Below are 64,926 nucleotides of genomic sequence, written 5' to 3' on the forward strand. Positions count from 1 at the left end.
GTCCTCTCTGTATGGACTCCAGGCATATATAAATTACCCTTCTTCCGAATGGCTGTTCCAGAGTCAGATAATCTGGAAATGCAACCTATAATTCCATCCAGATTTGGAGTCTCCTATTTGGAGAGATACGGAATAGTCTATTGCCCAGCCCTTGAGTCTTGTGCACAGTCCTGATCAGATGCTAGTGTGTTAATTAACAAGGTCGTTTACAATCACAATAGAGTTGCTTTTACACAGCAGCCAAATTCATCCAGATTCAGTGATAAAGGTTTAAAACCACAGGCCCAGGAACTCGCTATGCTTTGTCACACTCCTCTCACTGGGACAGGCCAGCTGAAACTCACTCCCTGGTACCACTGATCCCCTTCTCCTCTGGCATTGGGGTGCTGTCAGAGTCACACTTCCCCCAGAAAATTTCCAGAGCAGGTCTTCTAGAAAAACAGCCAATCTTGATTTTAACATTGCCAGAGAAGGAGAATCCACAGCACCCCCTGGTAAATTGTTTCAAAGATAAATGATCTTCCCTGTTACGGAAGGAGAGATGCAAGGAACCCCCGGTGTGTGCAATGCACCCAGCCTGCCCAAAGAACAAAATGTGCCAGCTGTGATGCTGTCTGGATTGGGGGTGACCGTTGATAACGTTATTGAACAGCAATATTTCAAATCACAATAATTTGTAGGAGCTAGGCCATGTCAGGTACCATTAGGAAGGTTATAATGTGCTGAATACGATAACATTGTTTATGTGCATCTGGCAGGCTCAGGGATGCTGCAGGGGGAGACATGGACTGAGTCAGTCTGTGGAGAGCCAGCCTAGGCTAAGGGGTGGAGGGAGTTGGGCCTCAGGGAGCAGCCTGCTTCGTCTCTCTCTGGTTTGGGACGGTTCTTGAGTGCGAGAGCTCTGTGTCTACACCTGAAATGCAGCCGCCGCGCCATTGTAGTGCGTCAGTGTAGACATGACCTACGCCAAGGGGCAGGGTGCTCCCATCGCTGGAGTTAATCCCCCAAAGGTGTGGATGTTCCACGCCCCTGAGCCGTCCTTGGCAATAACGTCATGTGACGTGAGAGTCCCCGCTAGTCTCTGGGTGGTGGAGGACGGGATTAAGCTTGGGGGCCCAGGACTCCTGGGTTCAGCATGCACTGGGGCAGCAGTACAAACACATGCGCTCTGCAGGGCATTTTGATTTATTCAGTGCATTGGCATTTGAAAATGCACAAGGTTAGAATGGGGGGTGGAGGGGCAGGACACCTGGGTTCTATTCCCGGCTCTGGGAGGGGAGCGGGGTCTAATGGTTAGAGCTGGGGGGGAGATGGGGCTGAGAGCCTGGATTCCTAGGTTCTATCCTTGGCTCTGGGAGGGGAGCGGGGTCTAGTGGTTAGAGTGGGGGGGGGCTGGGAGCCAGGACTCCTGGGTTCTCTCCCTGGCTCTGGGAGGGGAGCGGGGTCTAGTGGTTAGAGCTGGTGGGGGAGGGGAGATGGGGCTGAGAGCCTGGATTCCTAGGTTCTCTCCCTGGCTCTGGGAGGGGAGCGGGGTCTAGTGGTTAGAGCGGGGGGGGCGGGAGATGGGGCTGAGAGCCTGGATTCCTAGGTTCTATCCCTGGCTCTGGGAGGGGAGTGGCGGCTAAGGGGTTGGAGCAGTGGGGACTGGGAGCCAGGACTCCTGGGGACAGTCTCTGGGGGAGAAGCTGCTAACAAGTATTTATAATATTCAAGTCTGTTCTTAAGCTCATCATGCTCGTGCAAAACCCATAAGGGGTCGTTGGATTGGGCCCTGCACCACTGCATCTCAAAGCGCTTTGCAAAGGTGGCTAGCTTCGATTCTGCCCCCGCTTACAGAAGGGGGAAACTGAGGCATGGATGGGAGGCCAGCCCACGGACAGGCGTGGCAGGGAAGGAATAGCTCAAAGCGGGAGCGTGCCAGCTGACCAGAGGTTAGCAGGGCATCAGAAGCCATCCACGGTCTCCATTCTGGTGGCGGGGCTTAACTGGATGGTCGTGATTCGATAGGTGAATACGCCTGACTGCAGAACGTCCCCGGCTTTGACTCCGGCCACGCCCTTGGTGGCGCATCCTCCGGCTGCGAAAGGGATTTCGATGTTTTCTGCCCAGAGAAATTGTCATTGTTATTATCCGGCATGGGGGGCGGGGGGCACAGACGCTCAGTCCCCAGTGCGCCAGGTGCTGGACAAACAGAGCAGAGAGATGGCCGCTACCCCAAAGAGTGTGACGAAGCAGAGATATTCTTGGGGTTTTCTCTGAGGGCTGTGTGCACGCCTCAGTTTCCCCACATGTTACTCATGGATTTCGGTGATGGGACCCGGGTGTGTGATCTTTGCAGAGATCACTAGAGGGCGGATGGGCCTTCTCCAGCCACATGTCCGCAGACCATGGGCAGAGCCCTCTGCCCTCCTGGGTCAACCAGCCAAGACAGCTTGTAACAGGTTGTGGCAGGCGGAGGCAAGGCGGGGTAGACGCCTTGCCCGGGCAGGAGATGAAGGACTGGGGAGGGGCCAGGGGACGGCTCTGGGGGGCGGCTGGAAGGGCCAGTCCCCTGTAACGGGGCTCGGGAGCAGGGCCCCAGCATGGGGCTCTAGGGCTCCCCAGGTGATTGTTGCTGTAACTTCTAATGGATCTGCCACCAACGTCTCTCTACGCAGGGCTCGACAAACCCCCGGCGCCAGGTCGCCATGGCCTAGAAATTTAAGTCTGGCGCCTAGTATTTCTCCGGGGGGAGCAGCCGCCGTGCTCTGGCCAGGGCGCCCCGCTGATGGGCCCACGTTGTGGGAAAGGGGCGGGGGGATGGGGCAGGGCCAGGAGGGGAGAGCAGTTGCTGCGCTCCGGCCAGGGCGCCCCACCGCTGAGCCTGCATTGTCTGGCTCCTTAATTTTTGGGCTGGCTCCTAGCTCCGAAGCAAATTTGTCGAGCCCTGTCTCTGCGCTGGGATCCTGAGAACTAATAAAGCCGTCTGACTCCCGCGCCGGCTGAGAATCGCTTCTGCCTGCAAGGCGGGTGCACGGCCCCTTTGGGGCATGTAGGGCTCCCCAGGGTCCCATCCAGGGGGACTGACGGGGGGAGCTCAGGCAGAGCAGGGGGCGGAACGCGGCGAGGCCAGATTCAGGAGGTGGCTGCGCTGGTGTGAGGGGACTGTGGGGGGGAGCAGACTCCAAGCACTAGAGTCCGGACTGGCTGCGTCCCGAGTGGTTCCCGAGCCCGGTTCCTGTGGGACTCCTGTCACAAAGAGACACCAGCTGCAGACAGACAGACGGCCGGCCGGGGGGAGGACGAGGAAACAAGGAGACAGTACGGGTTGGCATGAGGCCATTTTGCAAAGTGCCCGGAAAAGGGAAGGGGAGTTTTCCAAAGGGGAAAGTCAAAAGCGGGGGGGAAAAGGGGAAAATGAACAGGAAGAAAAGAGGACAAGAGGAAAGAGCCGGACAGAAGGAAGAAGGAGAGAGAAGGAAAGAAGGGGAAAATGAAAAAGAAGGAGACAAAAAACAGAGCAGACAGAGATGGGGCAAATGCCCCCGAAGGACGGAGCGAAGGATCTGATGGGGAAGACGGGAAAAACGAAGAAGATGAAACCGTTTTGAACCATCCGCGCACTCGGCTCCGTCTCGCTTTCCAGATTTTGAACACAGGCCGTTTCTCTCCCCAGCCCCGCCCCACTTGCCGTGCAGCCAGCCCTGCTCAGGGGGGCACTTGGTCCAGTGCCCACTGAGAGGCCCGGGGGGGTTTGGCCCGGGGGGGCCCATGGGGTACTCACCTTCCGATAGCGTCCCGACGATGTAGACGCACTGGCTGGCGCCCCCGTGGCAGGGCCGGGTGTTGTTGCGGAGGCAGTGTTGGGATCCCGGGGCGTAGCACGATGGGCACTGCCAGCCGTTGGGCACGGTGCTGATTTTGGGCCCTGTGGACAAAGAGGGGGAGATCAGAATCGGGGCCAACGTGGGAAGCGGCTCCTTGGGTCTCGACATTTCCAGGGCGGGTGGGCCGCAGTGAGGCACAGGGCTGGGCGTCAGGACACCTGGGTTCTCTTCCTCCCAACTCTGCCGCTGACTCCCTGGGTGAGCTTTGGCCTTCCTTGGCCTCAGTTTCCCCAACTATAACATGGTGAGAACAATCCTGCCTTGGTCCGTTCAGACTGGAAGCTCTTTGGGACAGGGACTGTGTCTCTGGGCAGCACCCGGTACAACAGGGGCCCCCTGTCTCGGGGGCCCTGATCGCCGAAGGTGCAGGGCAGTGAGGAGGCGCCAGGTGGGGGCGGGCGAGGGACTGGGCGCAGGGCTGGGTACGTACGGTCCTTGAACACTGCCACGTTGCAGTTGGTCTCTCCGCAGATCTGGGAGAGGATCCTCACGTAGACGCCTCCCCCCAATTCGAAGTCCAGTCTCCCCGTCAGGCTGCGCATGTTGCTGCCACAGGCTTGGAGGATGCCTGTGTTCACCACCCCACCTGGTGGGGAGAGGAGGGAATGGCTGTCAAGGGATGAAAGCTGACAGCTCCCCGAATGCCCAGCCCCCTGCCAGCTCCCTACAGCCCAGCCAGGCAACACAGCCCGCCCCACTCGGCTCCACCTCTGCGTTTGACCCAGCCCCCATAGCTCAGACTGGTGTCAGCGGTGGGATCCCGCAGGCCTTCGCCTGGCAGTTGGCACTCTCTACTTTGGGGAAGGGAAGGCAGGCTTCCTGTGCTCTGCCCCTCATGCAGAGCCCCCTGACAGAGGGGTGGGGTTTGACAGGGTCCACCCAGAGCCAAGGTGCTGGGAGTTAAAAGCCCATTGAGATGCTTGGGGCAGTTTTCACTCCTCCTAGCAATCGGCTCAGGCTGTCGGCAGACCCAGGCAGCGTTGCCGTGTTGCTCACACCGACCGTGAAGGCTTGAGAGCGGCTCTTTTTTTAAATGAAAGCTGCGGTTTCGCTCTAATCTGCTGAGTTCAGGATGTGCAGTCTAGAGAGCCCATGCGCTGATCTCTGCCTCGGACCCATGCCACTTACCGAGGCTGTTTGTTTCCTGAACAGTGAGGCAAACATTTTCATCACGCTGACAGCTCCCCGTTACGCTGCTTTTCCCAGGGACACTCTGGTAACAGCTGGAGGGAGGCGCTGTGGACGTGGGAAATAAATTCATCCTGATTTCTGGCACCCGATTGTAAGCAGGGTCTGAATGAGCTCTCCCCTGACACCGAGCGATGAGCGGGAGGAGCAGGAGCCGACCCCGTCTGCAGGGGCACACTCACTCCACCGAGGTGCACGGCCCCAGGAGGCCGCTTTGATCAAGGGATGAACTTTGGCTGGTGCTGGGTTACAAACCCCCGTTGGTGTTGGATGCAGGGGCAATGAAATGTCCTTCTCCTTGCTTGAGTGACGGGCAGCAGAAGGGTGCTGAGCCTGGCCTGACTGAGGGGGGGTCACCCTCACCTGAGCTGCACTCGCTAAGCAGGGGGCTCGGATGCCAGACCCTTGTGACAGGAAGAGGGTGACGGGGTGGGCACAGGTGTCTCTGCCAGCAGGTGTGGCTCTGCACAAGAGCCCCAGGCCTGGTTTACCCTGCCCCCTTCCCACCATTGAAAGAGATCGCTAATTAAGGCTCCATTCGGGGTTTTAGGTGATCAAAGGAGCTGAAGTCACCTGTGGGGAGACAGTTCCTGCCCCGCCTGCTTCAGCAGTGACGTCCCCCCAGGACTTCAAGAGAGCGGCCCGCAGAGAAGCAGGGGGCAGCCGAAGGAGGCGCTGTGCACGTCGGGCGGAGCGGCTGGCAGGGCGGCTAGCGGGACGCAGCAGCTAATAAGGGAGGCAATAGGGCGGCCAGCGGAGCCTTCTCTTCCCCCCCTCCAGCAACCAGGGTGGGAGGGGAACTCTGCGGCTGCACCTCTGAACTCTGGGTCCACCCTGGCTGAGGACACCACCTGGGAGTGGGGGGCTATGGGGGGGAGACACATTAAAGGAACTTCTGGTTGCTGGACTTAAGAAGCGGAGGCAAATGGAAACTGCCCCACGTGCTCTGGGGTGGGTGTCTTGCTCGTGGTTTTATGCGTGTGGATCCTGCTTCCAAGTCAAGGCCGGGTCACTTTCCCCCTTTAATGCAAAGTCTCTTCCCTACACTCAGCGTCGGTGCGGGTGAGAGGGGCCGTGGTGCCTACAGAGGCGCCAAAGGGGTGGCGCGTGATTGTCCCGGGTGGCTGGGTGGGGTTCGAGACGACTTTGTGTTGGATTGTTGAAGGAAACCCTAGGTATCGAACCCAGCCCAGTGGCTGCCAACCCAGACTGGCAGAAGGACGACACAATGATTCCTCGTCCTCCCCTTCACCATTGATGGGCTTGCATGGTCGGGTTTTTGACCTCCGGGGTGGCTCAGATCCCCTGAGCCCGGTTCTCAGCCCCACACCCCGCCCCCTGCCTTCCCTCCAGGAACCCTTCCAGCTCTGCTGGCTGCCCTGCGAGTTATTTCAGGCAGAGGCAGAATCATTTCTGCTGACTCCCTCCAGCGGCCAGACCAGGAAGGTCCCTGGCTGGAAAAGGGACCCTGCCCAAGATTGCCACCCCACCCTCCCCATGCCGGGCTCTGCACAGACCCTGCCCGAGATCGGGTTCTCCCCCACACTGTGTTGGGCGCGGCACAGACCCGCAATGATAGACACTCTCTTCCCAAAGAGTTTATGATCAGACAGAGTAGCAAGGGAAACTGAGGCACAGAGCGGGGACTTGCTCACTGACAAAGCTGGGGATAGAACCCACCAGACCTCCCCACCTCTCCCCTCCCAGAACTGGGATGGACAGAACTCAGGAGTCCTGGCTCTCATCCCTCCCCCTCCCCCGCTTTAACCCATTCGACCCCAAGAAACTCACGCCACACAGCGCTGGCTGTAGCTAGGAGAGCCGAGAGGAGGCAGGAGACAAGACGAACTTCCATGGCTCTGGAGAGCGCAGGGGGCAGGGCTGGGAGCCGCTACTGAGCCGCTGTGTCTGGAGCACAGGAAACACCGCAGGGAGAGTCTGCTTTTCTGGCCTCAGCTCTGGGAGGGGAGTGGAGGCTAGTGGTTAGAGCTGGGGGGGGGCTGAGCACCAGGACTCCTGGGTTCTATCCCCAGCTCCGGGAAGCGAGTGGGGGCTAGTGGTTAGATTGGGAGGGGGAGATGCAGGCCAGGATTCCTGGGATCTCTCCTCAGCTCTAGGAGGGGAGTTGGGGCTAGTGGGTTGTGGGGGGTTGGGAGCCAGGCTCTGGGAGTATCCCCCCCCCACTAGGAACCCCCAATATTCTGTAGGGAGAGCCTCTGCCACCTCTGAGGAATGCCCCACCCTAGCGGCAGGCTGCCAGCCTTGCCCGCTGAGCCCTACCATGGATTGAGGAAATTCCCAGAGCCAAGAACTTCTGGGCAATTTGCTCCGCGTGTGAAAAGCAAAAGTGGGAGAGGGGATTAACCCTTCCTTGGCTGCAGCCCGTTCCCCTCCCACTCTGCCCAGCGGCCCCCCACCAGACAGACGCCCTGGCACCCACCATGTGGCTTGCTCGTGCCCTGAGTGCTGGGTTTAATCTAGCTCTAGCAGCTGGTACAGGGGCCACGGCCGGAGAGGGAATTCTCACCTGGGGCTGCGGCGGTGGGTGTGCGGATCTGCCCTGGGCAGCTGAGGTTAGCTGGTGGCTGGGCATGCGGGTGGGCAGCTTAAATAGACGGCGCAGCAGGCACCATGCCAGACCGGGGCATTTCTCCAAAGCCCTCCCCTGTTCTCCCCCTTCCCTGCTGAAGGGCGGCCCCCAGAGTTGGCCGCCCGGGGCCAGATTCACATCTGGTGTAAACTGGAGCAGTCTCGCTGACTGGAGTGAAGTTACTCCTGATTTACCCCGGGGGAAGGAACGAGAGGGGAATGGGCCCGGTGACTCCAGTGGAGTGACTCCTGATTTACATGGGGGGAATTGGCCCCAGTGGAGGGACTCCTGATTACCCCAGTTCTGCACTGGTCACTGGCTGATCTGGAGGCTTTGCCGCGGGCGCAGGCGAGGCGTCACTGGCGGGTGGGATACCAGGGTCACCGCCACCCTCCCAGGTTGTTTGTCTCAGCTCCTGCAGTGCAGCCGGGACGTTAGGGGCGTGGGCCAGGCCTGGCCCTGGACGATAGTGGCTGTGGATGCGGGCCAGGGGAATGCCCGGGGCCCCATCTCCCAGCTGTCTTGGCACAAGAGCAGGCTGTTGCAGTTAAAGGAGGGGGCTGGCACAGGCCCCGGGGGAGAGTTCCCCATGGGACAAGACTCAGCACATTTCCCCACTGTTTGGGCCAGTACTCGCTAGCCCCGTCCCCGCTGTTTCACCCTCGCACACTCCCGGGAGGCCAGGCAGGACTCTTAGCTCCACTGTAAAGATGGGGAAACTGAGGCATCGGGCAGCTGAGTGATATACTCAAGGGGTCTGCAGCAGAGCAAGGAGTTGATCCTGGGTCTCAGGTCTGAGGCGAGTGCGCTAACCACTGGACCGCACTTCCTCTCCTGGTAGGGAAGTACTCGGGATGGGAAAGAGTCTGGGTTTTGCCTCTGTTCCTAAGATTGAGATATGAGATGGGGGCGCTGCCCAGACCCTGAAAAAGATCAGGGCCCCCGTTGTGCCAGGCTCTGCCCAGACCCTGACCGAGATCCGGGCCCCCATTGTCCCAATTTTGCAAAAGCATTAAAAAAAAAAATCACGTGTCTTTTTCCCCCTCACCTTCCAGTTATTTATTCAGTGAAGTTGTCACAGGACATAATTTTCAGTCCCCCCAACCCAGCCCCCAAAGCCCAGGAGTTTGCAGGAAGTGCCCGATGCTGGAACGTGATCCTGGATCATCCCGAGAGCCAAGGGAGATCAGGATAGACAGCCAGGCTGGGCTACCTGTGCCCCAATCTGGCTGGGCTGGGCCATGGTGGCATTGCCCGGGCAGGGGGAGGCTAATCATCCTGCTTGGTGCCGGGTTTGGGGGCTGGGCTGCACTCAGATGTTATCACGATCTCGGTGAAGACCCCTGGCAGCTTGTACACCCCGACCTTGCTGGCACAGGCGCTCTTGGTGGCGCAGCCGCGGACGGCGTAGGTGTAATTCCGGGTGCCTGAAAGGAGAGAGGAGAAGGGCTTTGTCCGGAGGGATTGTGCCCCGGAACCGGGGCTAGCGGGAGAGTCCCCTGGAAACGGCCCCCAAGATGGTTTGACTGCAACGAAACTCCGCGGGGAACCTGCCTGCTGAGGGGATGGGGACGCCCTGACTCCAGGCCCCCCTATGGCTCCGGAAGCTTTGGGAGGGCCAGCTACTGCACTACCAGCTGCACGCCGTCCCGGAGGCAGATCCCAGGACCTCAGCCCTTTGTCGGTGCGCCTGGCCGGCTTTACACAGAGTTCCTATGGGCAGGGAATTTCCTTCGGGGTTTCCTTTTGATGAAGCAGGTTTTTGTTGGTCTGCTCGTTTTGCTCGAATATTACCTGCATTTTAATTCCACAATGTTTTTGACCCAGAAATTTCCTCCGTTGTTTTTTTTTTAAACAATTTTAAGAAACACCCCCAAAACACTTTCAATTTCTCTGGGAATTTTCCTCCCTCCAAATTCAGTTCAACCCTCCAGGCTCAAAAGCTGAACACGGTCATGACATTTTCATCGAGTTTCAAGTCGGAAGGGCCCATCCAGCCAGCTAATTTCATCTCCCACCTGCTCCTGCATTGTTTCTTGCATTTTTATCCCAGCCGCAAAATCCTTAGATCCTGAAAATCTTGCAAGAGAGAGAGAGACTCCCTAATGCTACTAAACAAAAAAACCCCACCCAAAACAGACGGTTAATATGTTATACATATAAAAGGAATTCAGACACAATTTTTGCTACTAAAAGAATAAAACAATTCTTACTTATATCATGTAAAAATACTTAACTCCTGTTCCAATAGACTTAACATTTCTTTCTATCCCTTGCTTAAATGTAAGTATTAAAACCTTTATTTTAAAGAAAAGATTTTGTGTTTTCCTGCAAATACCCACTGCTTGGTTTTCTTTGTCCATAAAGAGAACATTTTATCTGCTCCGGCAGCGGAACCCGTGGGAACCCAGACCCACAGCAGGACTCTGCGTCTTCGACCATCCCGTTACTGAATCTCTCCCGGCCCTGAGCTCACTGACGTGTGTGGCACTAAAGCGCTGGCCGAGATGCGACGACACCGGGGGGTGAATCCACCTCGGCTGGCAGGAGTTTGTTCCAATCGTTTGTCACCCCCCCGGTAAGCGATGGGGCCGTCTTTCTGACTGGCCTGCGGCTGGCGTTACCGCTAGATGCAAGAGCCCGTTAACACCCTCAAATGCCCTCCCCCCGGGGCAGTGCCGCCACAGCGTGGCGGGGGCTGCAGCCCTGACGCAGGGCACCTGGTGCCGGGGGGAAGACGGGGGGGCCCCCTGAGCGGTTACCGGTTGCGATGGATCCAGCAATATAGACGCAGTGGTTCTCGGGGCCCACGCAGCTGATGGTGTCGTTGGCCTGGCACTCCACGCCCTCTGACAGGCATCCCGGACACTGCAGCCTGTTGGGCTTGGGCTGGGCCCGTGGCACTAGGGACAGACAGACAGACAGACAGGCAGTCAGCTTTGGTGCATGGTGCGGCGCAGGGCAAGGCGTCGGGATGGGTCTGTGTGTCCCAATGGTCAGAGCATCTTAGATGGGAATGGGGCGTAGGGGGTTAAAACAGGAGGCGGGGGGTTGGAGCCAGGACTCCTGAGTTCTGTACCTGGCTCTGGGAGGGGAGTGGTGTCTAATGGTTAGAGCGAGCAGGGTGGGCTGGGAGCTAGGACTCCTGGGTTCTCTCCCTGGCTCTGGAAAGGAAGCGGGATCTAGTGGTGAGAGCCGGGAGGGGCAAAGTCTGGGAGCCAGAACTCCTGGATTCTCTGCCCGGCTCAGGGAGGGGAGTGGGGTCCAGTGGTTAGAGTTGGAGAGGGTGGAGGAGCCAGGACTCCTGGGTTCTCTGTCTGGCTCAGGGAGGGAAGTGGGGTCTAGCAGGGGGCTGGGCAGGCGACTGGTTCCTTACACTTCACGGCCCCCTTGTTGCACAGGTCCCGCTGGCAGCACTTGGCGCTGCTCCGCACGCGCATGTCAAAGGAAGAGCTGAGGCTGGAGGTCCGCGGGGGGCAGAATCTGGTCTCGGTGCAGCCCTTGTAGGTGCCCAGCTTCTGCTCCGTCCCTGGGGGTGAGACGGGGGAAAGGCATCACCAGGCTGGACTGTCTGTGCCCAGGTCCAAGCACCCCAGGCCCGGCGGTGGAGTGTCTGGGGAGCACCTGGGTGACAGGGCCCTGATCTCGGTCGGGGTGTGTGAGGAAGTGGGACTGTCCTTAATGTTTCCTCTGAATAGTGGGTGTGTGCCTCAGTTTCCCCTATGCGTTACTCAAGCATCCACGGTGGAGGGATGAGGGCGTTCAATCGTTGCAGAGACCGCTAGACGGCAGGTGCGGCTGACACAGATAGTGGCTGGATCCCTTCCCCTGCAAGAGGCCAGCTGGGGGTGTTGGAAAAGAAAAGACCAGGTGACCTGCTGTGCCCGGGGAAGGAACAATGGGGCGTATCTGGTGCTGGCTGGCTGGAGGGTCAGTCTCAGTCCCTGGTGGGGGAACCCAGGGAGAGGGACCAGGGAGGGGGGACTCTGGAACTCCCCCAGAATGGCTCTTGCTGCAACTTCTTGATTCCTGCGCTGACAAGCTCTGGTCTACGCTGCACGACGGAGAAACCCTTCTGATCTGCAGGCTGGCCGAGAGTCGCTGCTGACAGCAAGGCCGGGCGTGTGAGGCTTCCGCAGGTGTCCCCCCCCCGGGGGGATGCACTGCGGGAAGCCCCCGGTGGAGCAGGGGTGCTGAACGCTCCGAGGTCCTGATCCGGGAATTGGCTGTCCTGGTGAGGGAATGCGCTGAGGGGAGACGCGCCCCACTACTGTCCTGACTGACTTCACCCAGAGTGGTTCTGGAGTGCCGAGCCTGTGTATTTTGTGCAGCGCCTGGCGCGACGGGCCCTGATCTCGGTCGGGGTCTGTGCAGCGCCTGGCGTGATGCCCAGCCAGCAGCAGAGCCCACCCTCTCCCCGTCGGGGCGGGGGTGATGCCCGGGTGTGGCGCAGTCACCCACCGACTCTGGTCTCCGAGGTGAGGATGAGGCAAGACTTCTGGGATGGCGCGCAGGTCTGTGGGTCTCCGGTGCACGCCTTCTCGGCGCTGCTGCACTGTTCGCATTGCAAGCAGAGACCTGGGAAGAGAGGGGGAGGATTGTTGGGAGGGGGGGATATTCCCCGGGGCCCCCAGCTCCCCTTTTAACCGGATCGGCCCAAACGGGAAACCTCGCTGCCTGGTCGCCTGCAGCAGGTGCCCTTCTCGCACTAGCAGAGTTAAGCCTTGATGCTGCCATTCTGGGAACCAGGACGCCTGGCTTCTCTGAGGGGGGAAGAGGATCTAGTGGTTAGAGCAGGGGGAGGGGCCGGGAGCCAGGACTCCTGGGTTCTCTCCCCGGCTCTGGGAGGGAAGTGGAGGTTAGTGGTTAGAGTGGGGACCCTGGGAGCCAGGACTCCTGGGTTCTCTCCCCGGCTCTGGGAGGGGAGTGGGGTCTGGTGGTTAGTGCAGGCTGGACAGACATTACCACTCACCCGTGGCCAGCAGCACAGAGAGCAGGCAGAGGGCCAGGGGGGCCGCCATGGTGCAGGGCAGAGCGCGGGGCGGCAAGTGGAGCTGGTCGTCAGCTGCGGCCAGCACTGTGGCCGGTGGGGATTTATAGCTGGGCTGGGCTGGGCAGGGAACGGGGCCTGGGAACAGCCAGTTCCTGGAAGGATCCGGCTCCGGGGCCATCAATTACCCTGGCCTGGACCTCTCACCACTGGCCACGTCTCCCTTCCCAAGCCCTGCCACGCACCCTCCCCGCTTGGGGACGTGGAACCTACAGCTCCGGGGTCCCGTGCGCCCGCCAGCGGGGCTGCTGCTGTCAGACTCTGGGGTATCTGGGGAGGAGGCAGGATTGGGGGGGGGGTGTTTGAGGGAGTCTAGGGGGTGGAATATGGGCGACCCGACCGGTGTGGCCTGACCCCCATTGCCCCAGTCTGTAATCCGGCCAAGGGTCCTCCCTGCCCCAGCCCTGGTTTCCCAGCCTTGGAGCCCAGGGCCAGCTGATGCCAGGGCCCAGAGGGATGAACTGTAAATGAGAGCAGCCCCGAGGCTGCTTTACGTCACACTGGGGTGCTGGCCAGGCTAGGGACAGCGATGGGGACTGGAGAATCCCCCCACCCGACAACACCTCGCCCCTGCCCCAACCACAGCGAATCCAGCGCTTGGCCTGGCACCAGCTTGGCATTTTCCACCCCAGGGCAGTGGGTCTCGGCACAGGGCAGCTCAAGCTGGGGTCCCCCTGGCAGGCATCAGCATCCAGGGCACAGCAGGCTGGGCAGTTCAGCCCGTCAGATCCACTTGGGGCACTGGGAGCCAAGCAGGAGGCGGAGGCAGTTACAGAGAGTGTGGTGGGCTCAGACCAGGGCAGAGAACCCCCTCCAGAGCCCGGGGGTGGGGGGAGCTGGGGGTCAGAGTAGGGGGGTTGGGAACCAGGACTCCTGGGTTCTATCCCCAGCTCTGGGAGGAGGGTGGGGTCTAGTGGGTTAGAGCTGGGGTGGGGGTGGGGGACTGCTGGATTCTCTCCCCCACCCAGCTCTGATTCCTGGCAGAGGGCTGAGAGGGCCCAAGGCAGCCGAGCGAAGGACCCAGGTTGTTAATGGAGGCGCGGCTGGCCTGGCTGGGGGCCAGCATGGGCAGGATGGTGAGCTGTTGGGCAGGGCAGATTGTCCCAGCAGGGTGCTGGAGAAAGGCCTTCTCAGGGCAGTTATACAGCAGCAAAAGTTGAGGACTTGCCAGCCAGCTGGAGTGATGGCCCCAGGGCCCCTGACCTACTGGGCTCCAGGGGGCAGGGGTTGATGCCCTGGTGGTCAGCGAGATGGGCAGGTCAGCCGCACAGACGGGAGTATATGGGTATGGCTAGGTAGACTGAGGGCCGTGTATGCAGAAGGAGGACAAGGCAGATGGAGGCAGTATTGCCAACCCCAAATGTTCAAAAATCACGAGTCAGGCTGACCAAAAATCATGAGGTTGGCTTTAAAATCATGAGGTTATGTAAAAATACTAGATTCGGGGTTCTTGTTATTTGCCTTCTTCTTTTTGAGCCTTTACTACGGTGCCCCGGGGTCACATTTTGAAGCTTTCTCCACAGCCACGAGGGCTAGAAACTGACTTTTTCTGTAAGAATGAAGGCTCAGATCATCCCCTATCCACTTGACTCCAGGAGCTGGGGCTTTAAGGAAAACAATAATTATCATGAGATTCATGACAAAATCATGAGAGTCAGCAATCCTGGGATGAGTAGGGAAGTGTGTATGGAGATGGCCAGACAGAGGGGGCAGTACGGGGATCATCCAGATTCCTCGTGATGATGTCACGATTGTGTCACCATGTAAAACCACCATCATCTTGTGACAAACCTGGCGACCTCAAGCCAAACCCGGCCACTCATGACAAGGTCACGCTAATTCCCCTCCAGGCACGCTGGTGCCGTGGCGAGCTGCCGTGGGCGTCACGTGGAGTCACCGTCGTTCTGTGATAACGTCCCAGGCTCATGCCATGGCAATGTCACGTCATGACAATGTCCCTGAGTGATTATGTCATTGCGCTGCCAGGCTGCCACGGTAACATCACTGCTCCACAGTGACGCTCTGCTGCCATGAAAGCTGTCGGCATGGCAACAGCGTGCTGGGATGAGGCCACGTCTCAATTATGTGTGCTCATATGGATGATGTCACTATCTGGTGATGTCATATCACGTCAGGATGATGTCACTGCATGCCGGGCCCTAGGATGATGTCACACCATGATGGCTGTGCGTTTTGATGATGTCACGTTCTCAGGACATCGCATCCAGGTGTCCGCACATATTGATGACATAACATCATGGGTTGATGACATCACCAACACGAGATGTCCCATGGGGTTGGTGACTCCACCACCCGATGATGTCACATCACTGGATTGATGTCACCACCTAATGATGTCATGTCCTGATCATGTCAGGAGTCACAGACTCGTGATGACGTCACAACGGAAGGTGAGGCCACGTGTTCCTTGGGATGACGTCATGTTGCGCCCTGAGGCACGCCCGCCAGGCAACGGGTGGAACAGGGGAGCACGAGTACGCTGCACAATGGGCGCATGCGCACTAGCAGGCGCCGCCGGCTGCAGCCAGAGCGCATGCGCCTCGATCGAGCGGGAAACGGGCGAAAGACGCGCGAAGCAACCCCGCACGCGCACCGCCTCTCGGTGGGCATGTCGGGAGTTGCGCACGCGCACAACCCTCACTGGGAAACGGCGCCTGCGCAGAACGGCTCGGAGGACTGAGCGAACATAGAGCGGGTCTTGCGCAAAGCGCCGGTTCCACTTCCGGGGGCAGCAGAGTTTTGTTTCCGGGTGGGGGGCGGCGGTGGCGCTGGCGCCCAGAGGCAGGGGCAGGCGATGCCGGAGATCGCGATCCGCCATGTGGTGTCCGCGAGCAGCGCCGACCCGGTGCGGGGGAGACCATTCCCAGGGGGGGGGCGGACCGGCGGAACCGTTCCGGGGTGGGGTCGGTGGGTCTGGGAGAGACCATTCCCCGTGAGAGTAAAAGAACTCGCCTGCCTGCGGGGAAGGGGAGGGGACCATTCTCTGTCTGCGGGGGGAACCATTCCCCGGGTGGGGCAGGCCAGAAGAGACCATTCCCTGCGGGAGGTGGGGCAGGGTGGGGGAGACCATTCCCTGCGGGGGGGGTAACTATTCCCAGGGCAGAAGAGACCATTCGGGGGTGGGAGAGACCATCCCCAGGGATGCCCCAACCCACCCTGACAGCCCCGCTCCCGCAGACTCACTGCGCCGAGAACCTGCTCAAGGGCGACACCTACCGCAAGTGGAAGGCGGCGCAGGCAGGCGAGAAGCAGCTCTCCGTCATCCTGCAGGTGAGACCCCCCCGGCCCCGCCCCCTCGGGGGGGGAGGGGCTGGGAGCCAGGACGCCTGGGTTCTCTCCCCGGCTCTGGGAGGGAGTGGGGTCTAGTGGTTAGAGCAGGAGGGAGCGGGGAGAAGCCCGGACTCCTGGGTTCCGCGAGCGGGTTGGACACGGGCATCGCTGTCCCGGCCCCTGACTCTCCCCTTCCGCCCGCGCCAGTTCGAGAAGGAGGAGCGGATCCACAGCATCGACGTGGGCAATGAGGGCTCGGCCTTCGTGGAGGTGCTGGCCGGCAGCTCCGCCTCGCCCAGCGAGCAGGACTATGAGGTGAGGGGGCAGAAGCAGTGCATGCTGGGAATTGGGGTGCTCCCAGGTGTAAGGTGGGGGGCAGAGACTTGGTTCAGTCACCCTGTGGGGGCGGCCCTGCTGAGCCATCCCAGGAGGCTTAACTCCTTCGGACTGTGACAGCAGCAGGATTTGAGGATGGGGGTTGTCAGGGGGTCATGGAGGCTTCTCTAACCCTGTGGTCACATCCCCCCACCCTTCACAGGTGCTGTTGGTCACCTCGTCCTTCATGTCACCCTCGGAGAGCAAGGCCAGCACCAACCTTAACCGGGTCCGGATGTTCGGACCGGACAAGCTGGTGAAGGCGGCGGCTGAGAAGAAATGGGACCGGGTGAAAATTGTCTGCACCCAGCCCTACACCAAGGTGGGACCCCTCCTGACCCTGGAAGCCCCCTTCCCAGTACAGCCTGGTCAGGGGGAGGTCAGGGGGAGGAACGAAAGGGAGCAGCGCAGAATAGCAGTGAGTGCATGATACATTGTCAGTACCCCCCACTAATGCGAGGGGGGTGTGACGTTCCCCAGGGTACAGTCTGGTCTGGGGAACAGCTGTGTCTAGCCTGGGGTGCTTTTTACTCTGCTGTGCTGTGAGAACAGCCTCTCCTGGCCTGTTCTCAGCCTTCAGCATGCAGAGTCACTCCCGGCTGAGTAACATGAACGCTTTCCCAGTCATTCATGAATTGCAAGCAGGGCAACACCTGCAAAACCTTAGTCCTTGTCTTGTCCCCCAGAAATGTGCATCTCGGACTGCCCAGTAACATCCTGGCCAGCACAAGCTGGGAAACCGGCCCCTGGGGCACTCCGTTTGTGACATGGACATGGAGCCATTGATCACTACCCGTTGAGCCCGACGATCTAGCCAGCTCTCCATCCATTTTATAGTCCTATGGTCTTACAGTCCTATAGTCTTATACCGCTCATTCTTATACCCCCACTTTGAGGATTATCCCCAGCTTGGGCGCAGACAAGCAGTCTTTTGTGGACGTCTCTGGGGTGAAATGTACATTACTTGTATTCACATCTTCCCCCTGCTGGAGAATGGCTGCTTAAACAGCTGATACTTTTGTAACACCTGGTTGGGTGTTGGTCTGTCCTTTGTTGTCTCTGAGGAGCTGTTCTGTACGTGTTCCCTGGAATCATGACATATTTTAGGAAGATCACACAGTAGAACCTCATAGCTTTACGCACAGTGTTGTTACACACATTTTAATTGGACAATGATGTTCAGCGGATTGAGTTTTCAAACGACACCTCACAAGCCAGACTTCGATAAGGTTATGATGCATTTTGTACAAAGTGGTGGACGTGGGGTACAGGGTATCAGTGGGGGAGTGAGGTCTAGCGGTTGGACCAGGGGGCTGTGAGCCAGGACTTCCTGGGTTCTATCCCCAGCTCTGTCAATGAGTAACTTCTTTCTGGTTGATCTCCCCCTAGACGCTGGCGTACGGGCTGTCCTTTGTGAAGTTCCACTCGCCACCTGAAAACAATAAGACCCAATCAAAATCTGCCTCCCCGGTGAGTAACAACTCTGCTGGTGCCCCTCGGTCCCAACCTGCAGCCGCCTGCTAGTCCAGCCCTGGACTCCCCCCGCAACTCCCCAGCTCTGCTGGTGCCCCTCTGTCCCAACCCGCAGCCCCTGCTAGCCCAACCCTGTCTCTCTCTCTCTGTACAGAAGGTGACAAAGCTGGGTCAGTTTAAGGTGAAGGACGAGGACAGCAATTCTGCCTCAATGAGGCCTGGGGCCCTGTTCTTCAGCCGAGCTAGCAAACCGCTGCTCACGCCGCCGAAAGGTACCATGAGCCCGGGAAGGGGACGGGCGGGTCTAGTGGTTAGAGTGGGGTGGAGTTGGGAGCCAGGACTCCTGGGTTCTATCCCTGGCTTAGGGAGGAGAGTGGGGGTAGAGCCGGGGGGGGGAGGTGCTTCCAGGACTCTTGGGTCCTCTCCCCAGTGCAGTGTGTTGGCCGGACATCTAGATAACCCAGAGGTGCCTTTTTCCGGGGCCCGCCAACCCTGCCCCCGCCCTGTGTTGTGCGTCTGGTTAAATCTCTCCGGCTCCACACGTCACTGCTGTGATTTGTGCCTGCAACATTTCTTGTCTGCTCTCCCGTGCAGCCCCGCGGACGGAGGAACCGTCCCCCAGCTATGCTGTGGCCACCCTCCAGGCCAACACTCCCAGCGCCTCCGCCCCCTCCCCGCCCTCCGCGGAGAAACCCACTGCCAAGACCTCCCCCAGCCGCACTGCAGCCTCCCCCAAGGTATGAGCCCCTCGGCTGGAAGTGGCTGTTTCCTTGTGATCGTGGGGCCGGTTCTGGTGCCCTCCCCTCGCGAAGCGGGGTTGTCAGTCAGGGAGGGGCGGCGAAGAGATTGAGGACGGATAGAAAACCCTGCCGCAGAGTGAGAGATGCCAGGAACTCGACTCGTTGGGTTTAACCCAGGGAAGGCTCCGGGTGACTCGACCCCCATCTGCCAGCACCTACGCGGGGGACAAAGAATTGATGGGGGCTGTTCAGTCGAGCACAGGAAGGAGGGACTCGAGCCAGCGGCTGGGGTTTGAAGCTGGACAAATTCAGCCTGGAAATACGGGGTCGGTTTTTACCAGGGAGGGGAACGAACCGTTGGGGCCATTCACCGAGAGGTGCGGGGGATTCTCCATCCCAGGCAGTTTTTCAGTCAAATCAGGATGTTCCTCGAACAGATCGGCTCTAGGAATGATTTGGGGGTGTCTCTCTGGCCTGTATTATCCAGGGGGTCAGGCTAGATGGGCGCAGGTGTCCCCTTCTGGCCTGGGAATCGTAGAATCTATATGGACCATGGTGTGCAGGCCAGATCCGAACACTGGTACCCACAATCCCCTGCATTGCAGATTTGGCTGGGTACCAGGTTCTCCTTCACTTCCTGTCTTAAAGCAGCTGTATCTCAGCGCCGGGCAAGGGGTCCCTGTATAACCAGCCCCCTCACCTCACCCCAGAGATGGCTGCATCTCAGCGCTGGGTGAGGGGTCCCTGTATAACCAGCCCCTGTACCCTCACCCCAGAGGTGGCTGCGTTCAGGAATCCAGTGCAGATCGTACCGGTCGTTTACCTTTCACTCCTGACCGACTTTCCTTCCTCCTCAGGATTCAGCTCCCACCAAGAGGAAGTTTGAGTTCAGCAAGGAGAATTCGGCCCCGCCCTCTGCTCGGAAACCTGACCCTGGGGCTCCCCACCCCACACAGCCAGCTCCCAAGAAACCCAAAGGTGAGAGGGAGCTAGGACGCCTGGGTTCTCTTCCTGGCTCTGGGAGGGGAGTGGAGGCTAATGGTTAGAGCGCGGAGGCCAGGACTCCTGGGGTCTTTCCCTGTTTCTCTCCTTACTATGCAGTTTCACGAATCGAGGTCTGCATTCCAGTTGGCTCAGGTGTGCCCGTGGGCGTGGATTATCGCTAACACCCCCCCCCGTTGTCCTCCCTCCAGCCCCTGTGCCGGCCCCCCCCTCCGCACCACTCCCTCACAAGCCGCCGGCCCTCAAGAAGCCGGCGAAGGAGCCATCGCTGGAAGGGTCTGGGGAGGATTTCCATCATCTCCTGCAGGGCACGGTCTTCGTGCTGAGCGGCTTTCAGAATCCCTTCCGCTCCGAGCTGCGAGACAAGGCGCTGGAGATGGGTGCCAAGTACCGGCCCGACTGGACTCCTGACAGCACCCACCTCATGTAGGTACTGCCGGCCGGGCCACCCGCCCCGCCCCGCCCCTGCCCAGCCTGTACCCCTTAACCCCACCACGTCCTGCCCCGTGGCATCCTGGGAAATCCAGGCCACCCACAGACACCGGGTGCTGTGTGAGGAACCCAGGAGCCCTGACTCCCAACCCCCCTACTCTATCCACCAGACCCACTCCCTTCCCAGGCGTGCAGAAAGAACCCAGGAGTCCTGGCTCCCGGCCCCCCTGCTCTAACCACCAGACCCCACTCCCCTCCCAGAGCCTCCTGATGCCTTGATCTACCCCTCCTGCTTCCAAACAGCCGTGGGGGGGTGGCTTGGTCCCCCATCCTGCCCCTCTCTGATGTCCCTTCTGTTTCCCAGCTGCGCCTTCGCCAACACCCCCAAGTACAGCCAGGTGAAGAGGTGTGGGGGCACCATCGTGCGCAAAGAGTGGGTGCTGGATTGTCACCGGACCCGGCGGAGCCTGCCCTGCAAACGGTGAGGGTGGGGGGACGCCCCCTGTCCCCTGGAGCGCCATCCGGGGAGCGGGGAGAGGCTCGGGGAATTAAATGCTATTGGGGGGTTGGGACTCAACGATGCCTGGAGCTTAGTGTGTGAAATCCTGTTGGGGGGACTGGTGGGGGTCCCTGAGGCTGGACTCCGTGGGGAGGTGCTGAGGGGTGGGGGAGGGCCGTGGCATAGATTGGGGGGCATGAAGGGTGTCGTCCTTGGGGTGGAACAGCTGGGAATTCTCGATGCCCCGTGCTTGGAGGGGCTTAAATCCTGGGGATTTGGAGATCAGGAGGGGAGCTCCACGGAGGTGGGGGGGGAGGGTCAGACATTTAGGGGGCCAGGGATCAGTGATGGCTGGAACCCAGGGGATTCATTTCTATTGGGGGTGTGGTGGGGGGGCTCCAGGGGGTTCATGCCAACCTCCCTGGGACGGGGGAGCAGTGCTTGGCCCGGGGTAACTTTGGGGTGTCCCTGGGCAGGTACTTGATGGACGGGCTGCCTGCCTCCAGCAGTGAGGAAGAGGAAGAGAGCGAGGAAGAGCCGCCTGCTCGGCCCCGCAAGACCCCCTCCCCCCGACAGGTAGGGGCATCAGATGGGGCAGGGCCTGGCTCTGGGAGGGGAGTGATGTATAGTGGTTAGAGTGGTTGGGCTTGGGGGTCTGGACTCCTGGGTTCTATCCTCTCTCTATAAACAGGAAGGGAGCCTGGGCCCGCCCTTCTCCACACCCTGCCCCCATCAGCCCCCCTGCACAGACCCTCCCCCCTCAGACCTTTCTCTTGCAGAGAGCCGGGCCTCCCAGCTCCAACCACCAGGCCAAGGCGTCCGCCAGCCCTGCCAGGGCCCAGCTGCCGCAAGGGGAGTCCTCTGGGGAGGAGCCGGAGCCAGGCACGTCCTGGGCCAACGCCGGCAACTCGCAGGCCGGTGGGGAGAGCTCCACGGACAGCGGGGAGCCCGCAGGTAGGGAGAGAACCCAGGAGTCCCGGCTCCCAGTCCCCCCTTCCGGCCTGACCACTAGACTCCACTCTTTTCCCAGAGCTGGGGATACAACCCAGGAGTCCTGGCTCCCAGCCCCCTGGGCCGTATCCCACAATGCCATGCGGTGGCTGGAACTGATTTCCCGTCTTGTCGCCAGGTGCGAGAGACGACGGGGAGGACGACTCGGGCGACACGGACGACGAGCTGAGGAGGTGGGTACGTCAGAGCCTGGCCGTGGGGTGCGTTGTGGGGAGCACCCCTCGGCCATGGGGGCTGATCTGGGGGGTGGGGTGTGTGCAGGAGGGGTGGGAAAAGTTCCCTGGGGGGAGATCAGGACCCCCCCCCCCTTATGCTGATCCTGGGGAGGGACTCCTGGGTTCTCTTCCCAGTTCGGGGAGGGGAGTGGGGTGTAATAGCTAGAGCGGGGGGGATGAGTAGAAGGGCGTTCGGCTGCCTCAGCAGAGGAGGGGGAGCTGAGCGAGGGGTGTCCCTCCCTTCCCCCACTGACCCGTGTTCCCCGGGGCAGGGTGGAGGAGGAGCATCGCAAGAAGCAGCAAGCGGGTCGAGAGGCGGCTGCGGACCCCGACGATGACCCCTACGGCGGCTCCACAGACGAGAACACGGATGTGGAGGAGGAGCCAGATCAGCCCATCCCGGAGCTGCCTGGTGTGTGGGGTGGGACCCCGGGGCCTTTCCCCTCTAGAGGGTGCCGGCTCCAGTCCAGTGGCGGGAACTGGTTGGCTCAGGGGTGGCGAATGGGGCATGAGATCTTGCCCTTCTAGGGTGTGGTTAGACGCAGAATGACTTGACAGAGATTAACACGTGAGGGAGTTTTTGGACATCATGTGGCAGGGAGTCCCACAGGTGAACACCGTATGAATCTGACAGGAAGCCACCCAAGCGGCTTTCTAGCACCCGGCTCTCTCCGTTAACCCTTTCCTGTGCTCTTCCTCTCCAGATTTCTTCATGGGCAAACGCTTTTTCCTCTATGGAGATTTCCCCTCCCAGGAGCGACGCCTCCTGACTCGCTACATCACGGCGTTCAATGGGTGAGGGACGCCTTGGGCTGGGCCATGGGGACTTCAGGCCATCAAAGCAACTGTTCCCTCCACCCAGCCGCAAACTCAGGAGTCTGGGTCAAATTCCATCAGGCCTGGTTATAGCTCCCCTTGAAATCCCTTTGAAGTTAGAAAATTCTCCTTCACTGCTGAAACCTGATCTGTTGCTGTGCAGCTGTTTAACAGCCCCCCGCGCCCCACCCTAGAGACAGCCGCATCTCGGCGCCAGGCAAGGGGGCCCTGTATAAACAGCCCCCACATCCCACCCCAGAGGCTGCCACATATCTGTGTTCAGTGAGCAATCCTTTTATAATTGATGGAAGAATGGGGAACCCAGGGCTGGGCTAGCAGGGCTGTGGGTTGGGAGTGACGGGCACAGGCAGAGCTGGGGGGTGACGGGCATGGGCAGGGTTGGGGGGAGCCCGGGGCAGGGGTAGCAGAGGGTTGTGGGTCGGGAGTGATAGGCACAGGCAGAGCTGGGGGATGGGAGCCCAGAGGTGGGATATCTGGGAGCTGCGGGGAGCCAGAGGCTATGGGGCGGGGCGAGGGGCACGGGCAGAGCTGCGGGGAGCCAGAGGCTATGGGGCTGGGGCGAGGGGCACGGGCAGAGCTGGGGGCTGCGGGGCAGGGGCGAGGGCCCTGTGCCTGACGCGCTGCCGTTGTGCTCGCAGGGAGGTGGAGGGATACATGAACGAGCGGGTGAACTACGTCGTCACGGCCCAGGAGTGGGACGACACCTTCGAGGAGGTGAGAGGCTCCCCCTGTTCTGCTGCTGGGGGGCAGGGGGAGAATAGTGACCCCCACTGGCTGCGGTACACGCTCCACTGGGGCTGGGGCCGGCTCAGCCTGGGGAGTGGGACACGGGGCCTTTCTCCTGCTTCATCTGTTCACGGCGTTTGGGTGTTTAATGCCAGGCGTAGAGGCTTGGAGCCAGGACTCCTGGGTTCTGTCCATGGCTCGGGGGGGCGGGAGGGGAGTTGGGAATCTAGCTGGTCAGAGTGGAGGGTGGGGGCCAGGACTCCTGGGTTCTGCCCCTGGCTCTGGGCGAGGCTCGCCAGGAGGCCCTTGTTTGCTGTGCTCTCACTGCCCTGCCGTCGCCCCCGCAGGCGCTGAACGACAACGCCAACCTCTCCTTCGTCCGGCCCCGCTGGATCTACACCTGCAACGAGCGCCAGAGGCTCATCCCGCACCAGCCCTACATGGTGGTGCCGCGAGCGTAGCGTGGCGCTGGCAGATCCCACCGGCTCGGCGTGGCACCGGCGTGGACTCGGCGGGGCTGGGAGCTCTCCCGTCTACACGATGTGGGGGCGGTTTTAGCTGTTGTCTATTGTTGGCCCCACCCTGAGACTCCTGTTTCGTCAATGTCAACTTCAAGGGCTTGGGAGCAGGACTTGAGCTGGGCTCTATGGGGCAGGGCCGCCCCACATGTACCCAGCTCCCCCAGCCGGTATGACTCCCACCGGCAAGGTCTTGCCCCTCACCATCCCTCCCCTCCCCCGGCGATCTCCGAGGTGTGCTCACTATCCGTCCTTTCTCTTCCTTTTCGCCCAGCGCTGTCATTTCCCCCCGTCCCATTAATCCTGCATCGACTCTGTGTGGACGCCCCGAAAGGGATTCGAACTCAGCCTCTCCCCCTTCTCCCACCCTCGATGCACAACCCTCAAAATCCTCCCAACCCCTGTCCGCACCCACGTGGGTTTCCTCCCCAGCCTCCACTCCCCTCCAGCTGCCTGGGTTCACTTTTCATTTAAACCCAGGGGGCTTCTGGGCAGCGGAGAATGACTGGGCGGGGGGCACCGAGGGGCTGGGTCAGATGCTATTCTCCAGAGAATTTACAAACCCGCATTAAAGGCAGGAAACCTTCCCTCCTGTGTTACCCCCTTGGGAATGGTGCAGCCAGGGCCCCCTTTGGCCCTTGAATTTCCACCAAGTTGCAGGTGCAGGGGTGGGTTCGGGTCTTAGGATTTCGCTCTGCTGGGGGCAAGGAAATCAAGCTGGTTGGTTTCCTTTCTGTCTCGGGTCAGTTTCAGGCTGGTGGGAGGGGACCTAGCTGGCTGTGTGGGGTCAGTTTCAGTCCTACTCCCCGGTCAGTTTCACAGTTGCTGTGGGTCTGTCTGGTTAGTTTCCCCTCCCTCCCTTTCCTGCCCTGGATCCTCAGGTGCTGTTTGTAGTTGGGGGGCAGCGGGGGTGGGGGGAAGAGTCTGATTGTTTAAAAAGCTCTTTGCTGCCGAAGTTTCTTTGAGTGAAATAAACAGCTTTAGGGTGAAGCTTGGTTTAAAACCTCCCTTTAACTGTGCGCCTCCCCCCCTCCCCCCCCGCCTGGGCCCCATACCTCGCACTGCAGCTGCGGGCCTAGCACTGCCCCTGTGGAGTGCTGGAGCTGGGCTGGCTCTGCTCTGCCCCACTGCCTCTTTTAAAGGGCCCCACATCCTTCGAAAGGAGACATGCTCCTGATGCAGCACCCAGCTCTGCCCCAATGATCCCACATCCCCCTGGTAGCGGGAGGGCACTGGCCCTGCTGCCATGAGATCTGCTTCAAGGAGCAGCCTCTGTAGTGTAGCTCAGTGTGATTAGCGGAGGCGTCTCCCCCTATGGGGCTGGAGCTACTGCTGCCCCCCAAGCGGGCGCCATCCCCTCTACTGTCCCGGCTCCATGCGACCCACATCTCCAGTTGTGGAGACATAACGTCCAACCCCTCTGAGCTCTGAGATGGGGGGGTCTCTGCACATTCTGGCCTGGGCAGGGGAACATCTCTGGCCCAGTCTGTGCCCCGCAGTGTGTTCCTGAGTCAGATCAGCCGGGGGGTGAAGAGGGGCGGGGAGGGGGAGGAGATGGGGCTAGCAGCATGCCCCAGAGAGAGTGCGAGAGGTGGGTCCAAGGACAGAGGGGGGCACTGGCAGAGGTGGGGGGGGCCCAGGGCTGGGCTAGCGGGGCTGTGGGTCAGGAGTGAGGGGAACTGGGGGCCTGTGGAGCTGGAGTCGGGACCCTCGTGGGGAGGGGGTTCTGGAGCACTTTGTGCTGTGGAGGGGATTAAATGAAGAATCCCAAGGGGGTGCCATGCGTAATGGGGGTGGGGGCTCAGCCCCTCCATCGGGGGGTGGGCGGACGGACGGACGGACACCCAGAATTGTTTTTTAAAGAAGGTACCAAGAAAATAAAATGACACCCCCCTCCCCCACCCTCCCCTGAGGCCTGCCCTCCCCACGTTGTGTGTGTGGGCGGGAGGTGTTCCACGCTCAGACACAAGTGCATACATTGGAAGAAGCTTCTGTAAACAGGGTCTGAGCCTGGCAGCCCCCTGTGGGGGGCTGGGTTGGGGGTTGGGCTGTCCAGTCAGGGGGAACCTGAGCTCTGAATCCCCAGCCCCAGGGGTGAGAAATCCAGGCACGGGGCTAAGGGGGGGGGGGGGGGGTCTGATGCTTAGACAATGAGCGCTGAGGGCCCCGGGGTGTCTCCTGTGTTTGTGCAGCACCTGGCGCAATGGGGTCCTGGGTCCTACCGTAATACACCTAATAAAATTTAATAATGAACAGGACCAAGCACAAGAGGGTCCTGCTCTGTGGTTTGAAGGGGCCATAGAAATAACAGATCCGACTCCTCCCCCCTCTCCGCCCCGGCCCCAGCTTCCTCTTTCACCACCTGATGTGGGGAGAAATATCTTGATCCAAAGAAGTGTCTGGACCTGGAACTGGGGCCTTTCCCCTCTAGGGGTGCTGCCTGGCTCAGGGACATGAGGAATGGGACGCGGGGCTGTTCCCTGCTCGACTGTGGCTCCCAGGGTTTGAGCTGGATCATAATCCTGTCCCTTTGGTCAAAGATGAAATCAGTAATAAAGATCCCACTGCACCCACCAAGTGCAATAATTTGCCCAGTCCCTGGGGCACGGCAACCACCCCCCATCCCTAGGCTCTGGTTTTCCCCCAGCCCTTTGCTCACAAGCTCCTTTCCCCACTTTGGTGGGGTGCTCCCCATCCCCCAACTTGTTAAGCCCTGTGCCCCCTTCCGAGGTGACCAAGGCATCTCTTCAGCTCTCCACTGTCTATGCCTCCATTCCCAGTGGTTTAAGGCGAGGTTGGGAGCTGCTGGAAACTTGCTGCAGTGGGGACAAGGCTGGGGGCGTTGGCCGGGGTGGGGGCATCGGCGGGCCACCAGGGTGGATGGGTAGATAAAGCTCTTGCCACCATCCTTGCACTGATGAGGGTGCACTTGGGGCCAGGCCAGTGGAGGGGGGCTTTGGGGAGGGGTCTGAGGTGGGGAGTGGCTTGGAGGACGATGGGAGGGGCAGCGCCTGGGTCGTCTCCTCCAGGGTGCCTGATGGCAGAGAGAGAGAGAGATCAGGTAGGGGTGGAAAATGGATTCCCTCACATACACCCAGCCCCACATAACCACCCCCACCACCTTCCCATCCACATGCCCCCATAGTTCCACCCCCTCCATACACACATTCTAGCTTTCTGTCCTGGAGCCACGCCCCTGCCCCATCTAGCCCCACCCCTGCCCTGGGGCCACGCCCATGTCCCATCTGGCTCCACCCCCTCCACACACAGCTAGTAGAAATAATCTATTTCCTTTCCCCCTCTACCCGCTCCCCCCCCCCCCCGGCTGTGCAGGGACCTCTCGCCCGGCACAGGGGGGTTCTGAGCCCTGTACCCCAGCATTGCTGTTCTTCGTGGGTCACGTTCTTCCTGGGGTCCTGGCAGGGATGTTCTCCCCCTTCCAGCAGCAGTAGCAGCGGGTTGCGTTTGGGGAGCTTATAACCCGCAAGGCACAGAAAATATCAATGTATTGTACGGAGGGATAGCAGGGGGCTGTGGGTTGGAGCTGAGGGGCACCGGCAGAGCTGGGGGGCAGCCCAGGGCTGGGATAACGGGGCTGTGGGTCAGGCTTGAATTTCAAATTAAAATCTCTCTCCCCAGTATGAAATCGACCGTTACCTCCAAGCATGCTAACTTCCCAGCACTAGAAAGCCCAGCCCTCAAATGCCACGTTTTTTTCACCTGCTCAGAATTTGTACCCAGTTATTTATCCCAGCTCTAGGGTGATTTATTGTTTATGCTGCCGTTTAGTGTTTGCTCTCCGTTCTTTCACCAATTTATTTAAATTTCACCTGCAACATTTTTCAAATTAAAATCTGGGTAACGTTATTTTTGTGACTTTTTCTAACCTGCTACAGAAATTTTCCAGTTCACAATTTATTTTCGTTAGTTCTTCTCCACCACATTTGTTCAGCGGATTAATTTTACTGTAATCCACTGAGTTACCGTTGAGTTTTACCCAACACATGTTCACCTGGTTATAATAACTGATAACTGATAATCGATCATCCACGATCCATAGTTAGTCTATAACTTATGTTGAGCATTTATACAATACTTAATATTTATTAATAATTAGTAACTAATGGTTAATAATGTATAATTAGGCTTGACAATTCAACTTTTTATCATTTTTTATAGATATCAATTTTGAAGCATTTTTTAATTTGTGCTGATTTAAATGTTCACTATTGCGGGATGTTATGGGGTGGTCACACAACAGGGCAAGTCAGACACTGGTTATTTAATGACTAAACGTTGATTTCAAAAAGTTCATAGAATCATAGAATATTAGAGTTGGAAGGGACCTCAGGAGGTATCTTGTCCAACCCCCTGCTCAAAGCAGGACTAACCTCAGCTATATCATCCCAGCCAGGGCTTTGTCAAGCCTCAGCTTAAAAACCTCTAAAGATGGAGATTCCACCACCTCCCTAGGTAACCCATCCCAGTGCTTCACCACCCTCCTAGGGAAAAACTTTTTCCTAATGTCCAACCTAGACCTCCCCCCTGCAACTTGAGACCGTTGCTCCTTGTTCTGTCATCTGCCACCACCGAGAACAGCCTAGCCCCATCCTCCCTGGAACCCCCTTTCAGGTAGTTAAAGGCCGCTATCAAATCCCCCCTCACTCTTCTTTTGCAGACTAAACAAGCCCAGTTCCCTCAGCCTCTCCTCATAAGTCCTGTGCTCCAGCCCCCTAATCATTTTGGTTGCCCTCCGCTGGACTCTCTCCAACTTGTCCACATCCTTTTTGTAGTGGGGGGCCCAAAACTGGACACAATATTCTAAATGCAGCCTCACCAATGCCGAATAGAGGGGAATAATCACTTCCCGTGACCTGCTGGCAATGCTCCTCCTAATGCAGCCCAATATGCCATTAGCCTTCTTGGCAACCAGGGCACACTGCTGACTCATATCCAGCTTTTTATCCACCGTTACCCCCAGGTCCTTTTCTGCAGAGCTGCTGCCCAGCTCATCGGTCCCCAGTCTATAGCTGTGCATGGGATTCTTCCTTCCTAAGTGGAGGACAGTTAAAGCTTTGTAACTGTTAAAACACAAATTGTCAACATATGCAAAGCAAACAACCTGAAATCCAACTCTGATCTGGTCCCAGGCAGCTCTGGTCTCACTTTGCCAATCTGTAAGTGTCGTGTGTGCGGTGAAATTAACGTTTATTGACATTTACTGATAAAAATCGACTCCTTCCAAGCGTCGGTATAACATGACTCGTTACTGTTAGTTAAATATACAATCAATGCTTTACAATAAAAATATTAATAATTAACCCAAACAATCAGTAATTTATCATTTCTTTGGTTTCCTTTGGCAAAGTTTTACGGCCGGCTGCCAACCTGACGCCAACGCACCCCCTGCAGGAAAACGAGGGACTCAGCAACGATCTTAGAAGCAGAACAGGAAAGGCAAAGAGTAAATAAAGAGGCGCAAGCTGTGATAGGAGGATGTCTATCACACTGACAAATAAGAACTACAAGCCGGTAATTAGGCCGGCAATTTCTATGGCTCCAGATGCTGGGTGCGGAGGAAGAGACAGGCGCAGGACTTGACTAGAGTGGAAATAAAACCATTCAGACGGGTGCTTGGCGTACCGAGAACGCACTACGTTCGGAACAAACAAATGCGGGGAAGTGTCAAGGTGGTACCGATTAAAGAAATGCGGAGGGAGTCCAGGCGTAGATGCTCTGGCCAGGTGAAAGGAAGAATGGCGAGGAAACGGAGCGTTAAAGTTAGAAGTGGAGGGTAAAAGACGGGGTGGAAGATCCAAAACTAGCCGCCCGGCTGGCGCACAGAAGGATCTCATTAAAAGCAGCGTTTCTGAGAAACTGCCACAAGAGAGACGGAAACGGAGACGAGCCAGCCCCATAGAGACCGGACTAAGGCAAGAAAAAGAATCAATAATTGATCATTGATAATAGAAAGTATCGTTTAGTATCTAATGTACAGTCGCTAATTCATCGTAAATCATTGCTAACGTTATCATTTCTAACATACAGTATAAATGGTAAATATTGTTAATAATTGACTGTTCTGTGTTATAGCATCATTATTACAAGTAATACTTGCCATGGTTGTTCAGTGTGTATCATTGAAATCTCCGATTGAAAACATTAGTCATTTGTTTTAGTTAATTATATAGATTATAATGAATAACTATATCATTTGTAATTATTGTGTTGGTGAACCGTATTATAAATGAGAGATTGTATAACAATAAATCATTATCAGTCATTTATCATTAAAGTAAATTATTATTATTTTGTTATTTTATTTTGTAATAATAATTGCTAGGGTGGAAAAATGTTTGGTAGGTTGAATAAAAAAATGCCAGGTTAAAGAAATGTAACTAGTTGAAAATGATGTTACGTACGTGGGCAAAAAGAAATGTACCCTGAAAATTATAACAGGTAAAAACATAAATAGGTAGCTGGGTGAAAGAAATTCACAGGGTGAAAAATAACCACGGTAAAAAAAAATAATTTGGGTGAAAAAAATACCCTCGGGGGGAATGTAGAGAGTTTATAGATAGTGCTAAAGAAGTAAAAAATATATTAAATTACTGGATTCAAAACCCAAATGTAATAAACCTGAGCATCGCTCAGACTCCAACTAAGACTGGGGCCTCTCATCATGGGGGTGATGTGACGCTGCACAGATCTTTTCGGAAATCAGCTCCCCCTCCCCGGCCTTGCTGGGTGTGCCCAGCCCCCGCCCGAGATCAGGGCCCCCATTGTGCCCCTGCCGCTCAGACCCACAGTCATACCCGGCCCCTGCAATGAACGACTTGACAGATGATCGATCATCTGCCGCGCTACAATCCCATTTCCCCCGGTCTGCACAGAGCTGCTCCTCTCACCTCTGGCACTGACCAGTTCCCAGCCCTGCCCGGCCCAGCCCCACACCGGCAGCCGCTGGAATGTTGTCATCTGGGGGGGATATGGACCCAATCATCAGGAGTTGGTTTTCAGGTGCACCCCCATCCAGCCGCCCAGCCCCTTGTGCCCGCAGCCCCGTGCCCCCATCCATCCCCCCAACTTCCTGTGCTCCATCCAGCCCCCCAGACCTCTGTGCTCCCATCCATCTATCCCCCCAGCCCCACCCCTCTAACCCTCCCGTCCATATACAGCCATAACCAATTGTCTCCACCTGTCCCCCTCCTGCCCCCCAGCCACTGGGCTCTGCCTTTCACCAGCCAGACCCTGGCCCTGGCCCTGGCCCCGGCCCCGGCCTGACACAGGGTGGCGGGCACGGTGCAGGTGGGTGCAGGGAGTGAGGCTGGCCCCTTAGGGGACCTGGCTGGAGCTCCCCAGCCCCCCATCTAGACTCCCCCCATTCAAGCCCCACAGCACCCTATAGATCCAGCCCCACGTATTCAGTCCCATATACCCCGATCCAGCCCCACATCCAGCCACATAAACCCCCATCGGCCTTCCAGCCCCACAGCCCCATCCATCCCATCTCCGCAGCTCTCTCCTACCTCCCCCAGATCCAGCCCCACATTCACCTCCCAGCCAAGCCCTGCCTACCCCTCTGATCCAGCACAACACACCCCCACCCAGCTCCACCCCCCACAGATCCAACCCTGTGCTCATCTCCCCACCTGCCCCCCAGCAAGTCTTGTTCCCAGTCCGTCTCCCAGCTGGAATCCCGAGTGGGTGCCTGTGGGTTGGGATTGAAGAGGGGAGGCTGATCTCACCGAGGGTCTGTGCAGCGCCCGGCATGATGGGGGCCTTATCCTCGCTCCCTATCTTAATCGGCACCTTTAGGTGCTATCACCAAACACCTAATACTGCCCCTCCCAATTCAGGATCCTCGCCTTGGTTCTCCAACAGCCTGGCCTGGCCTAGGAACATCGGCTGCTTCTCTCCGGAGACCTGGTACCTGGGACAGACAGCAAAAGAGTGAGTGACACCAGCGCCCTGTCCAGAGAGGGGAGGTATTGACCCTTTCATCCTGAAAAATGATGGTAACAAAGACAGGACAGACGTATGCAGGCGGGCAAGGAAAGGGTGCAGGGCCAGTTGGGTTGGGACGTGTGGAGGGGAGAAGGGACAATCCCGTGTCTGAGACGTTGGGGCAGAGCTGGTGCCAGCGGTGGGATACATTGAGGGCTGATTAATATCTCAGTCCTCGAATGTGGCATTAACTGGAGTTTTTACCATTTCATTCCCAGCTCAGGCTGGAGAGCTCCCAGCTCCCCAAAGAGGTGGTGGAGCCCAGAGGCGGGGTGGGGGAGGGGTTCACACCTATAGGATGCCCACCTGCCCCCTCGGACGCCTGGGTTCTATTTCCAGTAGCAGAAGGGGAGGGCGGCCAGTGGGCAGTTGCCAAGGAGTCAGGACGCCTGGGTTCCCTCCGGGGAGCTGGGGACTCGACTCCCAGCCGCCCCTGCTCTAACCACTAGCCCCGCCCGCCTTTTGGAGCCGGGGATGGAACCCAGGAGTCCTGAGCGCTCAGAGCACGGGGAGGGAACAATGCAGGAGGCCCAGGGACTGGGGGGTGGCAAATCTCAAGTGGCAAATCCTGGGGGGATTCCATGGGGCTGGGGGTAAATATCGGGGGGGGGGGGGCAGATTCCATGGGGGGAATCCCCGGGAGCAGGGCGCGGACGCAGCAGAATCCACCGAGGAGGGAGGGTGAGCGGAGGGAGTTGCCACCGGACGCAGCGGAATCAATCAACCTAGCCGCTGGGAGGGGCCGGGGCAGGGAGCGAGCGCTGGGCTATACCAAGTGCCGGCACTGGGCGTATCAAGGCCACCCCGCTTGTCCTCATGGTTTCTTCTACCAGCTGAGTCCGCTGTCTATGGTGAACCGCGAGGGACAAGATTACTCGTGCAAACGTGTTGTGGCTCTTCTTTCAATGACGCCTTCCACCCGCCCAGTTCCCAGCAGCAGGCTGTTCTAGGTTTGGTGTCCCCTCCCCTCCCAAGCACGCAGGGGTGATTTGTTATTGCAGGGTCTGTCATGTACCACTGGGCTGTGCAAAAGGATGGCTTTTGTTTATTGTAGTAGAGTATCTGGTCCTGCTAGTTTGTTTATTGTAGGGTTTCCTGTGACCACTGGGGCAGCAGAGTCTTGTTTATTTACTGAAGGTCTCCTGTGAGGGCTGGGGCTGCAAGGCCTCATTTGTTTATTGTAGGGTCTTCTGTGACCACTGGGATTGCATGGGCTCAATTCTTCATTGTAGGTTCTCCCGTGAGCACCAGGGCCACATATCCTTGCCTGTTTATTGTAGGGTCTCTTGTGGGCACATAGGCTCATTTTTACTGTAGGGTCTCTCTAGAGTGCTGGGGCTGCATACACTGGCTTGTTTATTGTAGGGTCACCTGTGACCACTGGGGCTGCACTGGCATGTTTGTTTACTGTAGGGCAGGGGTAGTCAATTCTTTTTTTTGTCAAGGTCCAAATTTCTTGTTCAAGGTACAGCCAAGGTACAGCCAGACTCCAGAGAAAACCATAACAAAAATACTAACAGCAGTGATAAGGAACTAAAAAGGTTTTGGGGTCAGCTCAAAAGCATTTGGCAGTCCGGATTTGGCCCGGGGGCCTATTGACTGCCCGTGCAGAGGGTCTCTCGTGTGCACTGACGCTACAGACTCTAATGTGCTGCTTGTCGGCTCTCAGGAGCACTCGGCCTGCCCACGCTCATTTATTTATTGCAGAGTCTCTCTGGACAGCTTGGGCTGCATAGCTGGGTTATTGCTGTAGGGTTGCTCGTGAGCTCTGGGTGCCTGCGCTGTTTATTGGAAGGTCTGCCCTGCGCACGGGCACTAGGCACCTGAGCTCAGTGGCTTTGGCTTTAAATTTTATTTCATTTTCCATACAAAAGAATCCTTGATGGAGCGGATAAGTGCAGAAAACACCCTGCAGCAAATGGTGTGTGAAAGGTTAACTCCCAGCCCCCGTTCTAAGCCACTAGACCCCACTCCCCTCCCAGAGCTGGGGAGAGAACCCAGGAGTCCTGGCTCCCAGCCCTGCCACACCCCTTTAAGCTCTAGATCTCACACCTCACACTTGTGCACTGGGAACAAAGTCCGGCCCATACTGGGAGACTATAAACAGTGAGGTCACTTCTTCCCACATCCCTGCCTGTCTTTAACCCCTTGGATCTGGATCTCGGGCGCTGAGCTGCACGGCGGGTTTCTAACGCTCATCCTGTTGGGCTGCCTGGCGGGGGCGCCTGTTCCAAAAAAGGGCTGATGCCTGAAGGGTTAATCTCAGCCGCACCCTCCTTCAGCAAAGAGCAGAGATCAGCCAGACAGGAATCTTCAAGGAGAGTCAAAGTCCCTGAGTCCTTCCCCACTGCTGACAGACAGCCAGGGGTAGAAGCCAGGTGTCCTGGCTCCCAATCCTTCCTGCTCTTACCACTAGCCCCCACTCGCCTCCCAGAGCCGGGACAGAACCCAGGAGTCCTGGCTCCCAGCCCCACCCTCACTTTTTCCACTAGGTTATGCTGCCTCCCATACGTCTGTGGTATTTGTAGGGTTAATAAAATGAACAGGAAATGAAACTAACAGTGGGGAGCCATCCTGCAGAATGGACCAATCAGGATAGGATGTGTATGGGGGATTGTCAGCTTCATTTGTATATTTAAAGGGGACTCAACCAGTAGTGTGGGCCCAGTGTTGTCTCTGCTGGCATGTTTGACTGTTGTACTTGGAAGACCCTACAATAACAAACAGTAGAACAGGTGGTAGCGGATACCTTTTTCATGTGTGTAAGTGTGTATTTCCAAAGACGTTGGCTGGTGACGGCGTGTGTCTTGTGTGTCTGGGATAGGACAGCACAACTATATCCCACTGTGTAACTGTGAACTTGTGTGTGTGTAACTGTAACCCTGTGTGCGTTGTGAGACAGAGGGACCCTGGGTGTGTAGCACAGTGGCTGTTGAATTGTATCCGTGTGTGTGTGTCTGTCGGTGTGTATAACTGCATTCCAGAGAGTGTGCATGTTATGAGAGAGAGCACCTCCGTGTGTGTGTGTCTATAGCTTTGCATGTCTGTGTGTAGTTGCATCCCAGTGTGTGTGTGGGGGGGTGCGTGTTACCCTTCCCCACTGTCAGAGGTATCCCTCTTTCCACAGACCCAGCTTCTTGACACGAGGCGACGCTCCCTCCTCTAGCCCTTTATCGGACTGCTGGCCCTTTAAGGGCTCCAGGTTCCCTGCCCCGCCCCCTTTCGTCCTCCCCCACGCCTGCATTTAAAGGGCCCGGCCCCGGCGGCCCCCGCCTGGCCCTGACTCCAGCAGCGCAGCGCTCGCTACCCGGCCCCAGCCATGTGGCTGCCCCGGAGCTGCCCAGCAGTGGCCGCTGCCCTGCGCGCCCTGGCCCGGCCCCTGAGACCCTACGGCACCCGCCTCGCCCAGCGCCAGGGGATGCTCTTCCGGCAGGTGGGCCAGGCTGGGTGCCAGGACGCCTGGGTTCTCTCCCAGCTCGGCGGGGGATGGGGGACTAGTGGTTAGAGCAGGGGCTGGGTGCCAGGACGCCTGGGTTCTCTCCCAGCTCGGGGGGGATGGGGGACTAGTGGTTAGAGCAGGGGCTGGGTCTAGTGGCTAGAGAGGGAGGGTGGGTGGGTGGGTGGGGGAATGGGTTCCAGGACTCCTGGGTTCTCTCCTGGTCCTGGGAGAGGAGGGGGTTCTGGTGGTTAGAGCAGGGGGCCGGGAGCCCGGACTCCTGGGTTCTCTCCCCGGCTGTCAGGAGCTCCCAGCATGACTTACTGCGTGTCTGCTCTCATTGCCCGGCCGTTGCTGTTGCTCTGCTGCGTTCCCTGGTTGCCCCATCTGCCATTTCCCCAGTCCCGCATTGCTTTGCTGCAAATTGCCTTGTGAGCTGATCTGACATTGCTCACATGCTGCTTGCTTCCTTCCCCGCTCTCCTGGGAGAGGGTTAGAGCAGCGTTGGTTCTTGCAAGCCAGGTAACCTTTTTCTTTGCGACCTTGCAACTACAAGATTTTATAACACAGTAATAATGAAAACGACTGACTGTTGTACTTAGATTTTAGCAACTTGTGAAATAAACCCCGGACTTTCATTTGAACCAGTGTTGGGGGGAACTTCCCCTCCCTGCCTCTCAGGCTCTTGGCTTCCTGTCCTGCTCCCAGGGCTGTTCCCGTCTCGCTCGGGGCAAAGGGCCCTAGCAGGGAGGTGCGTCAGCCAGCTGGTTACCAGCCCTGGGCCAGCAGTGAGCAAAGCAGCCCCTGGCAGGGAGCCTGGAATGACTGATGGGGGAGGAGCCGGAGGGTGATCAGACAGCGAAGAGATTTGATCAGAACTGGGGATGGAACCCAGGAGGCCTGGCTCCCAGTCGTCCCGCCCCAACCACTAGGCCCCACGCCCCTCCTTGAGCCAGGGATAGAACCCAGGAGTCCTGGCTCCCAGCCACCCCCCCGCTCTAACCACTAGGTCCCACTCCCCTCCCTGAGCTAACCGGATCTCTCCTCAGCTCTTTGAGCCCGAGAGCTGCACCTACACCTACTTGCTCGCGGACCTGAAGACCAAGGAGGCGGTTCTGATCGACCCGGTTCTGGAGATGGCCAAGCGGGACGTGGAGCTGGTGAGGGAGCTGGGCCTCAACTTACTGTATGCAGGTGAGGCCGGCCTCGGGGCATGGAGCCTTTTCCTTCTGTGGGTGCAAGCCCTGGTCCGGCCCCAGTGGGGGACTGGCTGGCTCGGGGGGGGGGAACGGGTCAGGTTCCCGTCTGTAAATACCTGGTTCTGCTCCCCGCAGCCAACACCCACTGCCACGCAGACCACGTCACGGGCACCGGGCTGCTGAAGAAGCTACTGCCCGGCTGCTGCAGCGTCATCTCCCAGGACAGCGGGGCCTTGGCCGACATCCTCATCCGCGAGGGTCACAGCCTGGAATTCGGGGCCTTCGTAAGTCACCTGGGCATGGGGGCTGGGAGCCGGGACTGCTGGGTTCTATCCCTGGCTTGGAGGGGAGTGGGGTCTAGTGGTTAGAGTAGGGGAGTTGGCAGTGAGGACTCCTGGGTCCCATGGAGGGGTGATGTCACTGGCTCTCCCCGTCTGCAGGCGCTGGAAGCCCGCTCCACGCCTGGACACACGGACGGCTGCCTGACCTACGTGCTCAACGACAAGAGCATGGCCTTCACCGGGGACGCGCTGCTGATCCGGGGCTGCGGCCGCACTGACTTCCAGCAGGGTACGGGCGACCTGGGGGGGGGAGATGTCTCTTGGAGGGGTGGTGATCGGTTGCCATGGGGACAGGAGGGTGCATCCCTTGACTGTGATGGGCAGCTGCCATGGGGTTGTTGGGTCCACCTGCTAGTCGCCATCACTATGGGGAACATGGCTGCTGGTTGCCTTGGTGATGGCAGCTGGTGTCTTCGAGCCTGGCCAGTGGGTCCCGGGAGCTTTGGCCATTGAGGGCCGGGGGATGTTGTAGGGGTGCCGGGCTGGCGGGTTCAGCCTGCGGGAGCTGGGGTTCCCACGGGGCACTGGGGCGATCCAGGGCTGCCGTGCTGGGGGCTTTGCTGTGTCCCCCACCCCATGGTAACCAGGCCCCACTTCTCTCCCCCGCCAGGCTCCCCGGAGACCCTGTACCACTCGGTGCACGAGAAAATCTTCACACTCCCCGGGGACTGTCTGGTCTACCCCGCCCACGACTACACGGGTGAGCCTGGCGCGGCGCTGGGGGTTGCTGTGCTGCGGGGGGGCCCTACAGGGGGTGCTGTGCTGCGGGGATGGGGTGGGGGCTCTGCAGGGGGCCTTGTGTTGCAGAGCGTGGGGGGGTCAACAGAGGGCGCTGTGCTGCAGGGGTGGGGTGGAGGCTCTGCTGGGGGATGCTGTGCTGTGGGGACGGGGGGGTCAGCAGAGGGCGCTGTGCTGCGGGGATGGGGTGGGGGCTCTGCAGGGGGTGCTGTGCTGCGGGGGAGGGGTCCCAGCAGAGGGCGCTGTGCTGTGGGGGTGGGGTGGGGGGCTCCCCCTGCTGGTCCTGTATCTGACCCGTCCCCTGGCGCCCCCTGCAGGCCAGACCGTGTCCACGGTGGAAGAAGAGAGGACCCTGAACCCCCGACTGGCCCAGAGCTGCGAGACCTTTGTCCAGCTGATGAACAACTTGAACCTGCCTTATCCCAAACAAATTGGTGAGGCTGGGAGCCAGGACGCCTGGGTTCTCTCCCGGGGCTGGGAAGGGGGCTGGGAGCCAGGAGGCCCGGTTTTCTCCCCGGCTGCAGGGCAGGTGTGGGGTGTGGAGGAGGCCAGGCCCCAGCGTGTTATGTCTAACGTGTCTGTTTTTCCATTCTCCGCAGATTTCGCCATCCCAGCGAACCTCAAGTGCGGGATCCAGGATGCAGCGAGTTAGCCCCGCCCTCTTTCTCTGAGCCCAGGCTCCTCATGCTAAGCCCCTCCCACCTCCTAGGCCACACCTTCTCATTGGCTCATAGAGAGGATGGAAGGTCCTAGGACCTGGCGGGGGGGCTGTCTCTGACTCTGACTCTAGTCTTCACCCTCAAGTGAGATCTGGGGGTTCCCTCCCGGTCCTGGGTGGGTGGGTTCAGCCCTTAATGGGAAGGTGGTTAATGATCTTCAAACATGGAAGCTTCTCTTCCTCACCTACCAGCCCCCCCCTCCTGCCCCCCGATTCCTCTGAAACCCCCAGTCTGGCATGCGGGAGTCTGCACATTGCTCTGCATTGGCTGGGGGGGTGTTGGCCTCCCCTGGGGAGCAAAGACCCCCCCTTCCCTCAGTCTGGTGTGTGGGAATAGTGTTGTTTGAATGGTGGGGGGGGGCACAGGTGGACCCTGCTTCCCACCCTGTGGCTGAATCGTGCCTCCTCCCCCCCCCCGGCTCCCTCTGTTTGCACTAGCTGGACTCTCGCTGGCCCTGCTCGCTGGGTCGCCGGCGCGTCCGGCCCTAGAGCGACGAAATCTCAGGAGAGGTTGGAGACGAGCTGCTGGCGCCGCAAGTATAAAGTTGTGTTGGACCCAGCGGGACTCGTGTTTGCTTCAGCAGGCGGGATCCCGGGCGTGATGGGCCCCTGCGGCTCAGCCAGGGCTCTAGGGAGGGGGGCAGGACACGGGGCTAGAAGGGGCCATGCGGCTGAGCCAGGGCTGCTGGGCTGGGGGGGGGGGGGAGGGGACACCAAGCGTGATGGCCCCTTGGGGCTGAGGAAGGGGGTGGGACACCAAGCGTGCTGTGCCCCTGGTGCCACTGTGTTACTGCAGTTTACCACCAGAGGGCGCTGCTCCCTCTTTTCCCAGCCTGTTCTCTGGCTTTGGGGGACTCTCCCCCCACATCTCCCCGGGGGGCCCAGACCCTCTGCCCTCCACTCCAAGAAGAGATGGAACCGGGCTTTGGCCTAGAGGAACAGCCTGTGGGAAAAAGAATCAGCTTCCATCCCTTCTTACCCCGCAGAGCTGAACTCGCCCCTCTCCTTCCTCCAGTCCAAGTTCTTTCCCTCTTTCCTTTTCCCTTCCCTCTTCTCCAGGGAGGGGTGAGACCCGGCCCCAGCCCCTCCTGCTTAAAAAAGGGACCCCCCCCATTCTTTGGTCTGTTCTCATCCACCCTGACGCCTGTAAACAGGCCCAGCCAGCTGGACATCACCCCAGAGCCACCCGCAATGCCAGTGTGGCTCCATCCCAGCTGCGGGTGGGGAAAGGTTCTGCCTGCTGAACTCTGTGAGGCTGGGCTAGGGCCATCCCCAGACACCCCGCCCCCCCTCCAATCAGGGGTGCTTCCCCTTTAAGGCTACAGTCCTGGAAGAAAAGAATTGTGGGAGATGTAGTGCGCAGGATTGATGGTTGTTGTAGGCTGGGCAGTGAGGCATTCTGGGAAGGGAGCAGGGCTATAAAAGGGCACCCGTTAGTGCTATCACCAGGAGGGTCTGGGCTGAGCAGAGAAGGGTGGGCTGGTGAGTTGGTTCTGCTCTTTATCCAGCATGTGGCTCTGGTCTGCTGATTCGTGTTCCCTGCTGACTTTTTTGTTCCCTGCAGAATAATAAATTCTGCCTGGGTAACCATGAGAGGGGCCATGTGCCCCTCCCTGGCAGTGGTCCCAAATGGGCGCATCAGTTCAGGTGTGGGACGCAGCCAGGAGCGAAGTAAATCCCCACTGGGGTGGCAGGGTTGGAGATCTGCCCCTCTCGCTCGCTAGTATGGGGTGGGAGGGGGTTTCTGGGGCAGGCCGGGCCCTTGCGCTGGGTCAGGGGCAGGTGCAGCCTCAGCGCTGAGTCGGGTCCTGGGGGAGGAAGGAGGCTGCAGGGCGTTCCCCGCCACCTCTGTGCAGCCAATGGCCTGGGCTCCCCATGGAGAGGCAGCCCCTGTGCGTGCCCCTTAGCCCTGTCGCTGCAGAGACATGAGGCTGACACAAGCAGCTGGGGGGAGCCAGGGACACCAGCCCCCTGAGTTTGACACCACGCAGGCAGGTCCCGTCCTCCAGGAGCCGGGGTTCTCTGGCTGCGGCTTTCACGGTCAGTTTCCTCCACTGTCCTAGGGCCTCAGGGGGTGGGGCAGGCCATGGAGGGGTTGCAGGGGAGGGGAGGGGATCACAGGGGCCCTAATGGCAAGGGGGTGATGGAGCCTGTGGGGGGCGGTGGGGTGGGAAAAGGGCGTTAGTCTCCAGGGGAAGGGAGAGGTGAGGGCATAGGGCTGTGCCCCGAGGGAGGGGGCAGTGAGCGTGGAGGGGAGCAGTCCCTGGGGCATGGATCCTGGGGGGGGGCTCGGACCAGCTGAGTGGGGCTTGGGGTCCGTTTGCCCTCTAAGAAGCGGGAAGCCCCCTCACCTCTCCTTGGGAGGAGACGGGCACAGACCCCCCGAAGCTGCCTGCCCAGTAGCTCTCCGGCTTTAGGGTAACTTGATCCCGCCGAGCGGAGCCAGGGGGACGCAGGTTTCTTGATCACCCTGCGCTGGGGGGATCTTTTCTGCTGGCTGGGTTGTTACAGACGTTCTTACAGCCAGGGGTTTTGAACTGAACTATTGAAAGGGGCGCGATTCTCTCGTGTCATCTTGACAAATAAAATAGGCCGAATTTTGAAATGTTGGGTGCAGAATCTTTACGTTGGGAGGGGAGGGGGGAAGAATTGCCCCCGGAGCAGTTTGTTCAGCCCCATCTTGCAAAGCAGTGAATGCAGGTTAATTAGTGGAGCCTGACAAATCTTTCCTTCCGTGGGGAAACTGAGTCGAGATCCTCATCCCTGTTATATAGTGAGGGAAACTGAGGTACAGAGAGGGGAAATCTGTGCAGGACAGCTGGGGAGAGAACCCAGGAACTCTGGCTCCTAGGTCCCCCCTGCTCTAACCAGTAGCCCCCATTGCCCTCCCAGGGCCGAGACTATAACCCAGAAATCCTGGCTTCCCGCACACACTGCTGTAACCCACTGCCTCCATGCTCCTCCCAGAGCCAGGGGGATAACCCAGGAGTCCTGCCTCCCAGCCTCTGCTGCTCTAACACAGGAGACCTGTGAAATCCAGGGTGTGACTGATTATCCAGTTCCCACCCACCTGCCCCATGTTTCTAGCAGGCCACGTGGTGTGTTGCGTTGAGGTTATATGACACCAGCCAAGGCCAGGGTGTTACCCAAATAACAAATATTACAGGATCTTATTAGGGGATAAGGCAACAAGCCGCATTTATTGTGAACACAGAAACTTGGTAAATACTTTTCTTTAATACTATCAACACTGTAATAACATTAATATTGTGCTTTACTTAGTGAAATAGCATTACTAATAATGTAAACACTAGGAAAACAGTATTAACATTAGATCAATACTACAATTACAGAGACACGTTTCAATTGATGCTTTCATTCGCACTCACACACACTGACAGGCATACACAGACAGGGAGACAGACAAACATACACAGGGATCTTCCAGATGTCATAGTTACCAGCCTCTTGGTGCTCATGATAGTCACTGGCTAGGTGACTAGAGCATGAGGATGAGGAGCAAGGTTCTGCCGATGTGCACCGGTACTCCTGGCTGATGATGATGTCGTAGACCTGAACCTCCAGCCTTCATCTTCTTGTCCCATTTTATAGGGAAAGGACCCCATGTCAGTCTATGGGTTTTGCATTGTCATGCTGCAACTGCATTCTTGGTGTGATCCTTAATCACCCACATTGTTGCAAGCCTGATCAGATTTTGTCCTTTGAAATGGGCTGGCTCCAAAGTTATCAAGGTGGACTCCTCTTCGGCCATTTGATCATCTTCGTTCCTTTCTTCTTTCCTCAAGCGTTTCAGGTGAGGCTGGTGTTTTCTTCATGCCTGTTTCGATATCCCTTACTCAGACCAATTGTTTAATTATTCTCCCTGTCTACACCCATCTCAATTGCTCAGCCATTCACACTTCAATCACTCAGGGCCAACTCCTAGCTTACATATTATTTTTAAGGCACACATTATTTTATATTTGACAGTGTTTTTCACAATTAGATAGATTCGTTACATTGCACAGTGTAGACTTAACATTAGTAGGTAAAATGGCCAGTGGATGTAGTACAGACATTTACAAATAGAACAGTAAGAGTCAGTTTGAGGTTTTAGCTTTTGATTCAGACTGAAGTACCTTTTAGTAGAAAAAGGGGTGGTGGTGTTATGGCTCTGTTCTTACATACATTTCAAAAACAAGATTTTGGCCAACAAGGATGGAAAGCGGGAGCCGTAAAAGCGACACTTTTGGTTACGGGCTGGCTGAGCTGGTGAGATGGGCTTTAAACAACGTTCAGTGGGGCAGGGAAGGAGATCCAGAGGTCAATCCTGCGTGAAGGGTGGGAATCTGGGGGGAACGTGGGCCGTCAGCGCAGGGAGAGAGGTGAGAAGAGGGTAAATAGAGGGCAAATCTAATGAACGTCTGACATGCCTGTGCGCTAATGCAAGAGGTATGGGAATAAACAGGAAGGGCTAGAGATCCTAGTGCATAATTCCAGTGATGACATAAGTAGCATCACCGTGACTTGACAAGTTCATTCACAGGACTGCAATATTGGTCCAGGAGGGGACAGCTTGCTCAGGAAGGACAGGCAGGGATGAAGGAAGCAGGTGTGTTGCCTTGTCTATCAAAGATGTCTACACTTGCTCTGAGATTGAGCTGGAAATAGAAAAGGGACTTGTTGGATAAAAGGGGTAAAAACCCAAGGTGTGTAAAGGAAGGGTCCACTCCAGACAACCTACCTGGGCAGAAGAGGCGGATGAGGTTTATTTTTAAACAACTACAAAAGCATCCAAAGTCCAGGACTTGGCGGTGCTGGGGGAATGCCAAGTACCTAGTCATCTGTTGGGGAAATAACACGGCAGGGCCCAGATTATCCAACAAGTTCTTGGAATGCAGCGGCGGCAACTTTTTATTGCAGAGGGTGGAGAAAGCGGCTAAGGGCAAGGTGGTTCTGGGTTCAGTTCTGACGAGCAGGGGGGAAGAGCTGCAAATTTGAAGGCGGAAGGCAGCTTGGGTGAAAGTGACCATGAAATGGTAGCAAGCGTGATTCTAAGGAAGGGTCGGAGGGAAAACAGCAGAATAAAGACAATGGGCTTTGAGAAGGCCGACTTTAGCAAACTCAGGGAGGTGGTAGGCAAGATCCTGTGGGAAGTAAAATCTAAGGAGCAAAAGAGTTCAGGGGAACTGGCAGTTTTTAAAGAGATATTGTTAAGGGCACAGGAACAAACTCTCCCCGTGCAAAGGAAAGTTATGAAGTATGAGAAGAGAACACCCTGGCTTCACCAGGAGATCTTCAATGAGCTGCACCTCAGAAAAGTCCTACAAAAAGTGGTACCTGGGTCAGATTACGAAGCTAAATATGAACAACAGGAGCATGTAGGGACAAAATTAGACAGGCCAAGTACAAAACGAAATTAAACTAGCCAGGGCCAAAAAGGGCAACAAGAAAACATTGCACACAGATGAACAGTGAAAGGGAGACGGAGGAGAGGGTCTGCCTGTTAGTCTGTGAGGAGGGAAAGACAATAACAGAAAACGCAGCAATGGCCAGAGTGTGAAATGCCTTTTTTTTGTTTGTTTTCACCAAACAAGTTAGCAATGGTTGGCCGACTAACACAGCGAACGTCAGCGGAAACGTGGTAGGGGCTGAGGCTGAAATAGGGAAAAATCAAGGGAAGAATTACTCAGACCTGATCTACACTTACCCTGGCGATTCGGCGGCAGTCGACCGGAGCTACGCAGAGAACTTGTGTAACTCCCGTCAACTCCTGTGCTTCTCTTCTGCTCTCCGTCTTCACTGCACTGCGCCGGCGGGAACCGCGTTCCCCTTGACGCAGCGCTACGCCACTTGAGGAGGTGGTTTTAGTGTGTCGACTTCTGGATCGACCGAGTGGGTCTGCACTGACCACTCAGTCGATCCAGAGAAGTCGATCTGACGGCGGCGACTTTGCCACCGTCAGTGTAGACACAGCCTTAGATAAGTTCAATGTCTTCATGGTGGTGGGGGCTGATGAAATCTCGCCTTGCGTGCTTAAGGAGCCGGCCAAAGAGACCTCTGAGTCGTTCGCGTGAGCTTTGCGCACTCGTGGGGGCCGGGAGAGATCCCAGAGGCCTGGGAAAGGGCAAATATAGCACCTAGCTATAAAATGGGGAGTAAGACAAGCCGGGAACGACGGACCAGTCAGCTTAACTTCAGTACCTGGAAAGAGAGTGGAACAAATGATCCCACAATCACTTTGTGAGCACCTGGACGATAACAAGGGGATAAGGACCAGTCAACGTGACTTTGTCAGGAATAAGACCTTGTCTACACTAGCACGTATGCTGGCAAAACTGCTGAGGCTCAGAGGTGTGAAAAAACCACCCCCCTGAGTGACGCAAGTTTTGCCAGCGTAAGTGCTTATGGGGCTAGCGCTACGTCTCCTGCTGACACAGCTGCCGCGGCTCCTTGCTCTCTCTGTTGACGTAAGGCGACTACACAAGTCAAGGATCAAGGCAGCTGTGCGGCTGGTACACCAGCCCGAAATCATGTCAAACCAACCCCATAGCTTCCTTCGGCAGGGTAAGAAGCCTTGTGGCTGGGGAGAAGCAGTAGATGTATCGCCACCTTCTCGTACACAGACCAGGGGAATGCAACCTGGACAAGCCTCCTAGCCCAGTGCTGCTCGACCGTCTAAGCAGCAAGTGCCCCTAACGTCGGAAATGTTTAATAAGTGCCCAGCACTCCATTTGCCACTCTGAGAGACACAATCGTTTCCCCCTTTACCGCTGGACGACTGTATTTCTCATGCAGCAGGAGCATTCTGAGTTCTGCAGGGCTGTGTGGCTGTGGCAGATCACAAAATCCCCTGCTGTTTCTCCCCTCCTTCCTCCTCCTCTTCCTCCATACAGGAGCAAAGGCCAGCACCAGCCAATCCCTATGGCCTGACGGCGGGGTCACCTGGTGTTGTCCTCACACAGGCGGGAACTTGTGAGGTCTGAGCAGGCAGTAGCGGCCCAGAGTGGACAGCAGCTGTCCCCCATGGCCGTCCCTGGGGGGGGTGTGGGCCTGGGGCAAATCACACTGTGTGGGCCCCTCTAAACATTTTTAACCTGGTAAAATCTGGGGCTGTCATAGCTGTCAATTTCACGGCACAACTAGAAATTGACAAGTAACCTGCGGGTAGAGCCCGGCTCCAGGACTGGGCAAGCCGCTGGGCTCTCCGCCTGCTTTCTGGGCACCGGGCTGTGAGCCGGGGAGGGGAGCTGCCACCAGGGCAAGTTGCAGGTGGCTGCCGTCTGGCTGCCAGCCCGGGAGGTGGGCGACAGCCACCCAATCTGAGCTGGGGCGGAGGAGACGTCTATGCAGGCTGGGACCCGGGGATATGGGCAGGCGGCAGGCAGCTGCTGCCCATCTTCAAGCCAGGGCGTGGGAGGTTGTCTCTCGGCTCAGAGCCGGGGCATGGGTGGCAGACATCCAGCTGCAAGTCCAGCTCACAAGGCTCAGGAGGCTGCCACCCACATCCCTTCACTGGGTTTTTTGCCGCGTACCCCCTGCTGCAGGTGTGTTTAGAACTGTGTTCTAAAAGGGGGATGCACAGCTGGCTGAAAAACTGTACTCCGAAAGTAATCAGTGGTTCACAATGGAGCTGGAAGGGTACATTGAGTGTGGTCCTGGAGGGATCTGTCTTGGGTCTGGTTCTGTTCAATATCTCCATCGATGAGTGAGGGACGGGCGTAGAGAGCACACGGAGAAAGTCTGCGGACGATACCGAGCTGGGAGGGGCTGCCAGCGCCGTGGAGGACAGGATTCGGATTCAAAATGATCTGAACAAACGGGAGAAATGGTCTGAGAGAAACAGGATGAAATTCAGGACGGACAAATGCAAAATATGACCCGGAGGAAGGAACAATCAAATACACAATGGTCAACGCCTGCCTAGGAAGGAGCTCTGCGGGAAGGGATCTGGGGTTCACGATGGATCACAAGCTAAAGATGAGTCAATGGTGTGATGATGTGGCAAAAAGAGAACATCCTTCTGGGATGTATCATCACAGTACTGTCAGCAAGACACCAGTAGTGATTCTTCTGCTCTGCTCCGCGCTGATTAGGCCTCACCTGGAGGATTGGGTCCAGTTCTGGGCGCCACATTTCTGGAAAGATGTGGACAAACTGGAGAAAGTCCAGAGGAGAGCAACAAAAATGATTGACGGTCTAGAAAACAGGAGCCATGAAGAAGGATTAAAAAAGCTGGGTTTGTTTAGTCTGCAGACGAGCGGCTGAGCGGGGACAAGAGGCCGGTTTTCATGTACATTGTTCTAAAGAGGAGGGTGAAAAATTGTTCTTCTGATGCGCTGAGGCCAGGATGAGCCGCAATGGGCTGAACTGCAGCGAGAGAGGTGTAGGCTGCATGTTAGGAAAAACCTCCTGTCAGCCGAGTTAAGCAGGGGAACAAATGGCCGAGGACGGTTGTAGAGTCTCCGTCAATGGAGGTTTTCAAGAACGGGTCAGACAAAGGCCGGCCAGGGATGGTCTCGGGAATCCCTAGCCCTGCATCAGTGCAGGGGACTGGAGGACATGGCTTAGCGGGGTCCCTTCTAGTCTGACACTTCTATGAGTGTGTGATTTCTTCCTCCCCCTGCCCCCGAGCCAGCCAGTGTCCCACCTAGCGGAGGATGGAGCTGGTACCCGCTGGAGGAGAAGGGCCTGGGCTGGGGAAAGGCCCCTGGCAGGTGCCTGGTGTGGGTGGCAGGGGAGCTTGGGGGCTAGATAGGGAAGGGGGGTTTGTTTGTGGCTTTGTGGGGATCCCCCACCCCACAGGGTTTCTTCCTGAACATCCCCCTCTGTGGAAATGAACTGGCCACCCAGGAGTGCACGTCAACCCACTCCCTGGGGTGGAATGATCTGCCTGCTTCTAGGCAGAGAAACTGAGGCACAAAAAGGGGACAGACCCTGCCTGAACTGGAGATAGACTGCAGGAATCCTGGCTCCCGGCCCCTTGCTCTAACCCACTAGACCCCCTCCCTTCCCAGAGCCAGGGATAGAACCCAGGGGTCCTGGCTCCCCTGCAACCCAACCCCACCCAGCCCATTAGCTCTCACCAGCCTCTCTACAAACAGTTCAGCTGCTTCCTGAAAAGCAAAGCACCACATGATGGGAAGTGGGGTCCTGGTGAAATCCTAGATTCTGGCCGACCACCGGAGAAGGCCCAGGGGGACTCCTTCACTGGGGAACAGGGAGTCCCCAAGATGGCAGGGTAGGGAGAATCCGCTCACCACCCAAACCAGCTGAAAGGAGGGCAGAGTTCAGAGTTACCGCACTGCCAGGGTGAGACTGGTTCAGAGCCAGGATGCCTGGGTTCTCTCCCCATCTTGGGGAGGGGCATGGGGTCTGGTGGTTAGAGACGGGAGGCTGGGAGCCAGGACGCCTGGGTTCAGTAGAAGTGAGCACGTCCTGTGCAATGCCATTGCTTGTTGGGGCCGGGCCAGTCCCGGGGCCGTGACGCAGTTATTCCCTCCTGGCTGCGCTGTGGTTACCGAGACTGGGCCGTGCCCCAGCCGTGGCGGGGGGGGGGGGGGGAATTTTGGGCCCAGGGAGTGAGCTGGGAACTTGCCGCAGCTGGGTGGGGGGCTGGGGGAACGGCGCCGCTCGGTGCAGAGAGACGGTAACTCCTGCTGGGCTCTCTGGGGGTCATTACATCTGGGAGGGAGACTTGCCAACCAGCAACTGAAGCGATGGTGGAAGGGGGAGGGAAAAAGAACAGAACCCAGGAGTCCTGGCTCCCAACCCCCGCTGCTCTAACCACTAGGCAACACTCCCCTCCCAGAGCCAGAGAGAGAACCCAGGTGCTCTAGCTTCAAGCCCCACCCCCCAACTTCAACAGCTTTAAGAACTCCAGCCTGCCCTGCGCTCCCCGCCCCCGCCTCCTTTGTTCCGCCCCCACCTGTGGCATTTAAAGGACTCGTCCCGGCCCGGCCTGGCACCAGCACATCGCCCGGGGCCCAGCCGCCTGCACGCCCGAGCCATGACCCTGAGACCACATTGCACCTGCCGTGCCCAGGGCCAGGGGCTGCTCTTCCGGCAGGTGAGCTCCAGGCATGGGGGGCTGGGAGCCAGGACGCCTGGGTTCACTCCCCGGCTCTGGGAGGGGAGTGGTGCCTAGTGGTTAGAGCAGGGGGGGGCTGGGAGCCAGGACTGCTAGAGGTGAGCACATATTCTGTAATCCTGTTGCCTGCTGAATCCGGAGCCAGTCCCGGGGGCCTGACACAATTATTCCCTCCTGGCTGCCCTGCGGTTGCCAGGACTGTGTCGTCCCATGGCTCCGGGCTGGGTGGGGGGAATGGATTTTGGGCCCCAGGGAGTGGGCTGGGAACTTACCATGGCAGTGACACTGCTGGGGGAACGGCGCTGCTCGGTGTGAAGAGACAGTAACTCCTGCTGGGCTCTCTGGGGGTCATTAAACCAGCAACTGAAGTGATGGAAGGGGAGTGAAAGGAACAGAACCCAGGAGTCCTGGCTCCCAGCCCCCCCCTGCTCTAACCACTAGCCCCCACTCCCCTCCCTGAGCTAACTGGATCTCACCTCCTCAGCTCTTTGAGCCCGAGAGCTGCACCTACACCTACTTGCTCGCGGATCGGAAGACCAAGGAGGCGGTTCTGATCGACCCGGTTCTGGAAACGGTCAAGCGGGACGTGAAGCTGGTGAAGGAGCTGGGCCTCAACTTACTGTACGCAGGTGAGGCCAGCCCAGAGGTGGGGGCCTGGCTGGCCTGCTGGGGCAGGGGATGGGCCTGGGGGCTTTCCCTTCTAGGGGGCGCTGCCCCCATCCAGCCCCGGGAGGGGGGAACGGGTCAGGTTCCCGTCTGTAAATACCTGGTTCTGCTCCCCGCAGCCAACACCCACTGCCACGCAGACCACGTCACGGGCACCGGGCTGCTGAAGAAGCTACTGCCCGGCTGCCGCAGCGTCATCTCCCAGGACAGCGGGGCCTTGGCCGACATCCTCATCCGCGAGGGTCACAGCCTGGAATTCGGGGCCTTCGTAAGTCACCTGGGCATGGGGGCTGGGAGCCGGGACTGCTGGGTTCTATCCCTGGCTCGGGGGGGAGTGGGGTCTAGTGGTTAGAGCAGGGGAGTTGGCAGTGAGGACTCCTGGGTCCCATGGAGGGGTGATGTCACTGGCTCTCCCCGTCTGCAGGCGCTGGAAGCCCGCTCCACGCCTGGACACACGGACGGCTGCCTGACCTACGTGCTCAACGACAAGAGCATGGCCTTCACCGGGGACGCGCTGCTGATCCGGGGCTGCGGCCGCACCGACTTCCAGCAGGGTACGGGCGACCTGGGGGGGGAGTGCTGGGGTGAGGGGGGTGATCGGTTGCCATGGGGAAGGGGCATCCCTTGGACTGTGGTAGTGACAGTTGCCATGGGGACATGAGGGTGTATCCCCCATGGCAATGGGGGAACATGCCCAGCAGTTGCCGTGGTGATGGGGGGTTGTCTCTAGGGCATGGCTGGTAGTGAACAGGGCATCTCTGGGCCCGCCTGCCATAGCAATGAGAACGTTGCTGCTGGGTGCCAGGGGTGGCAGGCGTGTCTCTGGGGGCCCGGCCGGTGGGTGCTGGGGGGGCAGTGGGGGTGCTGTGCTGGGGGCGTAGCCAGGGGGCAGTAGGGGTGCTGGACCAGAGGGTTCAGAGGGAGGCACTAAGGACATGGGCTGAGTGCCAGGCTGGGTAGTGGGAGCTTCAGCCTGTGGGATCTGGGGTTCCCACGGGGCACTGGGGCGATCCAGGGCTGCCGTGCCGGGGGCTTTGCTGTGTCCCCATGGTAACCAGGCCCCACTTCTCTCCCCGGCCATGGGCTGGGAGACCCTGTACCACTCGGTGCAGAGAAAATCTTCACGCTCCCAGGGGAGTGTCTGATCAGGGGTGGGGCCCACGACTACTGCTGGGGGATGCTGTGCCCGCACGGCGCTGGGGGATGCTGTGCTGCGGTGGGGGGGGAGGCTCTGCAGGGGGCCCTGTGTTGCAGGGCGTGGGGGGGTCAGCAGAGGGCGCTGTGCTGCGGGGATGGGGTGGGGGGCTCCCCCTGCTGGTCCTGTATCTGACCTGTCCCCTGGCGCCCCCTGCAGGCCAGACCGTGTCCACGGTGGAAGAAGAGAGGACCCTGAACCCCCGACTGGCCCAGAGCTGCGAGGCCTTTGTCCAGCTGATGAACAACTTGAACCTGCCTTATCCCAAAAAAATTGGTGAGGCTGGAGCCAGGACGCCTGGGTTCTCTCCCCAGATGTGGGGCTGGTGTGGGGTGACGGGGACTGGTCTCCTCTATCAGAATATGTCTAATGTGTCTCCATTTTTCCACCCTCCGCAGATATTGCCGTCCCGGCGAACCTCAAATGCGGGATCCAGGATATAGAAAGTTAGCCCCGCCCCCTTCACTGCTAGACCACGCCCCTCACTATAAGCCCCACCCACCCCATAGGCCACGCCCACTCAGTGACCCTTACTGAGGATGGAGAGTCCTTTAACCTGTCCCTGGCTCTCACTCCAATCCCCACCCTTAAGACAAATCTGGGGGCTCCCTCTCATCCGGTCCTAGGTGGACACGTTCATCCCTTAATGGGGGTGATTAATGATCTTCAAACAAGGCAGTTTCTCTTTCTTCCTGCCCTGTAAGCTCCCCCCCAGTTCATCTGACACCCCCAGTCTGGTGGTAGGCAGCTTGCATCTTCCTCCGCACTGGTTGCGGGGTGGGGGTGTCCCACTGGTCCTCCCAATCTGTTTCAGAATAGTGGGGTCCCCCGGAACCCTAACGGGGTCTGTTAGGGACTGATCCCTGCGCATGGTTTGGATAGGGGGGAAGCCTGGCAGCCTGCAGTGTGGTCTGAGAGAGGCCCCAGCCCCCCAGGTTCTGTTTGACTAGTGGGGTGCCCTGGAGAAATCCCACTTGTTTCTGTTATGTCCTGATTCCCCCCTTCTCCTGACTAGTGGGGTAACACCCGCTCCAGAGGTTCCGCATTATTGCTGTTTGCACTAGCTTGACTTTCCCCATCTCTGCCCCCTGGGTCTCCGGCGAGCCCGGCTCTAGAACAGGACTCCCCACTGCGTGGAGGGCGAGGGGCTGCAGGGGGGCCCGTCCGTGAATAGGGCTGGATCTCGGGGTCTTTTGGAAATGTGCTACTGCTGCTGAATGTATAAAGTTGTGTTGGACCCAGCTGGACTCGAGTTTGCTTCGCAAGGCGGGATACCGGGCTAGAGGGGCTGGCGTGGGGGGCTGAGGTTTGGGGTGGGGCGGGACCTCAGGCTGGCTGGCTGGCTGCTGGGCCCATGGGGCCAGCGTGTTACTGCAGTTTCCCACCAGAGGGCGCTGCGCCCTCACGTTTCCCAGCCTGTTCTCTGGCTCTGCAGCCAGTGGGTTTTGGGGGGCTCTCCCCCTACATGCACCCTAAGGGCCCAGACCCCCTCGCCTCCCCCTAGGAACGGCAGCAGGAGCCTGCATGTGACTCTGGCCCAGGGGAACAATGCACAGGAAAGAGAATTGGCTTCCATCCCTCACCCCCCGCCCAGCTTCCTCCACTCCAGGTCCCCTTCCCTCCTTGCCAGGGAGGGGTGAACCCCGGCCACAGCCCCCCTCTGCTTAAAAAAGGGACCCCCCCCATTCCTCAGTCCATTCCCACCCACCCTGACTCCTGCAAACAGGCCTGGCCAGCCAGACGCCACCCCAGAGCCAGGCGCAATGTCAGCATGGCTCCATCCCAGCCTTGAGGGGGGAGGTCTTTCTGCCTGGTGAACTCCATGGGGCTGGGCTAGGGCCATCCTCAGACACCCCCTCCAAAGAGAGGTGCTTCCCCTTTAAGGCTGCAGCCCTGGAAGAAAAGAATTGTGGGAGATGTAGTGCCCAGGGTTGATGGGTGTTGGAGGCTGGGCAGTGAGGCATTCTGGGAAGGGAGCAGGGCTATAAAAGGGCTCCTCCCTGTTGCAGTGTTGCTAGGAGAAGGGAGTGTGTCTTTTGTGTGTGCCTGGGGTGCCTCAGACAGCCAATGGCTGGGAGCTTGGTGCTAGCTACCCCGCCGCCCTGGAGTGATGCCTCCTCGCAGGGCTGTCTCCTGGGGCTCCCAGCTCTGGATCTCAGAGCAATTAACCCCCGTTAATTAGTTGAGCTGGATAAAGGTTCTTGCTGAGGGGAGCTGAGTCAGGTTCCTCAGCTCTATTACACGGAGAGGGGAAACTGAGGTACAGAGTGGGGAAATCTGTGCAGCACAGCTGGGGTTGGAGCCCAGGAGTCCTGGCTCCCAGCCCTGCTGCTCTAACCACTAGGCTCCCCCACCTTCCCAGAGCTGGGGAGAGAACCCAGGACTCCTGGCTCCCAGCCCACTACTGGCCTTTCTGGTGCTGGATTTGACTATGTCAGCCAGGAGGTTGGAGCCTTGGCCCACGCCCCTGGGAGGGTCCTTAGCCTGAATACCCGGCCCTGGCTGCTGGTGACAGTGGCTGACAGTGGCTGAAGGATGTAGGGACAGAAGGTGGATAGCCCTGAACACGAGGGGCTGGCTGGCTCAGGGGGCGGGGAATGGGCCACGAGGCCTTTCCCCTCTGGCTCTGGGGCGCCGGGATGGGGCCTTTCGAACTAGCCCGATGATTTTATTTTAAACTGTTTCTGGATTCGAAGCCTGACCTGCAGTAACGGCTGCGCCAGCCCGGCTCTCGTGGGAACGCCTGAGCCGAGCCTCCGGCCCCTTGCGGTTCCCAAGAGAAACTCCCGGCAGGTAAATGTGGGCGTCAGCCGGCAGGACCCAGCCTGTCTGGATCTGCAGGGCCAGGCCCAGGGGAGACAAACTGGTTTCTCTCACGGATGTTGGACTCTGGGGAGCCTTGTCCCGGAGCCGGGGATAGAACCCAGGAGTCCTGGCTCCCAGCCCCTCCTACTGCTCTCACCAGCCAGGGAGAGAACCCTGTGGAACCCTGCTCTCCCTGGGGTGGCTAATTGCCCGGGTCCCACCCCGTGTTAATACTAAGCCAGTGGCCACCTGTGACCTTGGGGTTACATAATCCCTGAGGTTGTGTGAAACTAACCAAGGCCCCGGGGAAGGAGGGAGGGAGGGGACAGAGCCTGTGTCCCATTTCTTCTCCTCCCCCCTACTTGGGCCACTGCTCCCCTAGAGCAGAAGGGTCCTGTGCCCTGGGGAAAGGCTCCCATGGGGACATGGTCATGGAGTGGGGGGTAGGGGAGGTTTCGGGGCTGTGTGTGGGGGGGGTTGGGTTCTTTGTGGCTCCATGTGTATTCACCCCCCCCCCCTCAAAAATCCATCTTGCTGGTAATTAACTGACACCTGGCAGAGAGGAGACCCCAGGGGATGGGGAGTCACCCCGCTTGCTGGGGGGGAGTGATCTTCCTGCTCCTAGGCAGGGAAACTGAGGCACAGAGCAGTGAAATGTCCGAGCTGGATCCCAGGAGTCCTGGGTCCCAGCCCCCCTCCTACTGCTCTAACCACTAGTCCCTGCTCCCTCCAGAGCCAGGGAGAGAACCCAGGAGTCCTGGCTCCCAGCCCCTCCCCCTGCTCCAACCACTAGTCCCCGCTGCCTCCAGAGCCCAGGATCCGGATCTGGGCCGGTTACATAAGGGCAGAAAGTCCCGGCCCAGACCTCGTGCTGCGGGGCTCGGCGCTGGCTCTGGCTCGGGGGTTTCACGGCTCAGCTTCGCCTGCTCCGCGATCCGTGCCCAGCCGGGCGGTGGGGGCTGGGCGCCAGGACGCCTGGGTTCCTTCCCGGGCTGTGGCAGGCCGTGACGTGCGCTCCCCTCCCGGGCGCTGATGTCACAGGTGTTGTGTTTCCGAGCCGGGCTGGAGAACGAGCTGGAGCAGCCGCGGCCCCCCCGCCGGGACCGGAGCCGGACGTGTGGGGAGGGGCGGCCGGTGAGCGCCGGGGGGCCGGGCCGGGGGTCCCGGAGCCGAGCAGCCGTCACCTGCGGGGTGGGGGCGGGGGACACAGGGAAAGAGAAACAGAAAGAGCGGGTTTGCAAACTGGGGCGGGGAAGTTGTGGGGAGGGCGGCTCGTGACCCCCCCATGGCGCGCCTGACCCTGCTTCTCTCTCCGCTTCCCAGCGCGCCGCCCGGACACCTGGGTTCTGCTGCGCCCTTCGAGCTGGGGGCGGGGGGGATCCAGGGATCGGCCCCACCGCGCACGGATTGGGGGGGGGTGAGTGGGGCCAGGCCTGGGCCCCTTGACGTCCCTGGGGGGGGGGGTCGTGAAGGGGGAGCCCCTGGATTGGCTGCTGGGCTGATTAATAGAGGGGGGGGGGGCAGGACTCCTGGGTTCTATCCGCAGATCTGGGGCTGCAGCTGCCCCCTCCCCGCAGGAAACTAAAACACAAGCGTCCCCGAAGCTTATTTACTCTCAGGGGAAGGTCTCCCCCCTCCACGTCTCTTCCCCCCCCCCCCGTGGGGGCCAGTATCATCCCCTCCCACTTCCCAGCTCGGACATCAGCGGTTTGCCCCCGACCCATGGGAAACTGGGACCCCCCTTGTGACTCCCAGCCGCAGGCGAGGCAGTGCCGGCCCCGGGCGCCCTTCGAGGGGGACAATCTCGTGCCGGAGATAAAGAGGGACGTGGCAAGGGCAGGGTGAGCCGGGGTCAAGGTGGTGAGTTGGGATTTTTCCCTGCCAAAGAGCCTGTCCAAGGCACATGGCGCTGAGATGCAGCCACCTCTGGGGTGGGGCGTGGGGGGGCTATTATATGGGGAGATTTAGGAAAGGAGTCACTTGAATCTGGACATGGGGGCCAGCTCTGACAGCCAGGGCAGAGCCCCGGCCCCCCCCCCTTGCAGCCCAGCACCCCCTAGATCCACACTGGGACATTGGGGCCAGCCCTGGCAGCCTGGGCAGAGCCCCTCTGTACACCCCCCTCCTCCCCCGGCAGCACAGCGCCTCCTAGCGCCTCCCCTCCCTTGCCATTGCAGGTCTCTGGCCATGGTTCTCCAGGAGGCCGAGCCCCTGGGAGGGCTAAGGCAGACTTCGCGATGCCCCTTCCCAGCCCTCCTGGGGCAGGAGCCGCTGAATGGGGCGTCTCCAGCCCAGAGCCCCCAGGCGGCCCGGGCCCGGCCAGTGGGCGACACGGATTCTCTCTCCTCCAGCCCTGGGGGAGCCACGAGCGACAGCACGGAGGATGAGGCCAGCAGCACTGAAAGCGCCCAGCACCGGGTGAGCAGCTCGGGCCCTGTCCCCTCTAGGGGGCTCCGGCCCCAGGGCAGGGGACTGGCTGGCTCGGGGGGGGCAGGGAATGGGGCACGGAGTCTTTCCCCTCTAGGGGGTGCTGGTCCCCATCCGGCCCCAGGGTGGGGCACCATCTGGCTCAGGGGGGCAGGGAATGGGGGCACGGGCCCCAGGGCGGGGGACTGGCTGGCTCAGGGGGGCAGGGAATGGGGCCCCCTTGTCGACGGGGCTGGTTCCAATCCTGCTCTCTCCCGCCCAGGACGAGAGCCCCCAGGCGGGCGCAGAGGGGTCCCGGCTGCGGGGGCAGCAGGAGGAGACGCTGAGCCGGATTGTGGAGCTGGAAAACCGTGTCAAGGAGCTGCAGCACCAGCAGAAGGAGATGAACATCGAGGTGTGTCCTGTCCTCCCCTCCCTGAGTCACGGGGATGGCTGGGGGGGGAAGGGAATGGGTGGGGGGGGAGGGAGCGTTTCCAGCAGGCACCAGGCAAACCAGTCTCGTCGGGGCACCGCGCCCAGCCGGGTGGGGAGGGGCCCTGGGGTGGGTCCCTGCTGCAATCACAATCCCTGCTGCGTTTGGGGAGAGGGAAAACATTGAGCTGCTCGGACGGACTCCTGGGTTCTCTGCGGCTCTGGGAGGGGAGTGGGGTCTAGTGGTTAGAGCAGGAGGGGCTGGGAGCCAGGACTTCTGGGTTCTCTCCTCCCTGGCTCTGGGAGGGGTGTGGGGTCTAGTGGTTAGAGCAGGGGGAGGAGGGCTGAGAGCCAGGACTCCTGGGCTCTCTCCCAGCTCTGGGAGGGGAGTGGGGTCTAGTGGTTAGAGCAGGAGGGGCTGGGAGCCAGGACTCCTGGGTTCTCTCCTCCCCGGCTCTGGGACGGGAGTGGGGTCTAGTGGTGAGAGCAGGCTGTAGCTGCGGCCTGTTGGGCTCTGTGTGCTGTGAGGCCCGGCTCTGACCCCCCTCGCTCCCGGCAGATGAAGCTGGAGGGGGCGCTGCTGGAGGGGGAGCTGGCGGCCGAGTGGCAGGAGCTGCAGCGTGAGGAGCAGCTGGTCCTGCAGCTGCAGAGGAAGATGGCCGAGACGGTGCACCGGTGCCGCGCCGAGAGAGACAAGGTCAGGCTCCTGCCTGGCCCCCGGTAACCTTGGCGGGGGCTTCTCTTTTCCCAGCAGCCTTTGTGCTCCCGTCTTCTTGCCCACTTTTCCCCAGAATCCTTTGCCAACTTTCTTGTCTTATTTCTCCCCAGAATCCTTTGCAGGTCTTGTTACCCTCTTTTCCCAGAGCCCGTTGTGTTCCCTCCCCCCTTACCCCATTTGCCACAGAATCCTTTGCCACTCTCCCCTTGTTCACTGTATCCCAGAATCCTTTGCTTCTGTCCAGGTGTGCCCATCTTTCCCAGCACCCTTTGCTCTTGGTTGGCCCTTCCCCCAGCATTCTTTGTCCCCCCTCCCCCCATTTCCCAGCCCGTTGGGGATGGTGCCTGGCCAGGGGAGGGGGGAGAGTCCAGTGGAACCCAGGTGTCCTGGCTCCTGACCCACCCCGTCCCTGGCAGGAGAAGGCTCGGCTGAGGAAGGAGCGGCGCAAGGTGGAGGAGCTCCAGAGGCAGCACATCGAGTCCCAGGCCCACCTGGAGAGCCAGCCCGAGAGCATGCGGGAGCGGCTGCAGAGCCAGCTGCATCAGGTAGGGGCTGGGGAGGGGGGGCCGCTATGGACCGATATGGCCCAGAGGGGGTCTCTGTAGAGGAAGAGGTGGCCCGTGTACGTTGATAGGGCCCAGAGATGACCCGTATACTGGAATAAAGCCCACCAGCAGGCAGCTTGTGCCTGGGACATGCCCCGATGTGGTCCGTGTCCTATAAAAATCTTTGGGGGTCAACGAACATGGCCGAGGGGGATCCAGTGAGCTGAGTGCACTTGGACTGCTGGAAGGTCCCTCGCCAAAGGCCCTTCGGCAGAGTTGGCTGTCGCGGGATAAGAGGGAAGGTCCTCGCCTGGATCAGTGACTGGGTAAAAGACAGAAACGAAGGGTAGGACTAAATGGAGCGTGTGGAGAGAGGTAAATAGGGGCGTCCCGCAGGGGTCTGTGCTGGGACCGGTGCTGTTCAACACAGTTGGAAGTGATCTGGAAAGAGAAGTAAACAGTGAGGTGGCAAAATCTGCTGGTGACACAAAATTACTCAGGATAGTTAAGTCCAAAGCAGCCTGCGAAGAGTCACGAAGGGATCTCACCCACCCGGTGACCGGGCAACGCCATGGCAGATGAAATTCAGTGTTGAGAAATGCAGAGGAATGGCCATTGGAAAACATGATCCCAGCTACACGTACAGAATGTGGGGTCTAAATTAGCTGTCAGCCCTCAAGAAAGATCTTGGAGTCGTTGGGGACGGTTCCCTGAAGACATCCACTCAATGTGCCGCCGCAGTCAAAGAAGCTAACAGACTGTTGGGAATCATTAGGAGAGGGATAGATGATAAGACAGAAAATATCATAATGCTGCTATATAAATCCATGGGACGCCCACCTCTTGAATACGGCGTGAAGATCTGGTCACCCAGAAAAGACATATTAGAAATGGAAAAGGCTCGGAGAAGGGCAACAGAAATGATCAGGGGTATGGACCAGCTTCCGTATGAAAAGAGATTAAAAAGGCTGGGACAGTTCAGCGTGGAAAAGAGAGGACTGAGGGGGGATCTCATAGAGGTCTATACAATTTTGACTGGTGCGGAGAAAGTGGGCCCAGTGTTCTTTACCCCTTCACGTAACACAAGAACCAAGGATCACGGAATGAAATTAATAGGCAGTGGGTTTAAAACAAACGATAGGCAGTACTACTTCTTTCGCTGCACGGACAACCTGCGGAACTCACTGCCAGGGGATGTTATGAAGGCCAAATGTATAACTGGGTTTAGAAAAGAGCGAGGTATGTTTCTGGAGAACAGGTCCATCCACAGCTATTAGCCAAGATGGTCAGGGAAGCCACGCACGCCATGCTCCGGGCGTCCCTAAAACTCCGACTGCCAGACACTGGGACTGCACAGCCGGGGCGGGATCACTTGGTAATTGCCCTGTTCCGCTCGTTCCCTCTGAAGCTCTGGCACCATCCACTGTTGAAGGGTGGGACCTTGGGCTAGAGGGACCATTGCTTTGACCCAGTGTGGCGGTTATATCTAGCCCAGATGTATGAGATTCCCTCCCCCCCCCTCCCCGCCCCGCACTGGGTCCCTCCCCCCAGCGCTGGGGAGAGAACCCAGGAGTCATGACGGGGTCTCCCGCCCCACAGACGTCGGAGATGCTGGAGGGGGCGCTGAAGAGCTACGAGGACCTGGAGTTCCAGCAGCTGGAGCGCGAGAGCCGCCTGGAGGAGGAGAAGGAGGCGGCCTACAAGGCCTTGGCTGGCCGGGTGGCCCAAGTCCAGGAGAGCCTCCAGGAAAGGAAGGTGAGTGGGGGCCGATCCTTGGGGATCCGTCCCGGTCTTCCCAGCCTCCTGGGGCGGGACCCGTGGCTCCATTCCTGAGACATGGGGATCCGGCTCCAGGTTGTAACCCGACAGTCCTGTTCCAGGTCTTCCAGCTATTAGAGCCCGGTCTGGGGAGGACGGGACACCCCCTGGAGACAAAGATCCGGGTCTTACCTTTCTCCAGGGCAATGACACCCGGAATCCATTCCAGGGGGCAAAGGGGTTCCCGGTCTTGAGCAGCAAGTCCGTTCCAGAGGTCGTGTGGATCCTGTTCCAGGTCTTAGCTACTCCCAGAGCCCATTCCAGGGGAGGGGGGCAGGAGGATCCAGCACCGGGTCTTACCTGCCTCCTGGGTGGGGGGCTGCCCCTCGGTCTTGGGTGGGAACACCTGAGTTCTTGTGGGGGGAGGTTCCTTTTCTCACAGATTCTCACCCCCCCCCATCCATTCCTCCCCAGAGGAAGGTGGACAGGCTGAAGGGCCAGGTGCGCTCGGTGCAGGAGCACATGGCGGGCGAGTGCCTCAGGCTGGCGCAGGAGAAGGGAGAGGCCGTCCAGAGCCTCAATTCGGTGAGGAACCCCCCACACCCCAGGGAGAGAACCCAGGAGTCCTGGCTCCCCCTGCTCTAACCACTAGACACCACTGCCCTCCCAGAGCCGGGGAGAGAACCCAGGAGTCCTGGCTCCCGGCCCCCCCTGCTCTAACCACTAGACCCTACTGCCCTCCCAGAGCCGGGGAGAGAACCCAGGCATCCTGGCTGCCAGTTCCACCCGCCCCCTGCTTTATCTCTCCTGTGTTGGAGATGGGTCCATTGTTCTGATCTGGGGGGCAGGGAGTGGGGGGACTGGGCTGGCTGGGCCCATGGAATCGGGTGGGAGCAGGTCAGGACCCAGTGGGGTGACCCGCTCCTGGCCTGTGTCCCTAGGAGAGGCGCCGGCTGCAGGAGCTGGACAAAGCCTGCGGGGACGACTTGCCCGTCAGTAACCAGGAGCTCACCAAGGTAACCCCACCCCCCGGATTCTCCCACCCTGTGCCCCCCTCTCCTGTCTGCTGGGGTCCCTCCCTGGGCCTCCCCCCACCCCTGACTGCTCCAGTACAGGTCAAAGCTTCTCTCCTGTGTCACGAGGCGTGACACCGGCCCACCCCCGGTCCCTTGGACGCCTGGGTCCCTCCAGTTGAGGGCCAGGAGCCCCCGACCCAAAGAAACATCGGGACAGGGGACGGATCATGTTGCCACCTGCAGGTGAGTTTCAGGCATTGCAGGCAGGTGGCTCCGAGGAGAACTGGGGGCCAGGACGCCTGGGTTCTGTCCCTGTTCTGGGAGGGGAGTGGGGTCTAGTGGTTAGAGCAGGGGGGGCTGGGAGCCTGGATGCCTGGGTTCTCTCCCCTGCTCTGGGAGGAGAGGGGGGTCTGGTGGATGAAAGCACACCGGGAGAAGAGGGGGCTGGGAGTCAGGACACCTGGGTCCCTTCCCCCGCCGTGTCTGTGTGTCTGTCTGTACGTCGATGTCTCCGTGTCTCTGCAGCTCATGTTCACTCAAAAGACGGATCGGAAGGTCGTGGTGCTGGGCTGCGACCAGCGCGACCCGGCCTGCGTGTTCTCTGTCCGCAGCTCCGTCCAGGTGTGTGTGTCCGTCTGTCCTGCGCCCGTGCTCCGCCGCCTTGCTCTGGCTGTGTCTGTGCCCACCTGTGTCTGTCTCTTCCCACCCCCCCAATAGCTAGAAGGGGCAGTGCCCAGGTTGGAGGGTGAGCTGGGGGTCCCGCCAGCAAGGGGGGCAGAGCCATGGGGCTGGGTGGAGGTGCTGGGGAGGCAGCATTGGGGTACCTGGAGTTGGGGGGTGAAGCCTGCTCGTCGACCCCGTTGCTTTCTCTCTCCAGGGCTCCATCGGGCTGCAGAGATCGGGGAGCCTGCCCCGAAGACGGGACCGGTCGGCCCCCCGGCCCTCCCAGCGCCCCCTGTCACTTGATGCCAAAGGTAGGATCCGGGGGGAGGGGAGAATGTGGGGGTGGGAATATTTAAGGGGGCTGGGTGGGAGCAGTAGGGATTTTGGGGGGGTTCTTTGTGCCTGTGGGGTGCTGATTCCCCCCATCTCTGTCTCTCAGAGGGGCTGGACTCGGACGTCCTGGCGCTGCAGCTGTCGGCGGGGGGCGACCGGCCTTGCCTGCCTCTCTCGCGCCTCAACGGCCCCCTGTATCCGCTGGGGGGGCCGGCCCCAGGGCTGTACAGGTGAGACCCCCAATGCCCATCCCTCCACTGCCCCCCCCAGCCCTGGAGGGTCCGTCACTCCCATGGCCCCCCCTCAGACTCTCTGTTGTCCACTCTACACCCCCAATCAGCCCCCAGCTCTCCCTCATCCCTGGGGAGCCCCTCTAATTCCCCACTCCCCGGGCCCCCAAACATTTCTGGGGGCCCCTCTCCCTGGCTCTGCCCCATCCTTGGGTCTTCCAGACACAGACTCCTCCAAATCCCCCCCCGTCCTTCCCCCCAACTCCCCGAGGAGGAGAATCCTAGACCCCCCACCTGAGGGTACCCCCGTTCTGCCCCACTCCCCGTGGACTATCCTCCTACCCATTCTGGGGGGGGTCCTGGGTGTGTCTCTCCCAACCTGCCCCCTCCCTGGGGTCACTCCAGGCTCCGCACCCCCCACGATCCACGTCCCTCTCTGCCCCCAGCATGGGCGGCTGTGTCACCCGACTGGCCGAAATGGAGCGGATGGTGCGGGAAGCCATGGCGGAGAGACAGCGGTTGCTGCAGGCGCGGGTAAGAACCCAGGAGTCCTGGCCCCCTCTCCCCCCCCGAGCCCCGCTCGAACCCACTGGACCCCACTCCCCTCCCAGAGCCGGTCAGAGAACCCAGGAGTCCTGCGCCCCTCAGAGCCCCCTGTGCCCCCTGCCTGGCGTGGAGGGCTGACCCACAGGCTGGGGGGGGGGTGGGGGTGAGGCTGTCCCCCATCTGAGCTGGCACCGGGCTGCGGGGGTAAGTCCGGGGGGGTTGGGGGCGCGCTGGGCTGTCCCTTTTGCGACAGGTGGGGGGCGGGGACCCAGGAGGTCTCCCCCCCCCCTCCACGCGTCATGAAGGGCCAGCTCAGCCCCCCTGGCCAGGCTGGGGGGGTGAGTCCAAGCCAGTGCTGGGCTGTGGGGCTGCAGGAGGAGAGGCGGGCGCCGCACAGCCAGGTAAGTGTGTGTGTGGGGGGGGGGGGGGCAGCGAAGCCAAGCCTGCATTTGTGCCCCCCCCGCCTCATGCGCTCCCCGCCCCAGACGTACAGACCCCCCTGTCCCTGGGGCAGCTGGGGGTGGTGCCGGAACCCCTCCTGCCCTGTGCGTGGGGGGGCGTGAGGCCTGGGGAAGGGGTGCAAATGTAGACTTGGCCCCCGGGCTCCTCCGTATGCCCCTGGTTCGAACCCACTGAGCCCCACTCCGCTCCCAGAGCGGGTGAGAGAACCCAGGAGTCCTGGCTCTCCACCCCCGCCCCCAACCTCGAATCCCCAGCCCAACCCCTCCCCCCCCTGTAGCCACTGGATCCTACTTCCTTCCTAGAGCCTGGGAGAGAACCCAGGAGTCCTGGCTCCCAGCCCCCGCTCTAACCACAGGACCCCATGGCCTCCCCACGTGTCTGTCCCATGGTCTCAGCCTGGGAATGGGGAAGTTGGGGTTTCGCTGTGTCAGCTTTCCCCCCTCCCCCCCGGGAATAGGCAGTGCTGCTGTGGGGGGGTGGGGCGCCCAGCGATGGGGAGGGGACAGGTGGTGCTCGGGGTCCCCACGACGAGGGGGGGTTGTCGGTGTGAGACTGCACTGGATTGGGGGGGGCCTGCTTGGAGGTGGGGACTGGGGATGGGGTGAGGATGGAGGCGTGGCCAGCAGGGGGAGGGGCCTGGGCAGAACAGTGGGAGTGGGCGGGTTCACGGTGGGGGGCGTGGCAAGGGGAGGAGCTAGGAAGGCCTGGAGCGGTGGGGGTGGGGCAAAAGTTTGGGACCACGGGGGTCTCCTGTGAAGGTAGGGGGCGGGGCCAGAGATGGAGGAGGCGGGGCCAGGGTGGTGGGCGGGGCCAGGTGTGGAGGTAGGGGGTGAGGTGGGAGGTCCCAGTGAGGGGGGCAGTTCTGTCCCTGGGGTTCCCCAGAAAGTCAGGGCGTTAAGCTGGGCCCCCGATGGCCGCTGGGCCCTGGCTCACCTTATCTCCCCCCTCTCACCCCACAGGAGGCGAAACGAGCTGCCCAGGGGGAGACACAACGCATAGAGGCCCCCCCTTGCCCAGGTGAGCCCCCCCATGCCCCTCCGAGCAAGCCAGACCCCCAGGGCTGGTTAGGGGCTGACGCCCTCGGGTCTGTGTCTCCCACCCCCCACGTGTAACCCCCGCCTTGCGCCCCTCAGGACCAAAGCCCGGGCCCGGCGCGGGAGACCCCAGCGCCTGCCCCCCTGGACCTGCGTGCCCACCTGGAGGCCTCGGGGCACAGCCTGGAGACCTGCCCCGAGGTGCGGGTGACGGGCAGGGCCTGCCGCGGCTTCCTGGTCAAGATGGGCGGGCGCATCAAGACCTGGAAGAAACGTTGGTTCTGCTTCGACCGCCAGCGTCGCATGCTGGCCTACTACGCGGGTGAGCCCCCGGCGTCCCCCTGCCCACGGGTAACCCGGCCCCCCCCCCCAGCGCACCCAGCCCCCCAGCACCCACCCCCAGCATCACCTGCTGGCCTACTACGCGGGTGAGCCCCCGGCGTCCCCCTGCCCACGGGTAACCCGGCCCCCCCCCCAGCGCACCCAGCCCCCCAGCACCCACCCCCAGCATCACCTGCTGGCCTACTACGCGGGTGAGCCCCCGGCGTCCCCCTGCCCACGGGTAACCCGGCCCCCCAGCGTCCCCCTGCCCCCCAGGTAACCCGGCCCCCCAACGTCCCCCTGCCCCCCAGGTAACCCCGCTCCTCATCTCACCCACCCCCCAACACCCACCCTCAGCGGTTCCTGCTGGCTTACTACACAGGTGAGCCCCCCCGGCACCCCTCTCCCTCATCCCTCCACCTCTCCCTTCCCATGTATCTCTGGTCCCCCTGCGTGGCCTTCCCCCACCCACCCCCCTTCCTCCCATGACCCACCCCCCTTCCCCTCAGCAGCCCCCCCAAACCACCCCCCATCTCGTTGCAGACAAAGAGGAAGCGAAGATGAAGGGTGTCATCTACTTCCAGGCTATCGAAGAGGTTTATTATGATCACCTGCGCAGCGCCTTCAATGTACGTCCAGCCCCCCAGTGCCGGGACCCACGGCGTCCCCCCACCCCCTGTACCTCCCCTCAGTGCTGGGACCCATGGCGTGCCCCCCACCCCCCAGCACCGGGACCCACAGAACCCCTTCCCCCCCAGCACTGGGACCCAAGACATCTCATGCCATCTTCCCCTCAGCCCTGGGACACATGGCATCCCCCCCAGCTGTGGGACCCAGCATGTCCCTCCCAACCCCCAGCACCAGGACCCACAGCGTTGTCTCCTCCCCAGCCTCCCTCCCTCCCCCTCAGCGCTGGGACCCCCAGTGTCCTCCCACCCAGTGCTGGGACCCGGGATGTCCCATGCCATCTCCCCCTCAGTCCTGGGGCCCATAGCATCCCCCCATCTCTGGGACCCACAGTGTGTCCTTCCCCCCCCGGCACCCACATCATCCCAGCCGCCCCCCCCCCCCGGCTGACCCTGCCCTTCTCCTGCAGAGTCCCAACCCAAAACTGACCTTCTGCGTCAAGACCTACGACCGCCTCTTCTGCCTGGTGGCGCCCAGCGCCGAGGCCATGCGCATCTGGATGGACGCCATCGTCACCGCTGCCGAGGAGAACAGCCGCTACTGAGCCGCCCTCCCGCCCCCAGAGCCCCCAGCGCCCCGCCTGCCCCACCCCCCAACTGATGGGCTTGGCCAGCTGGGCCTTTGGCCCCACCCCTGGGAGGGGCTTGAGGGCAGGGCAGCCAATGGGAGGTAGACTTGGTTCTGCAAGGGGTGATGCTGTGTTGGCCCTGCCCCTTTGGACCTCTCGGCTGTGGCGGGGCTAAGTGGGGTGCCGGCGTTTGCTCCAA

The 64,926-nt window shown here is 59.7% G+C and overlaps 6 protein-coding genes and 1 long non-coding RNA gene across 11 annotated transcripts; 5 read left to right on the plus strand and 2 right to left on the minus strand.

The window, feature by feature from the left end:
- Positions 1 to 6,909, minus strand: LOC137151596 (phospholipase A2 inhibitor NAI-like). The gene is made up of 6 exons (XM_067545868.1): positions 6,846 to 6,909; positions 4,995 to 5,102; positions 4,297 to 4,452; positions 3,764 to 3,907; positions 1,927 to 2,101; positions 1 to 113 (listed from the first exon to the last, which is right to left on the minus strand). The coding sequence occupies exons 1-5, from the start codon at positions 6,907 to 6,909 to the stop codon at positions 1,944 to 1,946; spliced, it is 630 nt and encodes a 209-aa protein (XP_067401969.1). The 3' UTR covers positions 1 to 113; positions 1,927 to 1,943.
- Positions 6,910 to 8,687: 1,778 nt separating this feature from the next.
- Positions 8,688 to 12,665, minus strand: LOC137151597 (phospholipase A2 inhibitor and Ly6/PLAUR domain-containing protein-like). The gene is made up of 5 exons (XM_067545869.1): positions 12,617 to 12,665; positions 12,106 to 12,222; positions 11,021 to 11,173; positions 10,407 to 10,547; positions 8,688 to 9,071 (listed from the first exon to the last, which is right to left on the minus strand). The coding sequence occupies exons 1-5, from the start codon at positions 12,663 to 12,665 to the stop codon at positions 8,914 to 8,916; spliced, it is 618 nt and encodes a 205-aa protein (XP_067401970.1). The 3' UTR covers positions 8,688 to 8,913.
- A 2,787-nt stretch (positions 12,666 to 15,452) lies between these two features.
- On the plus strand, positions 15,453 to 25,201 carry XRCC1 (X-ray repair cross complementing 1). Of its 2 annotated transcripts, XM_067545861.1 has the most exons (17): positions 15,453 to 15,560; positions 15,893 to 15,985; positions 16,193 to 16,300; positions 16,524 to 16,682; positions 17,750 to 17,830; positions 17,988 to 18,105; positions 18,428 to 18,570; positions 19,431 to 19,551; positions 19,767 to 20,001; positions 20,372 to 20,488; positions 20,983 to 21,082; positions 21,286 to 21,460; positions 21,636 to 21,690; positions 22,005 to 22,144; positions 22,437 to 22,527; positions 23,208 to 23,283; positions 23,643 to 25,201. In XM_067545861.1, the coding sequence occupies exons 1-17, from the start codon at positions 15,510 to 15,512 to the stop codon at positions 23,754 to 23,756; spliced, it is 1,977 nt and encodes a 658-aa protein (XP_067401962.1). In that variant the 5' UTR covers positions 15,453 to 15,509; the 3' UTR covers positions 23,757 to 25,201. The 2 variants fall into 2 exon arrangements, 1 of the variants encoding a protein (XP_067401962.1); XR_010919316.1 differs by lacking the exons at positions 23,208 to 23,283; positions 23,643 to 25,201 and having other exon boundaries at positions 21,636 to 21,694.
- A 6,481-nt stretch (positions 25,202 to 31,682) lies between these two features.
- On the plus strand, positions 31,683 to 38,812 carry LOC137151592 (persulfide dioxygenase ETHE1, mitochondrial-like). Of its 4 annotated transcripts, none has more exons than XM_067545862.1 (8): positions 32,695 to 32,770; positions 34,948 to 35,253; positions 36,306 to 36,450; positions 36,591 to 36,739; positions 36,896 to 37,025; positions 37,407 to 37,496; positions 37,852 to 37,968; positions 38,134 to 38,812. In XM_067545862.1, the coding sequence occupies exons 2-8, from the start codon at positions 35,140 to 35,142 to the stop codon at positions 38,184 to 38,186; spliced, it is 798 nt and encodes a 265-aa protein (XP_067401963.1). In that variant the 5' UTR covers positions 32,695 to 32,770; positions 34,948 to 35,139; the 3' UTR covers positions 38,187 to 38,812. The 4 variants fall into 4 exon arrangements, with proteins under 4 accessions (XP_067401966.1, XP_067401963.1, XP_067401964.1 ...); XM_067545863.1 differs by lacking the exon at positions 32,695 to 32,770 and adding an exon at positions 34,495 to 34,582; XM_067545865.1 differs by lacking the exons at positions 32,695 to 32,770; positions 34,948 to 35,253 and adding an exon at positions 31,683 to 31,766.
- Positions 38,813 to 48,199: 9,387 nt separating this feature from the next.
- Positions 48,200 to 49,669, plus strand: LOC137151595 (persulfide dioxygenase ETHE1, mitochondrial-like). The gene is made up of 4 exons (XM_067545867.1): positions 48,200 to 48,321; positions 48,827 to 48,971; positions 49,128 to 49,276; positions 49,433 to 49,669. Exons 1-4 carry the CDS (start codon positions 48,262 to 48,264, stop codon positions 49,667 to 49,669), a joined length of 591 nt encoding a protein of 196 aa, XP_067401968.1. The 5' UTR covers positions 48,200 to 48,261.
- A 698-nt stretch (positions 49,670 to 50,367) lies between these two features.
- On the plus strand, positions 50,368 to 51,381 carry LOC137151593 (uncharacterized). The gene is made up of 2 exons (XR_010919317.1): positions 50,368 to 50,479; positions 50,602 to 51,381. It is a non-coding gene; the product is annotated as an uncharacterized lncRNA (long non-coding RNA).
- Positions 51,382 to 53,868: 2,487 nt separating this feature from the next.
- On the plus strand, positions 53,869 to 64,838 carry PHLDB3 (pleckstrin homology like domain family B member 3). Its single transcript, XM_067545870.1, has 16 exons — positions 53,869 to 54,142; positions 55,186 to 55,426; positions 55,698 to 55,829; positions 56,406 to 56,543; positions 56,981 to 57,109; positions 58,709 to 58,864; positions 59,342 to 59,452; positions 59,809 to 59,883; positions 60,409 to 60,504; positions 60,761 to 60,857; positions 60,986 to 61,109; positions 61,556 to 61,643; positions 63,077 to 63,148; positions 63,251 to 63,473; positions 64,016 to 64,101; positions 64,569 to 64,838. Exons 2-16 carry the CDS (start codon positions 55,196 to 55,198, stop codon positions 64,701 to 64,703), a joined length of 1,893 nt encoding a protein of 630 aa, XP_067401971.1. The 5' UTR covers positions 53,869 to 54,142; positions 55,186 to 55,195; the 3' UTR covers positions 64,704 to 64,838.
- The last annotated feature ends 88 nt before the right edge of the window (positions 64,839 to 64,926 follow it).

Source organism: Emydura macquarii, unplaced genomic scaffold (genome assembly GCF_026122565.2).
Source record: "Emydura macquarii macquarii isolate MOO-44397 ecotype Brisbane River unplaced genomic scaffold, CSIRO-AGI_Emac_v2 contig_1113, whole genome shotgun sequence".
Classification (NCBI taxonomy): domain Eukaryota; kingdom Metazoa; phylum Chordata; order Testudines; family Chelidae; genus Emydura; species Emydura macquarii.

Excerpts from the sequence above, each read along its gene's own strand:
- LOC137151596 (XM_067545868.1), bottom strand. The coding sequence starts at position 6,909 with ATGGAAGTTCGTCTTGTCTCCTGCCTCCTCTCGGCTCTCCTAGCTACA. Across the intron at positions 5,103-6,845 it reads TACAGCCAGCGCTGTGTGGC|CGCCTCCCTCCAGCTGTTAC; the intron begins GTGAGTTTCTTG and ends CCACGTCCACAG. Across the intron at positions 3,908-4,296 it reads CGTGGCAGTGTTCAAGGACC|GGCCCAAAATCAGCACCGTG; the intron begins GTACGTACCCAG and ends CTTTGTCCACAG.
- LOC137151597 (XM_067545869.1), bottom strand. The coding sequence starts at position 12,665 with ATGGCGGCCCCCCTGGCCCTCTGCCTGCTCTCTGTGCTGCTGGCCACG. Across the intron at positions 12,223-12,616 it reads CTCTGTGCTGCTGGCCACGG|GTCTCTGCTTGCAATGCGAA; the intron begins GTGAGTGGTAAT and ends CTCTCTTCCCAG. Across the intron at positions 10,548-11,020 it reads CAACAAGGGGGCCGTGAAGT|TGCCACGGGCCCAGCCCAAG; the intron begins GTAAGGAACCAG and ends GTCTGTCCCTAG.
- XRCC1 (XM_067545861.1), top strand. The coding sequence starts at position 15,510 with ATGCCGGAGATCGCGATCCGCCATGTGGTGTCCGCGAGCAGCGCCGAC. Across the intron at positions 17,831-17,987 it reads AATCAAAATCTGCCTCCCCG|AAGGTGACAAAGCTGGGTCA; the intron begins GTGAGTAACAAC and ends CTCTCTGTACAG. Across the intron at positions 21,461-21,635 it reads GGACAGCGGGGAGCCCGCAG|GTGCGAGAGACGACGGGGAG; the intron begins GTAGGGAGAGAA and ends TCTTGTCGCCAG.
- LOC137151592 (XM_067545862.1), top strand. The coding sequence starts at position 35,140 with ATGTGGCTGCCCCGGAGCTGCCCAGCAGTGGCCGCTGCCCTGCGCGCC. Across the intron at positions 37,497-37,851 it reads CCCCGCCCACGACTACACGG|GCCAGACCGTGTCCACGGTG; the intron begins GTGAGCCTGGCG and ends CGCCCCCTGCAG. Across the intron at positions 37,969-38,133 it reads GCCTTATCCCAAACAAATTG|ATTTCGCCATCCCAGCGAAC; the intron begins GTGAGGCTGGGA and ends CATTCTCCGCAG.
- LOC137151595 (XM_067545867.1), top strand. The coding sequence starts at position 48,262 with ATGACCCTGAGACCACATTGCACCTGCCGTGCCCAGGGCCAGGGGCTG. Across the intron at positions 48,322-48,826 it reads AGGGGCTGCTCTTCCGGCAG|CTCTTTGAGCCCGAGAGCTG; the intron begins GTGAGCTCCAGG and ends TCACCTCCTCAG. Across the intron at positions 48,972-49,127 it reads CCTCAACTTACTGTACGCAG|CCAACACCCACTGCCACGCA; the intron begins GTGAGGCCAGCC and ends TGCTCCCCGCAG.
- PHLDB3 (XM_067545870.1), top strand. The coding sequence starts at position 55,196 with ATGGTTCTCCAGGAGGCCGAGCCCCTGGGAGGGCTAAGGCAGACTTCG. Across the intron at positions 55,427-55,697 it reads CTGAAAGCGCCCAGCACCGG|GACGAGAGCCCCCAGGCGGG; the intron begins GTGAGCAGCTCG and ends TCTCCCGCCCAG. Across the intron at positions 61,110-61,555 it reads CCGGCCCCAGGGCTGTACAG|CATGGGCGGCTGTGTCACCC; the intron begins GTGAGACCCCCA and ends CTCTGCCCCCAG.